We start from the raw sequence: 72,089 nt of genomic DNA on the forward strand, positions 1-72,089 counted from the left end.
AAAAATACCGTATTACTCTACGACTACATCTTGTTCCTTAAGTTCCTACTCATCCTCTAATGAACAATTCTAATTATAATCTCTATGAATCACATCCTTTCTCTATCATGAGAAGGCGGGGTCACGATTGTTCAAGACCTGGAATCAGTACTTAAGAGAACAACCTATCTACTAACCCTAAATAGGGTAGGAGTGAATTCTATCTTGCAAGACTATGTCCCCAGCTATTCATACGGTCTTATCCCCAAAATGGTAAGCTTATTGAGCAGTGCTATTGGACTACTCTCACCGTTTGCATATCAAAGGATAATCTTGAACAAATAGGAGTTCATAGCTAGCTCAAGATTAAGATCGAGTTAACCTAGGTTATATAATAAATGAAATAGTCAGTTTTAATAGTAAACGGTCGTTAGAAAGAAAATTGACTATTTTCGTGGTCCAGTCTCTATGCAAACTCATTGCATAGGAGGCCCTCACTCTCATGTCTCAACATGAACGATTTCTAGATCACATCGTTTGTAGCACCTTACAACTTCTTGTAACAACTACAGAGTAGGCCGCATCCAATACTGTTACCAGGATGAGATATCCAATTTCATCCACATACTTATTAGACCATTTAGGCTATATACTGTCAACTTGATCCTGTTTATGTCACTATATAAAGTTACAGCATTCAGACTATAACTAAGGATGCGTTTATTGGATTTTCATAATAAGATGCAAAATCAACAAGTCATTGTTATTGATAAAATAAAATGTTTAACACGAACTGCGAGTTCTAGGACATTCCCAACAATCTCCCACTTGGACTAAAACTCCAGTGAGAACAAATATATACAATATAATGTTGAGATACATAATGGGAAAAATACAATAAACTAGGGCATCTACAATACCATAGACATTCTCCCACTTTCCCTAGATTGCACTACTCAGAGTCCTAGTCCCATTAAGTGGCCCTTGAAAACTTTAGCCGAGAAGGCCTTGGTAAATGGATCAGCAAGGTTGTCTTCAGAGGCTATCTTTGTGACAAGCACATCTCCTCTGTGTGTAATCTCCCAAATGAGATGGTATTTTCGTTCAATGTGTTTTCCACACTTGTGACTCCTGGGTTCCTGTGAGTTAATAACAACACCACTGTTGTCACAATACAGTGTGATAGGTAGGTGCATATTCGGAACAGCTTCCAAATCAGCCAAGAATTTGCGTAGCCATACTTCTTCCTTAGCATCTTCGCATACAGCCACGTATTCCGCTTCCATGGTGGATTCAGCAATACAACTTTGCTTGATGCTTCTCCAAACTATAGCTCTTCCTTTAAGAGTGAAAACTGATCCTAAAGTAGATTTCCTAGAATCTACGTCAGTCTGAAAATCAGAATCAGTGTATCCTATAAGGATCAAATCCTTAGGTTCATACACAAGCATATAGTCCCTCATTCTCCTAAGATACTTGAGGATATTTTTTACAGCAGTCTAATGATCATGTCCAGGATTAGATTGGAACCTGCTGACAATTCCAACTACAAAACATATGTCGGGACGTGTACACAACATAGTGTACATCAAACTCCCAACTGTAGAAGCATATGGAATTCTGTTCATCTCCTCAACCTCTTTAGGTGTCTTAGGACACTGTTCCTTCGACAAATGAATTCCATGCCTGAAATGTAATAAACCTTTCTTGGAATTTTGCATAAGATGCCTGAGACAGTGCTAATGTTCTATTCTTTCAGTCTCGAAAGATCTATATTCCTAGAACATACTGAGCATCACCCAAATCTTTCATTTGGAACTGCGATGCTAACCATTTCTTTACGTCAGCAAGAAAGCTTGTCTCATTCCCAATGAGCAAGATATCATCAACATACAGTACTAAGAATGCTACAATTTTGTTGACTATCTTCTTATATACACAAGGTTCGTCAACGTTCTGTTCAAAGTCATAAGATTTGATCGTAGTGTCAAATCTTATATTCTAGGATCTGGACGCTTGTTTCATTCCATACATGGATCGATTAAGCTTACAGACTTTCTGTTCCTGTCGTGTTTCGACGAACCCCTCTGGTTGAGACATAAAAATACTTTCATCAAGATAGCCATTCAAAAAAGCTGTCTTGACATCCATTTGCCATATTTCATAGTCATAATATGTGGCAATGGCTAGAAGTATTCTTATTGATTTAATCATGGCAACAGGAGAAAAAGTTTCTTCATAATCAACTCCTTCTCTTTGGGTAAAACCCTTTGCCACGAGCCTGGCTTTATAGGTATGTACCTTACTAGTTTGGTCTCGTTTTCTCTTTTAGATCCACTTACAACCTATAGGTGTAACACCTTGTGGTTGATCTATAAGTTCCCAAACTGAGTTGAAGTACATAGACTCCATTTCATCGTCCATGGCTTTTATCCATTGTTCCTTGTCAACATCTTCCATTGCCTTCTTAAAGGTTAATGGATCCTCTAAACCATCATCTTGTATGATGTTTTGAGTTTCTGTTAAACCCATGTAGCATTCAGGTTGATGAATAACCCTCCCACTACGACGAGGCATCCCCAACTCTTGGGATGGACGTGACGGGACAACAACTGTTGTTGATGGACCAGCTTGATCAGCAACTCTTGTTGATTTATCTGTAGTATCTTTAGACAGTTCTTGCAATATTAGTTTACTGCGAGGTAGATGATTCTTAATATGATCCTCTTCCAAGAAAGTTGCATTTGCCGATACAAACACTTTATCTTCTTGGGGATCATAAAAGTATCCTCCTTTTCTTTCCATGGGATATCCTACAAATAGGTATAATTTCGAACGTGTTTCCAATTCTTTAGGATTCTGTACCAATACGTGTGCTGAACAACCACAGATGCGGAAATAATATAAACTTGCTTTGCATCCTTTCCATAATTGATATGGTGTTTTTGAAACATTTTTGGATGGAACAACACTTAGAATATAAACTATAGTCTATACTGCATATCCCCAAAAGGATTGAGGTAATTGAGCATTACTCATCATAGACTGAACCATGCTCAACAAGGTTTGATTTCTCCTTTCTGCAACACCGTTTTGTTGTGGTGTTCCAAGTGCTGTGAGTTGGGATTGAATTCCATGATCTACTAGATAGTTCTGGAATTGCAAATTCATTTACTCACAACCTCGATCAGATTGAAGTGTTTTAATTCTTTTACTTAACTAATTTTCAGTCTCAGCCTTAAATTCTTTGAACTTTTTAAGAGTTTTAGACTTGTGAGTGATTAAGTAAATATAGCCATATCGAGAGTAATCATCAATAAAACTGACGAAGTACTAATATCCTCCTTGAGCTTTAACATTCATTGGACCACAAAGGTGTGAATGTATAAGTTCAAGAGGTACTTTGGCACGAAGACCTTTGTCAGAAAAAGATCTTTTCGTCATTTTTCCCTCAAGACATGATTCACATGGAGGTAGGGAACTGTCTTTTAGCTTATTTAAATGACCGTTTTTTTTTACCAATCTCTCAATCCTGTTGAGATTAATGTGACCAAGCCTGAAGTGTCAAAGATAGGCGTTAGGAGAAATTTTCCGCTTTTTATTATGAGTTTCAGCTGTTTTAAACATCTCTATATTTAAAATAGCTTTTTCTTCAATTGGTTGTAATATGTATAAGTTATTTGCAAGTCTAGCAGAACAAATATGAACACCTCTTAAATAAACAAACACTTCATTATATTCAAAAGATACATTGTACATATTTTTTAAAAGACAAGAAATGGAGATCAGATTCCTTTTCATCTTAGGTACAAAGAACACATTCTTAAGTAAGATAAAAGAATCTCCAAAAAAACAACTTCACATCTCCCACTGCTTCAGCTGAAATGACTTCACCTGTGCCCACCTTGAAAGTAATCTCATATTGAGAAAGTCTTCTCCAAGAACTAGTTTCTGTAGAAAAGTACAAACATGATTAGTGGTGCCTGAATCTAATATCCAGGTAAGGTGAGAATTTTCCACTATACATGTTTCAACAACTAGTAAATCATATTTACCTTGTTTATTCTTTTCTTCTTTCTTTTCAGCCAGATATTTTTGGGCAATTATGCTTCCAATGCCCAACCTCTCCACAATGGAAATATTTTCCCTTGGGAGTTTTTGTTTTTGTTTTTCTTCACAGCGGTTTTCTTTTTCCCTTTTCCTTTCTTTTTCATCTGTACGGTTTTATCTTTTGAAGAAGAAGAAGTACCAGCTTTCTTATGATGCGGGTTTTGTACCAGACGTAGACCCTTTGTAAAACCTTTTTGGTTTAGAAATAACATTTATTTCCTTTTCCTTAAGTTTCATCATTGATTGATAAGTTTGCAATTCATTCAACAACGTTGTCAAGTTATAAGTGATTTTGTTCATGGCAGCATTTGTCCTTAATGGCAGATAGCTCTCAGGAAGAGATTCTAGTATCATGCTCACCTGACTTGTTTCGTCTATCATAGCCCCGTGAGCCTCTTCGATGTTAAAATGGACCATCATGTTGAGAACATGTTCTCTCACGTTGGTCCCATCCTTCATTTGTGTCACATACACATATTTAATGGCTTCATGTCTAACAGATGATGACGGTTGCTCGAACATCTCCTGTAATGATGCCATGATCTCACGAGTTGTGGGCATGGCCTCATGTTTCTTGTTGAGTACATCAGATATACTCGCCAAGATATAGGCCCGGGCTTTTCCGCTTGCTCTTACCCACCTATCATAAACATCCCGGACAACTCGGGTCGCTGTTGAACTAGGAACTGGAGGACACTCCTCCGTTAACACAAACCTCAAGTTATCTACTACTAATATTGTATTGATATTGGATTTCCAATTAGAGTAAGCCTCTCCATTAAATTTGTCAGAAGCAAGCAGTTGTATAATCGAGTTCGACATTGCTGAAACATTTTAAACAAATTCTATTAAAAATGCATCTAAATCCATTTTAGCAAAACTAATAAAGTATCCAATAAATCTTTATTTATTTGCAACGATACTTAAGTGATTTAGAACAAGTGCTACCGTGGGGCAGTCAAGAATTCCTTCACAGAAGCAAGACAGTTCTTGACCAAATACTATTATCTAGAATAACTCATATCCCAATAGTTCTTTTAGTTATCGTTTTTGGTCAAAATCTTTACTGACACTTAGTAATTCTTGTAAGTGTGACCCGCCATTTTCAGATCTTATAGGAAGGTATGAATATGTCTCTGAGAGAGAAGACAATATCCAAGATGGAACTATAAGACCCTATTCATTTACTGAAGTTTGGGTTGTTTCGAATCATATGTTACAACCCTCCATAGGATCGCCGCGGTTAACGACTAGCTAGTGCCGCATAAAAACAACAACAGGCGCAACATAGGAATCTCACGATTCAAACTAATGGAGGAGACCGTTGGACAATGTTGACACATTTCCTTCACCCACTTACTATGAACCACTTCCCTCATTCACCTTGTTATTGACCCATGCAAACACTTTTCGTATGGAGCAATCGAGGTAAAATCAACAAGAAGCCGAGCATGGATCTCACGGTGTAAACTCTTGAGGACGTGAGAGCCCATAACTATATATCAAATATATTGTTAATCTCCCACTGAAGTGTTCTAAATGTTTGGGTAATTTACTTAGGCAAGACGACTACTTTCATACAACCTAAGTCTAAGTGATTTTTCCAAATATAACTCTTATAATTGGATTTAACCTACAATGTCTAGGTGATAAACTATTTTATTACCTCACATCACTCATGCAAGCTCATAAAAGTAGTTAACAACTCTCAATTGTTCGGTCATAATCCCCAGGTAGGAGGTGTTCCGTAAACCATCAACTTAAGTACCCCAGCCTTAGACAGGTTTATGAACCGATATGAGTTTGTAACCATATTTTATAAGGTAACAATCTATTTTAACGATTAAAATTAGTTTGTTAACCTAAGTGAGCATGCAGCTATTCTTTGTTATGGATTTTAAATGTCTAACCAAATTTATAACAACTTCCATAATTTAGACATGCTTAAACATCCACAACATTCAACAAAGGTATCTAATATAACTATTATATTAAACATAACCCTAAAATGCATACTATATATTATAACAATTATAACATTCTGCCAATGCATGTGACATAATTCTTACGGTGGGGTTTTAAATCTACATGACATACTGTATGCATATACATGAATTTATTTAATTATCACATACATCTCATGCATAAACAATTAAATATTAACTGTTATGGTTTTCGTTTTGGCATAAACAAGCAAATAGACAGCTAACTATTACAAACAGCTTCAAAACCGTCTTTGAACCGCTCGAACCGCTCCAAATCGAACCCAAAACAACTTGAATCGGGCTGAACGAGTCTGAACTGGACCAACCACAACCATTTGAGGCTGAACTAGATTGAACCTTGAGTAAACCGATCGAACCGGTTGCTCTCGGTTCAACCTCAATATGTTGCTAAGGTCGATCGTGTAACGCCTGGATGTAATCGTCTGGTGTCATCGCCTGGAGTTGTGAGGAAGTACACGATCGCATAGTGTTTCCTGAAACCTGAACAATCGTTTAGCTCTATCGCATAGAACTAAACGATCGTTTAGTTCCAACACAGTGCAATCACTTAGCTCCATCGCATAGTACTAAACGATCGCATAACACCATTGCCCAGTGCATTCAAGTCGTCGTTTAGTATCCGCCCGTAGCTAAACGATCGCATAGCTCCATTGTATAGAACATCCTCGCGTCGTATAGCATTTATCTACATGATCGCTTAGCTCCGCGACCAAACGAACGTTCAGTGCTATCACTTAGCATTTCATTGCATCGTTGTTAGCGTCATCGTTTAGCAAAATCAACGAATCGTCTAGTTCCCACGACAAAAACTAAACGATTGTGTAATGCTATCGTATAGCAAATGAACGCATCGCTTAGCTCCCGCAGGTACACGATCGTTTAGCATTCAACATCACAACGACTAGCCCATATTACTAAACTATCGTATAGCTTTTCTTCTCATCGCATAGCGTCTAGAGCTAAACGATCGTTTAGCAACTGGACCTCAGCAACAGATTGAAGCAGAAGTTGAAAACTCTGGAACAGCAGCTCGACCTCCTTCACTTGTTTCTTCAATTACATCTTAATTTCAACTCTAATGACTCCAAATAAATTATAGAATCTTGCTAACACATAAATGCTCATTAAACAAGAGCCAATTAAAAATTTAACTAAGAAATTAAAGAGAATTAAAATGCCAAAACAGAGAAAAGCATAGCAGTGCAACAGTTTCATATATGTCATGGAAAATCACCCACCTTGCAAAAATTAGACCAAATTGAAAGCTTAAAAGATTCCCTAATACCAATTGAAAGAGTATAACATGTAGCGGAAGTATCAAGAATCCATAAGCATCTAATTCACTAATTTTAGTAAAAACTAAAACATGCTCTTCTCAAAAAATGGGTTTTCTAAACATACCTCTGATGAACTCTTCAAGATAACGCCTGTTCAGTAACTGTCTACTCTTGTTATCAACATGAACCACCTCAAAGTCTTCCCTACTATGCTCTTGAAGCTTTAGGCAGAGTTATGGGACTTAAGAACAGCTTGAAGAAGTGAAGAAACCAGAGAAAATTCATAGCAGCACAGCTGAAGAAGACGGCTTCTTCTTCAGAGAAAATTCTCTTCTCCAATAACTCCATTCTACTTTATATAATAGATGAACATGCAAAGTGATGGAGTGCATGGCTTGCAGCTCATGCTTGGAGAATCAAGGTGAAGAAGATAATGCATTTTGTGTGAGCATAAAGATGATGGTAAAATACCCATTTTCCATTTTTGTGCAACATGCAAAAATTATTTTTCATTTTCTTTTTCAAAACAAAAGCAAAAATGATATTAAATAATTTTAATACAAAATTTAATTTTCTTAAATTAATTTCATAAATTAACTTATAAAATTAATTAATTTAATATCGAATATTAAATTAATTTTTGCACAATAATCATCTTTATATATTTAAATCATATTTAAATATTCATTCTCTTATTCCGTTTAATTTGAACGTTTCAAATTAATCTTTCAAGCTACCCTAAAGCTTATCCATTTACGAGCTAGTAGGGGGACCTCGCGGACCTACAGATCATGGCCTTCCTTGGGTGGGAAAGGCTCGACTGAGAGGGAGAGAGGCAAAGCAGCTCGACCGAGAGGTGAAAGCAGTAGTGAGGTAGCTCAATAAACCTAGCAAACCTGCCCTTACCTGCCTGCCCCTTGAACTACTCTTCTTTCTAGGCCTGGACTAATGCTTCCTTATGTCAAATCATTTGAACCGGGTCCAGGGGTTGACTCTATGGCTATTGCGCCCACTCTTCCCTGAAGCAAAGCAGGTTAACATTGAGAAATACATTCGATTACGGCAACATTATTGAATTGAACAAAAATGGTGATATTGTTCCTCCATTGATCAAGAATTTCAATTTTTGGGGGTTCGTGCCATCTATAGAAGTAGGAGGTCAGTTCGTGCCACTAGAGTCGATGATTATCGGCTAAACCTCATTAGTCCAATCTAACTCCCATTCGTTAACTAATGGGACACTCCACTATAGCCCATAGTTGAACTCTCTTCACTGTAGATATATTATGTCCACTTAATAACCATAATCAATAAGTCGATTCTTCACAGGTTGTTCGTAATCACAGCTAGGTCAAAAATACCATATTACCCCTACGACTACATCTTGTTCCTTAAGTTCCTACTGATCCTCTAATGAACAACTCTGATTCATAATCTCTATGAATCAAATCTTTTCTCTATCATGAGAAGGCGGGCCCCGATTGTTCAAGACCTGAAGTCAGTACTTAAGAGAACAACCTATCTACTAACCCTAAATAGGGTAGGAATGAATTCCATCTTGCAAGGCTATGTCCCTAGCTATTCATCCGGTCTTATCCCCAAAATGGTAAGCTTATTAAGCAGTGCTATTGGACTACTCTCATCGTTTGCAGATCAAAGGATAATCCCGAACAAACAGGAGTTCATAGCTAGCTCAGGATTAAGATCGAGTTAACCTAGGTTATATAATAAATGAAATAGTTATTTTTAATAGTAAACGGTCGTTAGAAAGAAAATTGACTATTTTCATGGTCTAGTCTATATGCAAACTTATTGCATAGGATGCCCCCACTCTCATGTCTCAACATGAACGATTTCTAGATCACAACTTCTTGTAACAACTACAGAGTGGACCGCATCCAATAGTGTTACCAGGATGAGATATCCAATTTCATCCATATACTTATTAGACCATTTAAGCTATATACTGTCAACTTGTTCCTGTTTATATCACTACATAAAGTTACAGCATTTAGACTATAGCCAAGGACACGTTTATTGGATTTTCATAATAAGATGCAAAATCAAAAGTCATTGTTATTGATGAAATAGAATGTTTAACACGAACTGCGAGTTCTAGGACATTCCCAACACTGTAAACACTACCTCTGTCTAACCTAGTAATCTGAATATAACTTCTTTCTTATGAAAATCAACAGATGCATGAGATTTAAATAAGAAATCCATCCCCAAAATAGCATCAAACTCTAACAGTTCTAAATAAAATCAATCTCCATGTCCTGTCCCTCAATGAGAAGTACACAGTTTCTATAGTAATTATTAACTATCAATACATACCCAATAGGTAGAAATAACTAATTCCACAGGTATAGTTTCTAGCATCCTATCAATATTTAATGAAAACATGCTAGAAATAAATAAATGGGTCGCTCTTGGATCAAATAATACATGTGCAGGTCTATCATGAATAAAGACCATACCAATAACGACATCTGGTGCATCCTCAGCCTCCTACTGGGTCAAAGTGTATACCTTTCCCTACTGATGTGGCCATCCCGCTACACTCTTCTATTTGGCACTACCACTGCCCTCATCACCTGTTATGCCTACCTTAGGCTGTATTAATGTCTGGGATGCTACCTTCTGCTCAGTCTGTGCCCCTGAAATCAATTGGGGACATTCTTTCCTGTAATGCGTAAGCTATCCAAACTGATAGCAAACATTTTGTCCTTCATAGCACTGTCCTAAATGAAATTTGTCATATTTGGTACACTGGGCTTCCTACCTGTACTGGCCACGGACTCCCCTAAATGTCCTGATCTAGATCCCCTAGCTGTCTGGTTGGATCTCTATCTACCTCTCCTCTGTTGACTGTCTGCTATCCTACCATTAAAGGTCGTTGAACCACTAAAACAAAGCTTAAAATCTCTCCTGTAAGATTCTCCTAGAGTAAATTTCCTCTTCTCTCCTCTGAGACTTCATTGTCTTGCCTGTCCTTTGTCAGGCTCTCCTCCACTTACATCGTAGTTTCCACTTGTTGGGGTTGATGCCCTAAAGTCTTGTGTCCTGTAGTTTGTAAACAGTTTGTACGAATGCTTGTGATGTAATATATGATATTTACTTCACATCTTGATTTTGCTCAGTTGTATGTTTTATTTGCTTTACCACAAACCAATAAACATAAAATCCCTGGTTATCTGTATGTAACTTAAGCATGTATGTGGTGACATACAAGTGGATTATGTCTTGAGTGATAACCAAAATGGTCTGTAGTATATGGATATAGGAGGGAAACCTTATCCTGGTAACGCTACGAATGCGACTCGCTTTGTGGAATCGTCACAAGTGTTGTCACTTGTCACAAATGGTCTGATCCTGATCATTCGTGTAGGGGATATGTGAGCAGGGACGTCCTATACATCGTTATATAACACCGTTCATGAAAGAGACTTCACTTCACTAGGATGACCATAGGTAACATGACCTCAATTCTGAGTGAGTTGGGAACTCCTGCCATTGAGAGCGGACCTTTGATTTGTATCGGTGCAAGTGGCCAGGTCGCCGATTCAAACCTACAATTTTGGGGATTCGTCTGATTTGGGAGCTGGGAACTCAGCTACACAAGATGGAATTCACTCCTTCCTCGAAGTAGAGGCAAGTAGATAGATGGTTCCCTTAAGAGTTGATTCCAGGGCTTTAACGATGTGGCGCCACATACCTTCTCTTTACCCGAGAGATGTTCACACATAGTTGGACTATGTTGTATTGTTCATTAGAGGATTCAGTGGTACTTAAGGAGTGAGATGTAACTATAGGGGCAAAACGGTAAATTAGCCCAACTTTACTTACGAGCATCTGTGAAGGGTCATCGTACTCATGATTGGTTATATCTGATGGACACAGAAATATATCTGTAGTAAGAAAAGTTCAGCTATTAGTTTTTAGTGGAATGCCTGACAGTTAACGGATGATAGATCTCATGGCTAAAGAGTTTAGTCAGCTATTCATGTACCGTTGGAGCTTCGAGCCACAGGTCCATTAAATCCCCTGGGTAGCTTGGATAAAGTCGAGAATCAGTGTTTGGGTCAGTTTGAAATATTCAAATTGACAAGAGAGAGTTTGATTATATATGATATAATTGGACTGGTTAATTATATATGACATAATTGACTAAATGTATGAGATATATTATTATGGAGGAAATTAGATATAAATATGATTTATATCAAGTGGAGGAAAAATTACTATAGTAGATATGTGATATCAAACTATAGGATAAGAATATAATATGATTATATTCATTAATTATTAAATTGGTTAATTATATGATAATTGGCCTAAAACTTCTCTCGGTCATGCATTTGGGAGAATCTGAATTCGGTTATTGTAACCGAAGAATAAAATGAAAATTTGTTTTATTTTACAAAAGTTCGAAAAATTCGCAATCGGTGTGAAAACGTAACGATCACCTAGCTTGAGAGCCTATACAATAGTCGCTCATTATCTAAATGATTACACACCAGTGCCTAAATGATCGCACGCCTGTCCCTAAACGATCGCTTAGCTTTCCTAAACGATCGCATTGCATGTCGAATTTTCTAAATAATCGTCTACCATTTATTAAACGATCGCTTAGTAAAACCTACACGATCATGTAGCTTCTTCTAAATGATAAGCACACAACTATACAATAGCTCTTTCTCTCCCACTTGCTTATCGTCTACACAATTTTTTTTTTCTCCGACCTTTACCAAACTCACAAAAGACCACACTTTGGATTCTCACTCCAAAAATACCAAGGGCTCCATTTGGTGGTGTCGTCCCCGCTGCTTTTTTGTTCGTGACTATTCGTGTTGCTGTCGTTCGTGTAGACGATCGTGTTGCTGCAGCCGACTAGTTTGTTGGGCGATAGAGTTTGCGTAGAGGTCTTCCGCTGCTTCTAAGTTCAACGCTTAAAGAGGGTCTTCAACTGGTACGAGAACTCTTTCCCTTATATTTTAGTGTTCAAAGCATGTCGTTAATTAGTGTAAATTGCATAACTGTTGGATAGAATGTGTGTGTGGTAATTTTGGTCGCAATGAAATCGGAAAGATCCGAATGCGCTCATGGATGCTTTTCGTTAAGAGTTCCTTCACCACTAACTCGAAAAAATCTATCCAATTAGCTGTGGCTACAACAAGAGTCTATACCTTCCTTCTCAAACCACTCTCAAAACGTATGCATCTATCTTTTTCTTCAGCAATAACGGTAGAAGCATACTTGGATAACTCCGTATACTACTGCTCATATTCAACAACTGACACATTACCTTAAACGAGCTTCAGGAACTCATTCCTCTTCACCTCACGCTATGAAGTAGGATAATATTTGTCTTAAAAAATCCTCTTGAACTCATCCTATGTCATCTCTTTTTATCTGTTTCTTCTAGAATTTATCACCCCATAACTCTACCCATTTTTGTAGCAAAAGTACTGTTAACTTGACCTTACAGTCCTCAGGGCATTCGATTACCTGGAAACATTTCTCTATTTGGATTAACCACACTTCAGGATTTGCAAGGTCAGTAGTACCCTCGAATCCAGTGGCACCCAATGCCTTCATTCTCTCAATGCCATACTTCTTTCCAGGATCCGTCGATACAGATCCTACATTAGTTTCCAGTCTCTAAGCAATTCTATCAAAGACTCTATCCTCCATCTGAGGATATGTTCTGACCTAAGGGGTACTAGACTCTCCCACTGATGTAGCTTCCTGTACTACTAGTCCTCTAACTGAATTCGGATCCCTTCGAGCTACGGGATCTCCAATAGGGTCACGATCCCTTATGACAATTACTGTTCAACATACTCCTATAAACTTGTATCCTTCACACTTGTTACACCTATTTATCAGTTCATAACTCACTTTAACACACAATCTCAACAACAGCTTAAAGCATATAGATTACTATTAACCAAAATATCAACTTCAACATGCATAACAGTTCCAGAAGACCAAGTCTATTACAACCACAGTTCGGCACAAGTTTACCCTATTCCTCATGACATGAGCATAAAGAGTAGATTAATAAAACATAATGAGCCACCTAAGCTTCAATTTTCTGAGGGTCTAGAAAGTGATTGATTGGCAGAACTGCAAGGCCTCGAGACGTCGACCGCTATCTGGGGAGGAAAACATTCAAAAGAGTGAGCTGGAAAGCCCAGTGAGTGATCTTTTTAAGAAAACATGCTTTCATAACTCATAGTATAAACAGCTTATTAATAAAACATTCTCATTAACCTACCAGGGTTCAGAAATAATAATTAGGAAATAAAGAAAACATAACATGAAAGCCCTTGTTCAAAACTCATCAACATATCCTGTAGAATTCCTCTACTCCTTTGCCTAAACATGCGGAAGAGCTATTTTGCTCAATCCCTACTAACATTAGTTGAGAAATAGTCCTTTTGCTCGATCCCATCAACGTCGATAACATAAGTCTTACGTACATGTAGAACTGAATAAGATCTAACTGAGTACCTTACCATACCTTCGGTACCAAAGCTTAGGAGTAGGTTTTCATATCATCTCACATGTTAACATCATTAAATAGCATGCTTTCTAACTTACAGGAATCAATGGATAACTCATTTAAATGCTAAGTCATGGCATGAAAACTCAAGTAAAACACATGAAGATTTCATATAAAAATTGTTTTTAGAAATATCAATCATGCATTTAAACTTAATTTCCATTACTAAAAGCATGCATTGAACATTGAAGTAAGAGAAACTATGCGTTGAACATTCATAAGTAAAACACTTAGAAAATATTTTGAAAACTAGTAACTATGTGACATACTCAGAGTGCCTTAGCTATGAACTTTTTGTCTATGTCCACATGCATTAATGCATATCATCATTTGGTCAGTCGCTTGCTTGTTTTTTGTATGTAGCTGCCTACTTATTCATCTATTGTTGGGTTTTATGCCCAAAAACTTATAGATATTAAATGTTATTAGTTCACCATCATCAATAAATAATTATAGATGTTAAATCAATAAATGTTATTGTTTGTATTGTTGTATATTTTGTCTAGAAAAACCCAAAATCCAATAAACTAACATCCACAGCTGTCTTATGAGTCTTGAATTGCATGTGGAGACATACAAGGATCAATGTTCAAGATATAGTCTAAAGGGTCTATAGTATGGGGATAAGGTTTGGTACCTTATCTTGGTAACACTATGGATATGACCCACTTTGTATTTGATACAAATATAATGATCCAACGCGTTTGTGTAGCTGACACGCGAGTGGAGATATCCCATGCAATGAGTTTACATAAGACTGGATCACAAAATGGTAGCCATTAGATGTAATACCGTTGACTAGTCATATTGCTATTTCAATAGGATGACTTAAGCGACTTAATCTTAATTGTGAGTATATTATGAACTCTTGTTCACGAGGGATTATCCTTTTATTTGCATGTGCGAAGGTGGTCGGTTCGCCGACCCAATATGCCTACTATTTTGGGAACAAGACTGAGTAGGGAGCTGGAAACATAATAATATAAGTTGGAATTCACTCCTTCTCTCATTATTGGGTAAGTAAATAAGTGTTCCCTTAAGTGGTGTCTCCGGTATTGGGGTTGATACCCTAAATCTCATGGGTCCTGTAGTTTGTAATTGTAATGTATTAAAAATTTTATTTATTTAATAAAATATAAGATATTTTATTCGACATTTAGTAGCATTAACCCACAAACCAATAAACTAACATCCAACGTTACCTTCTATAACTTAAACATGTATGTAGAGACATACAGGTGGATCATGTTTAAGTCATAATTTAAATGGTCAGTAGTAGATGAATAAGGTTGGGTACCTTATCTTGATGACACTATGAATACGGCCTGCTTTGTAGATGTTACAATTGTTGTAAAGTGCTGTAAATGATCTGATCTTAATTATTCATGTGGAGACATGTGAAGGAGGTTTGTATAAGACATGACCATGGAATGATTAGTCTCATTATATAACACTGTTAATAATAGTGATTTACATTTCACCAGGATGACCATAGGTGACATGACATGTATCTTGAGTAAGTTGTGAACTTCTATCTATAAAGGCGGTCCTTTGATTTGTATGGGTGGGAGTGGTAAGATCTCAACTTAATAAGCCTACCATTTTGAGGATTCGTCTAATTGGGGAGCTAGAAACATAGCTACACAAGACGGAATTCACTCCTTCCCTAATGTTAGGGTAAGTAGATAAATTACTCCCCTAAGGGCTGATTTCGAGGCTTGAACAATGTTGCGCCCACTCTTTCTTGGCCCGAGGGAGGTTTTGTCATAGTTTGACTATGACTTGTTGTTCATTAGAGGGATCAGTGGTACTTAAGGAGTTAGATATAACTATAGGGGGAAAATGGTAATTTTGGCCCAACTGTACTTACGAGCAATTTGTGAAGGGTCATCGCACTATTGACTGGTTATATCCAATGGACACAGAAATATATCTGTAGTGCGAAGAGTGCAACTATCGATCTTCAATGGAGTGACCGACAGTTAATGGATGTCGAATAATTTAATTAAAAGAGTTTAATTAATTGCTCAAGTGCCATTGGAGCTTCAATCTACAGGTCCATGAGGTCTCCTCTCTAGCTCAATTGGAATTATTGAGAATTAATTTTGGATTACTTTGAATTGTTAAAATTAAATGACGGAATTAATTACTTCAAGTTTTTGTTGAGTTCGAGGCTCGTGACCGTTCGAGGAATTTACACGAAAAAAGGTTATTCAAAGGTGATATCTATTGAACCCTTTTTCCTTGTAAAAAGCATGCTGTAATTTATTTATGAATGCATATCTTGTATATTTACTGTAAATTTAGTTTTCAATAAAAAATAGAATTTGGACGATCCACTTCCGCTCAAGGATCTCCTTGTAAAACGAGTTCCTTCAGTATTTATAGTAAAATCCTGACCTAGGCATCCTCTTTATGTTTTTTAGTCATATTAATTTTAGTCTCGAGCTAAATGGGCCAAGGTATGCATTAAGTATGCGTTGTTTATCAAATTTGGAGGTTCGACCTCGGCTTCATCCTTGGTTGAGGAGGTTAGTTTGGGCTCTTGGCCCAAACTATCCTCTTCTCAAGGCCGAAATAAGTCGTAGTGCACTCTATTCACAAAACAAGGAAGGTCGCTCTCGGTCTCATCCTTGGCCAAGGCTGAGGCCGACAAAGTACTTTGGCTTGAAACCAAATTAGCCATTTTCCTTAAGCTCATCTCATCCTCTTGGTCCAGTTGCTTATATGTTTATCGTTTTCTTAGCCCGGTAGCTTCATCTTCTTCGTTATGTTAATTCTATTCTTTAGTCCAAAAATCACTGATAACAAAAGGAAAGAAAAAGGAATGAGAACGAAAATGAGAAAAAAATATTTAAAAAATTAGAAGGTTTTAGAAAAACCGTTCAAATTTCATTTTAGTCCAACTATTTAGGTCTGCCAATCAAATTCTTTCATTTCGAGTACTTGCCTTTAGTTTCCACATTAGATTGCGGACATTTTTCTATCCTTTTGGTTGGTTTACTTTGTGTGGATATGACAGGGAAGGAGTGACAAATAATTGAAATAAAACCGACATAAAAATATAATTAAGTAATTACACATTAATGTTTTATAAGTACTTGACTTCTGTGTTAAAGAAAAGAAGGGAAAAAAAAGTACTTTGACTTCTTATAGGTAATGAAATCCTTTTCAAAGAAAATGGTTGGAGTGAAAATTATAGTGTGAGAATGAAAGGGATTGTTATTAACATTTTTTAGGATAAATTCCTATTTCAATACCGGATAGCTTTTTAATTATTTTATTTTAGTTTAGTTTCTCAAATTTTCAATGATGTAATCATTGATTCTTTGTTGTCAATTTTTAGGAAATAATTTACGCAAAGTATACTCTTCGTTATGGAGTATTGAATTATTGCAATTAGAAATGTCACGGGACAGGATGGGGCTAGGAATGTCATTCCCCATTCCGTCCCCACTCCCCATTTCATTCTCCATCCCCGTGAAATTCTTCACGGGGATCGGGGCAGGATTTCCTGTGGAGAATTCGTGGGGATCGGATTCTCCACGGAGAATTTTTTCCTGTTACTTTTTTTTTTTATATAAAAAGCTAATTAATTTAAATCACTAATGTCAACAAATTTTAATTAAATAATTAACTTTATCACTAAATTATTTATTATGGTTTGTTTTATATGAAAATTTGAATTTAAAGATAAATTACTCAAATTTTGACTTAAAAAAACTAATTAAATTTTTCAGTAGAAAGAAATAAATATAAATCAAATTATTCACATATATATAATCTAAATTTAAACATATTCATTATGTTTCCCAATAAATAATCAAATTTGAAATTTAAATGTAATATTTATATAATAATAATAATAACATAACATTAGATAACTATACTAAATATGTAAAAGCTAATCGGCCGAGCGGCGACGGGGAACAGGGCGGGGTCGGGGCCAGGGCGGAGACAGAAATGCATTCCCCATCCCCGTCCCGTTTAACTCATGGTTTCCTCCATTACCTCCCATTTCCCGCCTAATCAGGAATCCCTGTCCCGTTCGGGCGAAGCTCTACGGGGTCCGTCCTACGGGAAATTGGATATCCTTAATTGCAATCACATCTATAAATTTTTTATTTGTGATCAATTACCTCTTAATAATTTATTTTGATTAACTAATCTTTGTAGTTTGTTAATTGTTGCAATTAGTTCCTCTATTAATTCGTTAGAATTTACATTTTATCCCTGTCCACGAGTTAAACATATTAAAGTTTTGATATGGATTAAAGGACTACAATATTGACATATTATCAATTAAGGGTTGCCATCAACATTCACAATCATTCAAAGTTAACAATTAATATATTGGTATAGAATATCAATACTGGAATTTACAATATATCGACATCAATATGAATCGTAGAGGTTGATTGCAACCATTAACAAATTACATAAGGCTAATTGATTAAGTTCATATGGAATTATAACCAATTCTATATTACAAGGGTGGTTTCGAGGGTAGTTTTGAAAAAAAAATTTTCGTTTTTTTTTCACACAAACGAAGTCCAAACTTTAAAATAAATAATAATAATAATAATAATAAATAAATTCTTATACATATATGTTTATGCCCTTTTTATGTTGAAATAACTAACTAAATACTCAAAATTAAAATAAAAATCAGAACTGTTTTATGCAAAATCCAGAGATATTTAGATGACTATATTTATAAATTTTCTACTCGAGAATGTCTTAAATTTATATATTATGACAAGAATACTATTCCATTAATTATTATTTAGTATAATATAATTTGAACTTATATATCATTTTTTTATGGATTTGAATTTATTTTTATATTATATAGTTTTATTATTTTATTATTTTTCTCAACAAAATAATATATATAATTTAAATTTTTTTATAAAATAGATATTAATTTAAATATAAATATAAATATCTTTCTAAGAAAACAATAAAAACAACCTAGTTAAAAACATGGTTGATTATAAAATGGAAATGGGGAAGGTTTATACATATATATATGGAAAAACATGGTTAAAAAAGTAAAATGAGAATGTCCTCCACCGAAAATCTAAAAAACTATAGAAGACATCAAAAGCTCTCCAAATGCCTTCCATAAGGGTCAATGCAACATCTTATATTATCTAAAAACAAATTATCCACTACATAGTAATCTTGGATTCCCACAAAACAATCTACTCATTTTTTACCATCGAAACAAATAGCTAAATTTAAATGCCTTGTTTAGTAACTACGTTAAAAAAAACATGAACCAAAATGTCCTTAAACAAAATAAATAAATAAAGATAGATTTATAACAAATATATTACCTCTAAAATGGAGCTATACCATATTTAAAAACAAACAAACAAAATTAAATCTCTTTCAAGATTTTCATTTAAGAGATACATTTTAATAACACTAAAAAAACTTATGAAAAGACTAATCCACTATAAATCTTTAAAACTAAACTAACATATAAAAAATACTAGATAAAACGAATGACATCAACTAAAAAGATTGATTGATTGGGTTAATTTTTTTTTTTTTAAAAAAAAAAGGGAAAAATTAGCATGGATTAGCTTTTATTTTAAATCCCCCTACATCATTTTTCTCTCCTTTTCGGCACGGTTAAGCTTTTCGTTCCTTCATATTTGAAAGGTTAGTTTGGATTTAATATATTGGAGTTATGAAGTCTGTATTTATGAATCAAGAAAGTAAACTTCATATACTATTTCAATAACTACGGTTAAGACTCCCACAACACGTTTTACTCTGTTAATGAGATTAATATGATATGATTAATTATAGATGTCGTAACCTAAATAAAGGAGCTTAGAATGTACCTAAATGAATAACTTGGATTGTATGACCTAAGAAAGTTTTGATATTGTATGACCTAAGAAAGTTTTGATACTAAGTGTTGAAATTAATAGTTGGAAGTTACTTAACAAATGCTAGTTCTTTTAGAAACTTATTAACAATTGTTATTGTTGGAGTAATTTATTATGATTGGGCACTTGACTAGTGAATATGAGTTGTGATTGGCTAAGTGTTACAAGGAAATAACAAAATTTGGTAGGAAATACAAGTTAAGTTAATCCAAAAATGATTTTCCAAGGTAAAGAAGTCCAACATCCCTCTCGACCAACTTGTATTTCCTACACAATTTTATTATTTCTTTCCTTGTAACACTTAGCCAATCACAATTCATATTCATTAGTCAAGTGTCCAATCATAATAAATTACTCCAACAATAACAATTGTTAATAAGTTTCTAAAAGAACTAGCATTTGTTAAGCAATTTTCAACTATTAATTTCAACACTTAGCATCAAAACTTTCTTAGGTCATACAATCCAAGTTATTCATTTAGGTACATTCTAGAGTACATAGTTGTTTAGTCTATAATTAAATATTAGAGGAAAGAAAAGAGAAGAATGAGAAGATAAAATTTTTTCGATAAATGTAAAAATTTCATGAGTAAACACTCTTGAACTCGATGGAGTTGAATTATCTAATACCAACGTTATGAAGTTTGTGGGCTAAATACTCATTCACTATTTTAGTAATGGTGCACGCTACCAAAACACTAACTCAAGAGGGGAAGTTGGGGTCTGGGAGAAACCGAGAGATACAAGAATCTCAGAATTTATTTTTGTATTGAAGTTGATTATTCAAATAGAGTATGATCGAAAGTTCAGATCATTCAAATTTATTTTCTCTATTATTTTAAATTAACCCTCATAAATTTCTCATAAGTTTTAAATGATAGAGTTCATATATACAAAATACAAATACTGTGTACATTGAATATAGCTAATAATCAAATACAGTATGATTAAAAATTTAAATCATTCAAAACTATCTTTTCCATTTTTTGAAATGATTCCTCATAAATTTCTCCTAGTTTGAGTAACGGCGGATTTAGTTGTTTGACCATAGGGTTGTATTTGTGTCAAAGCAAGCATAACTCAAATGATCATATTAATATTAGCGATAAAAAAGTCTATAATTTGAATCCTACCATACCTATATGTATTCATTCAAGGTATTTGTTTAAACACTTAGCAAGTTTTTGCTTCCCGTGGTTAGCATAAATACTTTATATCTATATTGAATAGATAAATCTTAGAATTATTCATGTCAAATTGTCATGAATAGATATTATTATTTAAATATGTCTAACTCCCGTAACTTTTTTTTAATGATTTTCAATGTGTATTTTTTGTTCCTATTGTTTTCCAGAAGAAAAGAAAAGAAAAGAAAGAAAAATGATGTTGATCTATCTGCTTTAGAGCTAGAATTTTCGTCGATCTTGATTTTCTCACACTGTTATCAATCAAGGAGAATGATTCTTAATTTAGATGTAAATTTCGGTAACAATGACTTCTTTTATATGATTACTAAAGTCAACATAAGCTAGCCATATAGGGTAAGAATTTCAAAGAATATGATTCTCTTTGCAATGTGAACAAAAGAAAGTAATTCTCAAACTTTCCAGTACTAAGACAATATGAAAAAAGAAATTTCATATGAACTATCATTAGAAATATATATGGGAAAATTGCAATCTTGGTCGCTCAAGTTTTTCCCAAATTGATCACTCAAATTCGTAAAACTAAATTGATTCTTTGTGCAATTTTTTATTGTTTCCACCTTTCTTTCTCTTCATTTTAAGTTACAAATTAAGGTCATATTTACTAATCAATAATCAAAATACAATAGGATTATGTTTACCATTTCACTACGATTACAAAAATAAATAACAATAAAACGTTATCAAGTTGAACTAATTTTCAGGTTACTATTGATGGACTATGTTTGGAAGTAGAGAAGTCCATATTCCCGAGATACTGGCTCCGCTCAAGGTGAGAAATCTCCGATTAAACTGAGAATGGGAGAGGGAGCGGAGAGAATTTTTTTCCCATTGACCAAATAGGGACACAAATGGGAAATACATTTCTCATCCCCGACCTTGCCATCTACATATATATTGTAAATAGATTGTTTTATAACTCACGGAATATACTTATAGGTAAGGTGTGTGTGTATATATATAAACCTATAAATTTAACTAATTAGCATTTTCCTAATTTTCATGATGATTTTTTCATACTTTAATGCTTTTTAGGATAGAAATATTAAAAAAAAAAAAAATACTTTTAAGACATGTATATTGTAATGTTTAAGTAGAAGACTAGTGATCAATATTTAAATTTTAGCTATTAGAAATCATGAGATGGAATATTTTAATTATATTTTTGCACATCAAATATTGTTGTTTATAAAAAAAAAATTATAGTATTTAATTCAAAAAGAGAAATGTATTGGATATAACCGATTTAACATAGAAAATTCTAAAACTTTTATATCCTTAGAGTATAAATTAAAAAACTGGTTAAACAATAAATAAATTTAAAAAAAAAAAAAAAAAAAAAAAAAAAAAAAAAAAAAACTAAGGGGGAACTTTTACCTTGCCCGAATCCGTGAAAAATTTTGCGGAGATGGAGATTAAAATAGGGGATGGAAACAGAAAAACCTTCCCCATCTCCATAGACATCTCTATTTGCAAGTAAACATAGCCTAGGTGGATATTTTAAAATCTTAACCTCCAAACTAACCTATTCCTAAAAAATATCTTTTTATATGTTTTTTTAACCTTTTGTTATATCATTTTTATATATTTTTTTAACCTTTTGTTGATATTTCTATAACGTAATCCTAATCCCACAGTTGCCCTACCTAAATTTTTCATAATAAATAAAAATATATATATATACCTAAAATATCAAATAGATTCGAAACTAAAACTAACACCATGACGCGCCAACAAGTGATGATCTACAACTATCCAACGGTTCATATACGTAATTTCTACAACGAGCTTTTTTGTATCTAGAGCACCGAATAACGAACCCACTCCACCGGGATCTGTCCACATAAACTTCCAAGTTCATCGCCGGCGCCCACACTAGTGTTTCACTGTTCAAAAGTTCAACCGTCGGGCCGCAGATACCGTATTCGGTGACCGTGAATTCGTTTGACTTTTGGGAAAAGATGAACCCCGATTTGACTCCATTACAAGTCTGGTGGTCGAAAAAATTGAATTCGCTGCCCGTGTTTTCGCCAACCAAACACAGCACTGATTTTGTATCATTACTTTTTATTTGGGGAGCGACGAATCGGCCATGTTTACACAGAAATGAGCCCACATTTTCGCGGCGACGAAACACAGCGGTAAGATTTCGACACATCGAAATCTTCTTTTTTATTTCCTTTTTTTGGCGTAAAATTTTTTTCTTTCTTTTTTAATTCAACAATATGAATGGATTAGAGTAGAGTTGAGCGGGATTTGTTGTTTGAATGAACCTGGACGGAATATTAGGTATTGGGTGTGCTTTGGTAATGGTTATAAATTAATTTGGGAAAGGAAACCCTAGAAACCATCGAGTGTGGGGAACAAAAAAGGGGTGGGGAAAAGGTGGGAAACTGATTCTGGACTTCAACGCTAATGGGATTTTTCTTTTTTCCTTTACTTCTCTTCTGAGTCTTCTCTTCTCTTTTTGCATTTCTTTTCAATAAAATAATAGTGAACTTGTGTTACTTTTTTCTTTCTTATATCTTCTTTATGGTTTTCGTAACAGAGAAAAAGAGCCCAAATGTGATTTGAAGGAAATAAGCTGACTTTTTAAAAGTTATGATTATTATTATTGGTTATTTTTCCCCTCAATATTGATGCAACTATTAAACTCCACACTATGGATGGTTTGGACAAAATTGCTTTTTCTTTTTTCTTTTTTCTTTTTCACTTCTATGAAACTATTGCTTCCAATCCTTTGAGTTATGGCAGGTGCATTTTAGTGTACATGGGACAAGATCTTGAGGTCCTACACCATTAAGAGGATTTTATGTTTTTGAAGTGGAAGATATAAAGTGAACTTAATTCACACTTTCTTTAGAAGTTCAAATCTCCATATCTCACACTTGTACTAAAAACAATAGTACATATTACTTTTATTCAACATTCGACATGGTATTAGATATTTTTTTATCTATTTGATTGATTCATGTGCAAGTTCATAATAAAGTATTTTATTTTCCACTGCTTGTATTCTAGTCATTTGTCCTCATCGATAATCATAATTTCGACCCTTGTATTGAATGGGGACATTTGGTCGCATTGTTAGACTTTTCTTCGATAGAAATTCCACATGAAACCCCTCAAAAAAATTGCTAGACAAATGCAAACTTAGACAGCTAGTGAAGAAAAGTCCGCATGGGCCTAACTGATACGGGATTTTCTTTGGATCTCTTTCGCTAAGGTCTTTCCTGATTTGTGATTGGCCTACAAGGTGACATTTCAACATTTATTTATTGATTTGAAATCATAAAACAGAGACTTTCTCACATGGCCAGTACTAGTCAAAATTATTGACGAAATACTTATAGTTTTATCATTATGCAAGCTGCTGCTCATAATTGTATACCCAACCTAAAGTCAATGCCTTCCAATAGTTGTTATGTAGATGATATTATCGATTCACACCAATTAAATGAGTTTGCGGATATTTTTTCTGGTTTAACTGCAGCTTAACTTTTAAACTAAAGACCTTACGTACGTCTTGACGTTTAAATTAACCACTTATAGAAGTAAATTTGCTTTTGATAATTCTTCTATGCTGCTTGAAAAGTTTGACTTGGAACCTCCCGAGATCTTATATAATAAAGAAGTTGGCCTATAAAACTCAGTTGAAGAGTCTCCACCATTGCTTGTACCATTTGTTTTCCAATTTTATAAGCTTGGCTTCAGTTTTCTCAGGTCTGAGCTTTGCCTGTGACAAAAGTGTACTGTTTTTCAAAACCAATTGAATGTTCTGAATTTTTTTTTCCTTTCACCATCTAACATTCCATTAAACTTAGTTTTTTCCAGCTTAAGAACAATGAAGTTGACTGTGTGCTACATTTGGTATTCGGCCACCTTTATTTGCTCGTGAAACTTAACTCTTTCATTGTTTTTTCTTGTGTGCTTTCCTCACCGTAGGTGAACTAATCTATTCATGGACTCGAGAGGCCATTCCAATGGCAGAGAACTCGAAACAAAAGAAATGGACATCAGAAGTCTTTCATCTTCACGCACCAATACGCAGTCCATTCATAAGGTGGGGGTTCCACCGAAGCAAAATCTCTTCAAAGAGTTTAAAGCCAGAGTGAAAGAGACTTTCTTTGCAGATGATCCTCTGCGAACCTTCAAGGACCAATCGAATTCCCGAAAGTTGGTCCTGGGAATTCAGGCTATCTTTCCGATATTTGAATGGGGAAGGAATTACAATCTGACTAAATTTAGAGGAGATATAATTGCTGGACTCACTATTGCAAGTCTGTGTATTCCACAGGTAAACTAGCTGCTTTAATATGCACGCAAATGTTAGAAAAGATAGCTAAAAGAACCATGCCAGATAACGACATCTGAGTAAGAAACCAACTGTGTCTGATCATGTCAAACTTTGATATTACAGGATATAGGGTATGCAAAACTTGCTAATTTGGCTCCCCAGTATGGATTGTGTAAGCACACATTATGCCTCTTGCATCAAGTTTCTTCCCGTTTTCAAGTGCTTTGCTTTGGTTTTCCTAGCCTCTATCCAACTTTTCATATTGTTGCAGATTCCAGCTTTGTACCACCACTGGTTTATGCTTTGATGGGTAGCTCAAGAGATATAGCGATTGGGCCAGTGGCTGTTGTTTCTCTCTTGCTGGGAACACTGCTTCAGAAGGAGATTGATTACCATACACATCCAGCAGAGTACCTGCGGCTTGCATTTACAGCTACCTTTTTTGCTGGGATCACCCAAGCCACTCTAGGGATACTAAGGTAGTTGAGTCCCTTTTCTTTCTCCCAATAGAATCTGATTTTCTCGAATGGTATTCCTTCTATTTTGGGATTGTTTGTATGCTTAGTTTTATACTCTTCTATAAACCCTTGATAAGATTATTTATCCAAGACTTTTCCCAACAGGTTGGGTTTTCTGATTGACTTTCTATCTCACGCTGCCATTGTGGGTTTTATGGGTGGAGCTGCCATCACTATTGCCCTTCAGCAACTTAAAGGCTTTCTTGGTATTCAAAAATTTACAAAGAAAACAGACATTATCTCTGTAATGCGCTCAGTCTTTGAGGCAGCACATCATGGAGTAAGCCTCCTTACCCTTCAAACCTCACATGTCTATGGTGTTTATTGCACATTAATGGGTTATTGATGCATAACAAACTAAATCTCTTGTATTGTAACTTCTTTCATGACCCTTTGCAGTGGAACTGGCAGACAATAGTAATTGGAGTATCTTTTCTAATTTTTCTTCTATTCGCGAAGTATATTGTAAGAATCTCACTTGCCATTGTTACCTGGTGCAAATTTATATATAAGCACTTTTCCTGTTTCTATTCTTGGTCTTAGAAGAGCTTTCATGTCTGCAATCTCAGGGAAAGAAGAATAAGAACCTTTTTTGGGTGCCTGCAATTGCTCCATTAATATCAGTTATTCTGTCCACCTTCTTTGTTTACATAACCCATGCAGACCAGAAAGGTGTGGCAATCGTAAGGACATCTCTTATCACTCTTTTTCCCTATTGAAATATTATTCACCAAGAAAAGAAAATTAAGAATAACAATACCATCAGTTCTGATAGTTGAACTTTTGAAGGTGAAACATATAGAAAAAGGAATCAATCCCTCGTCAGTGAAGCAAATCTACTTCACCGGTGACAACCTCCTTAAAGGATTCAGGATTGGCGCAGTGGCTGGTATGATAGCATTAACGGTAAGCAAATCGTGAAACTATCTTCTTGGAAGTAGTTGTAGATGTGAAAGATATTAATATTTGTTGAAGTACCCAATGAATCTTTCTATATTATTTGAAAATCCTCTTCTTTTCAGGAAGCCATAGCAATTGGAAGAACATTTGCTACCATGAAGGATTACCAGCTTGATGGTAACAAAGAAATGGTGGCACTAGGAACAATGAACGTTATTGGTTCAATGACTTCCTGCTATGTGGCAACAGGTGAGAAGCAACTATAAATCAGAAAGATACTAGAGCTAATTTGATCTAAATGATATTATTGACTGATTCTGATACCACCGTATCTGAAAAGGTTTTGAATCTTAGGGTCATCCGGGAATGCTTCTGTGAATGGTATTTTCAAGTATCACACTTTTCCAAAAAAAACACTAATTAAATACTTTCTTCAAAAGCCCTTGAAGAACTGTTTTAAATATGTAATTGTCAAAAATATTCTTATGATACTAGGGAAAAAAACATTCTCAAAACAGCAATGTGGCTCTCTAGCATTCAGAAATTAGAGGTTTGGATCAAAACTTCGTCTATACCATTAACCAGTATAATTTATATAAATCTTGGCAAAATTAGTGGGGTCTCAATTGGTAACTAAGCAGATTATAGCATGGTTTCCTTTTCATCTAAATAAGGCTTAAACTAGGAGCATTAAATAGTAAATATTAACTAATAAGCTTTATTTTCTACTTGCAGGCTCATTCTCTCGCTCAGCTGTGAATTATATGTCTGGCTGCCAAACTGCAGTCTCAAACATTGTTATGTCCTGTGTTGTATTTCTAACTCTAGAATTCATCACTCCTCTTTTCAAGTACACTCCAAATGCTATTCTCGCTGTCATCATCATCTCCGCTGTCATCAACTTGATTGACATTCAGGCAGCAATTTTGCTTTGGAAGATTGATAAATTTGATTTTGTTGCTTGTTTGGGAGCCTTCTTCGGCGTGATATTTGCAAGTGTTGAGATAGGTCTCCTCATTGCTGTAAGAATCACGCCTGCTACCTTAAGTTCTCTCATTACTAGCTTAATCGGTTTTCTCGTTGCTAGCTTCATCTCATAAAGATGTCTAATACTGTCTTCAATGTGCTGAGGCAGGTCTCTATATCATTTGCTAAGATACTCTTACAAGTAACCAGGCCACGGGTTGCCATTCTCGGAAAGATCCCTAGGACCACAGTATATAGGAACACTCAACAGTATCCAGAAGCAACAAGGGTTCCGGGCATTCTCATTGTGAGAGTCGATTCTGCAATTTACTTCTCTAACTCCAATTACATCAAAGAGAGGTAAAGAATGATCCTCATCTTTAAAAAGGTCTATTTCTTTAAATCCATTTCTATGCAAGTTGTGTTAGTTTCCCAACTCTGTCATATTAGTTGTCATATTTAGTTCCCCTAGCATCCAATATAAGGGCATTGGAGAATCGTTGAAAGATATTTCCCTGGTGTATTTCAAGTTTTACGTAATTTGTTCCTCTTTCCTAGAGAAGGGACTGCCTACTTCCAAAATCTGAAGAGTGTTATTTTCTTTTTTACAACTAAATATTGTAGAATCAAATAGCTATATGTTATTTTCTTTTTCAAACTAAACTTTAGTAATTATTAACTACATGTTTGGATTGATGTATGACTGCCTTCGGAAGTCCTAAGGGTGTTATTTTCTTTTCCCAATTAAATATTATAGATCCAAGTTCTAACTTAGCAATTATTAACTGCATATTTGGATTGATGTATGTCTGGGAAAATGAAGGTTCTGTTAGTTACAGGAGCTCTTTCCTTTTCCAATTCCATTACCCTTGCCCTTTATAATATTGGGAATTTCTTGCAGGATATTGAGATGGTTGACAGATGAGGAAGAACAAATAAAGAAGGTGTATTCAACAAAAACTCAGTTTTTGATTGTTGAGATGTCTCGTAAGTACTCTCAACCTTTCCAAATATTTTGGACTAATCCTGCACAGTAGACAAACTTAACAATCAAATCACTGTTGCTTGTTCCGAACTCAAATTTCTGGGGTTTCGTTTGTTGTAGCTGTTACCGACATTGACACTAGTGGAATTCATGCCTTGGAAGAGCTATACAGGAATCTCCAGAAAAGAGACATTCAGGTAATCTACTTCAGAATATTCTCGTTATTAAATAAAAACTATTATTTCAGAATGGTATGCACAGTAAAGGTATATGTATGCTGTAAAATTTTTTAAATATGCCTTACCAGAAGTTTGTGTGGTGTTGTTGGACAGCTTGTTTTGGCAAACCCCGGGCCGGTGGTGGTTGACAAACTCCACGCATCCGATCTTGCTAATCTGATCGGCGAGGACCATATCTTTCTAACAGTTGCTGAAGCTGTTTCGTCTTGCTCCCCAAAATTAGTTGAAGAGGCCTAGTTTAAGATTTGAATGCTAGACCTTCCAGTGGAGTTGAGAATGGAGTAAAAACTCACTCAGCTACAAAGCAGTAGTTTTCATAGATGCCCGAGGATGATAATTCAGTAGATGTAGTAAGCTGCAGAGGAAAAGGAAAAAATGAACAAAAAGGAAATGCACAACTATGTATGCACTCATAAAGCTAAAAGTAAAAGGTGATGATTTTTTGTACCACAGAAATGTGTCTAAATGCCATCATTGTGTATATATCTAATGCTCAGCGAAATAATGAAGAATCCTACTCTTCTGCTCAATTTTCCCCATAAGTGTCTTTTCCTATTTTTGTTCACCCTCTAATGCTCAGCGATGGAGCATATGAACTTGAATGAATTTAGACGTTGGTGTTAATTGATCTCATCAAATATCAATGGATAGCTAACATTGTGTTAGGAACCAAGGTAGTATGGGCTACCACTGTTCCACATATGTGGTATTTAAGTGGTTTGACTTCTCACCTCAATAGCTAGCTTTTGGAGTTTGATTTTTGAAGTCTAATAACAATGATGATTATTTTTGATATTTTATTTAAAGGATGATAACTAAATTTACACACTTCAAAAGTTAGGACCAAAATTGGTATATTAGTAAATCATAATATATCCAATTCTGGTGGCAATAACATTATCTATTTTATAAAGGAACTCAAGCTTTTCGTTGTTTTATTGAATTTGATAATTAACAGTGATGTACGATTAAAGTCAACTAAAGTGCTAGAACTCCAACTCATTAAATTAGGTTAAATTGCAAATCTGGTAGAGTTAGAATTAGAATTTATTTGATAAAATCCTTATAATAGGAACTATTATTTATGAACATTTTATCATACCATAGAACTATTTATGAGGATTTATCAAAGCATAGAACTACTAACTTATAACTTTAACCTTAAAATTATTAACGATTCAAAATGTACCTCTTATCTCATCCTCTTTTGAGCGTCGACCCTGACCATTATAGGGAAAAACTATTTGAATGTATGAATACGATCCAAACAGATGCCAACTTCCATTACTTGCCCTAACAACAGAAGATGAAGAAACTAGTGCGATTGGAAAGAAAATAGAAACCTTTTCTTTTTACTAAATCACTGAACTGATGCTTACAAATTCTCCACTCAACAGTCTACCTCTCTAAGTAGACCTTCTTCCTCAGAATCAAATTTCACAGACGAGAAATGTAGATGTGATTCGAGTTGCAGATTGAAAAATCAAAAGCAGGCTAAGAAAATCTTCCACGAATAGAAATACCAAGAACTTTCAAAATTTAGATACTTAAACAAAACAAAACAAAAAAATCAAAAGGAACGAACCTACCAGTAGTTCATCGAATCACCGAGTTTGTTGTTACTTCAAAACTCAGTCCTGTCAATGGCTGCCATGGATGAAAATCGAAACATCGGATTCTCACTTACCTCTTCGTGCAGAACCGGGAGAAGAAGAAAAGAGGGGGAAAAGCAAGGAATGACTGATGTGGTGGGTTGGGGCCTAGGCACCAAAGAAAGTTGTTTGTCTAGTAGACGTCTTTAACATCCCAACTACAGCAAATGATTATTTTATGAAATTATGGAATCGTCTTCGAAGGTGACTATAATTTGACAGGTAATTATAATAAATGATATAAATTCATTGGTTTATGAAAATTTAATAGTTTAATTAATTTAAATTAAAAGTTTCGCATGTTAATGATCAAATAAAATTTGGAAATGGGATAAATTAATATAGTTATAAAAGTTCATATTTTAAATTAATACAATTATTAGTTTATGTTATTTTATTTTATTTTTTTTATATTTTAGATAGTTATTAAATTGTTAATCTATAAATAACAATTTTTTTATTTGGAGTATCTCATTTCAATTTGAGTAGTTATTCTCTTCTTTGTATTCTTTCTTTTTTATATTGAGTTGAGTTGAAAGCAAATACTTCTACTAGATCTGAGTAATTCAAAGTTATTCTGCCAAAATTGGTCATTATAACCTATTAAGATGATCGTTTAGTCCGTTTGGGGAAAAAATAATTGTATTTAAAATAATGTTTTGAAGCGCATCTCGACTACTTATTAATGTTTCCATAAGATCTTGAAGGAGTTTTTTTTTTTCTAATTTATGAATCTTGTTATACCAACTAGTTTACTTTTAAGTTCGAACATTATTATTGTAAACAGTGTGTACTGTAATTACTATAGTCAAGGTACAATCAATTTGGTAGTGTTATTCAGTTTTTATGCATTGTTTCCCCCAACATACACACGATGATACTCTGTTATGTTGTATATGTAATCCAAAAACACAAGCTCATGGCTAACTATAATAAAAGAAGTTAATATTAAATAAGTTGATTATAATTAAAAAAAAGTATTTCAGTACATGTTAGGCTACATCCATCTTTGGATATTTTATCCAATTATTCAATGATCGTTTGTCACGTAGAAAACTATTTTTACTTTTCTAAAATATATATTTTATGTGTGCAATTAGGGCGTGATGCACAAAGATCAGTACTTTTTTACTGTTTTGTTTGGTTACATTAATGATAATTCTTTTCTTCCATATTGGCTAGTAAATCCAACCCCTATATCAAAAAAAAAAAAAAAAAAAAAATGTTCAACCTCCTAACTTTATCTTAATGGTTTAAAAAATAAGGCTAAATTACAAAAATAAATAAATAAAATTATATACCCTAAACTTTATCATCTATCAAAAATACTCATATTCCTTTCAATGTTATACTATTATCTTTGACTTTTCATCGAGGTTTCAAAACTATTTTTGAAGTAGAAATTCACTAGAATGTCTTACGAAAATTGGTAATTGAAATAGCGTGATTATTCAATATTTTGTTCTAGGTCATTGCTACTCCGTTTTAAATCCAAATTCTCATTCAATATTCTAAAGAATTTATACTCCAAATAGTAGTTTTGAAATGATTATAAAAGATCTAGTGTAACATTGCAATTTTTGGAAGAATATGTATATTTTAAAAATAACTATAGATCAATTGACATAAAGTTTAGGGAAAATATCGATCTTGATGTCAAAACTTCGATTCTCCACTCAAAAATTGTAAAAATAAATAAATAAAGTATTCCGGTATGGCAACCCTAGAGGGGTGAATAAGATTTAATTAAATAAAATATGTTTAATTTGATCTAATTAGATATTTTTAAATTAAATTGATAAAAACTCTAATTTATGCTAAATAACAAGATTGATAAAAACTATGCAACATTATACTCAATCAATCTCAACCAACAAAATCAAGTAATTAAAATTAAATGCAAGAATAACTAGGAAAAAGATAGAGAAGAAGACATTGTGGTTTTTATAGTGGTTCGGTCAAACACGACCTACATCCACTTTTCCAAGCACCTCTTGGGACTTCAATTAAAAAAAAATCTTCTTTTGACTCTTTCCATGGATGAGAGTTGAACCGCTACCTTACTCTTTTTACGGGTTCAAGAGCAAACTTGATCCTTACCACGGGTTAGATCCAACCGTTACAATGTTTGGAAACTTTAAATCACACAATGAAATTTTCTAAAAAGAGTAGGTATACAAGATTGAGCTCATACACTTTAATCCTCACAATACAATAGAAATTTCTCTCAAGAATAAGATGAAAAGAAAGAAATTGGAAGCTTGTAAAGAGAGTAGCAATGATGTTTTTTTTTTTTTTTTTTTTGTTGCTAATTTTGAGGATTGTAAGATGTGAAAAGTTGAAAATAATTTTGGAGAATATGAAGTATAAAAAGAGAGGGAAATGGGGTTAAAAAGAGGGTTTTAATTTGAGCCATTGGATTGTTCAAAAAGTTAAATTGAATGGTTGAAATTTAAACTCAACTAGCGTTAGACACAAACAAAATATAATATAATAATATATATATTTTAAAACATTTATTTTGAAACCTAACAATAAACAAGAGCTCATTATTTGTCAAAAACTAATTGGACACAAATATAAAATAATATTAAAATTGTTTTTTTTAATTCATTTTTCCTTTTTATTTTTTTTAATTTAACAAAATCAATTTTTTTTTACAAAATCAATTTCTTTTAATTCTCTTTTCTTTCAATAAAAACTAAAATCCACCAATTGCAAATTTAAAGTCCCGTATGTCACTCGACCTATAACTCCAAGTGGCATTCTTTAATTGGTCCAATTTGATGATTAATTTGCCACGTCACCATCTCGGGTATGTTTCCGTTACGCTTCTTTTTGCTATATCTTCTTCATTCGAACTCTGATTTGGGTGATTCAAGATGTGTCGGAATCTTTCTTTCGAGCTCTACGCTATGGACTATTCAAGATAATAAAATTATTAATAAATAGAATTAGGTTTGTTATCATCAAAACATTAATTAATTATTTAATTAAAATTAATTAATTTAGGATTAAGAGCCAAAAAGCCAACATAAATAAGGAAGAAGAAAGGTTTTACTTCCTTAATAGAGTCGAATATCAATGTTAACAAAAATGTAATTTTGTAAGGTGAAAATATCATTTTGGTCCTTATACTTTTAAGCTTGTTCAATTTTAGACCTTGTATTTTTAATAAATTTTAAATTTAGTCTCTATTGCTAGTTTAATTTAATTATTTGAAAAAAAAAATTATCTATTAGCATTTTTACTATAAATTTTGAAAAACATATTCATATGTAGTATTCCCTCACATGAAAATTATTATTATGATTTAACTAATTTCGATAAAGATTAACTTGAGGGACTATATTTAAAAATTTATTGAAAATACAAAACTAAAATTGAACGATTAAAAGTGACATAGCCTAAAATTGAACAAACTCCAAAATATGGGAACATGATGGTATTTTAACTCTTTTGCTAATTTGTGGAAATGTATCTAAAGATTGATGGCGACAAGCTGCAAAGTTAGGGGTGTTTGGTGTCACAGTCATACTTCTTCAACTGTGGGGTGCCAAGATATTTTCCTCCAACATGACCAGCCGAGAGGTTGATCCTAGCCAATACATTGTTTTCTTGAGTCATCTTACTTTGTCAGACCCTCAGGCAAGGTTCTTTCATTCTCAACCGAGCTTTCGTAATCCTTTGTCTCACGACTCGCATCGAACATGTGTTTAACTATTCGTATCGGAGAGCATTATTTCGCTCGCCAGTGACATTATCTTAACCGTGTGTTCTCAACTTGACACTTACAACTTAGCTTATCTCGGCAATGTACGTCGCTCCTTGTACATTCTACCATCTCTCTTTCACCTTAGTTCTTGACCACTCGATCATCTCATACCTCATATCGAGTCGGGACCTTACTAGTGTGAGTCCTAACCTATCATGGGGTCAGCCCTACTTTATCAAACTCACTATAAGTTTCCTACTTCATCTTGAGTCAGGAACTAGCTACACTTGCCAACGGGATAAGTCTTTCTTCTAACTGGGACAAGACTAACTTTCTAACGTTCACCGGGTGTCCATCGGTATTCAAGGATGCCACCCTAAACCTTAAGATGAATATAGCTTCATTTCACATTGGGACACAATAATCGAGAACTGACTCTCAGGTCATTCACATTTACCGGGACCAACGAGACAATCATCAATACGAACATCATCGTGGTATGACGACACTTGCGACCATACTGTATCGTTTGATGATGCTGTGTCGTTACCCGAGCATATATACCAACCTCCATTCTTGCCAAGAAGGCGCATTGTTGGCACACCCATGCCACCCAACATTGTCTTTAGTTACTCCTCCTCACAAAAAGTTGTTCGAGACACTTATCCCGCAACATTCGCCTATGTCGTGTGTTATATGGTAGCTCACTTAGGCACCGAGGCCCAAGGGTGGTAGAGAGCCAACACCATGCTTCCCCTATAGTGCTTTCTGAACATTTCTTAATCTACCACCCATACATATGGATTATGGCGAACGGTCATTTGTCAGTGTAGAGCTTTCGTCTGAACTCCGATTGACATGAGATTCGACGTACTTGCATATTTCCTTAATAGCATCTAACTCTAGAGCCGCTCTTCCAAACTCGCAACGAGACCCTGACTTCAAAGGTCATGGCCCAGGATCCATCTAGCCTCCACTAAGCTTGTCACTGACACCACCAATGACACTGATGCTTGTCTTCTTATTTGTTGTTCAACCAAACATGTTTGCTCACTATTCTATGTGTGTTGGATTATGCATCGTCCTCTTCGATAGCACCATGACACTTCACTTCTCTTACCCTTTCTTTGGCCTAAAGGATGACACCCTTTTGGATATCATGATGCTTGCTTCTTGTCTTGTCCACTTTGTTGGAGTCTCAACCGACTCAGTCATAGTAGGGTAAAGACACTCTCCCCCACTTAACATTGTCATCATCCTTGATGATACTATTTCAGGGTCAACACATTCTCCCCACTTATTCCTATCATCGTTCTCGAAGATGCTCGCCCTTATAGTAAGGTCGATACATCCTTCCTTACTTAATCTCGTCATCGTCCTCGATGATACTCTTCCTTATAGTAGGCCAAGACATTCTCCCCCACTTATTCTCATCATCGTCCTCGATGACGTCGTCTTACTTTAGATAGGCTAACTGACTCTACTCTTCCCTTTTTGTTGTGCTTCAGACAACATTAACTTGGTACAATGCTTATGAGACTGCTCCCTTTTTTTCGACCTACTCACGCGCCACTCGAAGACTTGGCCCAAAACATCTCACCAAGACATTGAACTACACTCGGGCATTCTTGCCCTCGTTTCAAGCCCATTTGGCTTCAAATTTCCTATTTCTTAAGCCACTGACAACAAAAAATTTATGTTGAGACAGCTAACTCTTTTCTCCTGGTTCTTCCCAAAGACGACTCCTCCCCTTCAAGTCGATCTTAGATACTGAGCCACCAGTTGTGGCAAAATAAGCTGGAAGGTTGCTTTAACAGAAACACATGCAAGCTTTCTCTTCTTCGCACACTTAGTTTACCAGATCGACACTCATTCGCATGAGCTTTTCTAGCAACTTTACCTTTCTCTTGCAAAGCCAATCATCTAACTTTCATGGACTAACTTACGGGACACATGTGCTCATGCATTTTAGAGCACACTTACGGGGTAAGCAACCCATGTTCTCGAGTTACTTCCCTCTTCAATTACTCTTTCTTAGCCGCAATGTCCACTTTCGGGATGCTTCTTTTCTTTTTCCTTTTTGCTTTTGCACTTTTTCTGACAACGTCTCTCTTGACTCTCAACTTATCCACTTGTAACCACTGACATCGTCCATCGGGACGACAATGGTTCTTTTGAAGGCACCATACTTGACTCACCTTCTGTCTCTTTCCTTTCTTTTTCTTATTCACTTGTTATGGCTTATCCCATTGCTCTTTTCTCTTCGACGACCTGGAGGCCATCTTTCTAATTTGTACTTTTATCTTGATCGTCTCATCTTTTACCTACAAATTCTCGAAAGAGTCAATGCAGACACTGCCAACGCTAACTCAACGGTTGCAACGCTGCTTCCTCTTGACTTGTACAAACTTCACCTAGGTCTTCATATACCTCGAAATTGACCATCTGACTTGTCTTGAAGGGGATTAAGGTCTAGGTCTCACCCAACCCATCTCCCTTTTAGATTCGCTTCTACCGCAAACAACAACAGACATACTTGAATGCTTAACTTCCTGACTTATGAAGAAATTAAGGCAAGTGAATGTCACTTCCCCAACTCCCCTTTCGAAATTTGCTTTCAACACTGCCTTAAGAGCACCTTCTGGCTCGTGTGTACTTAGGGTGAGCAAACGTAGACAAATTCTCTTTTCTAGCATTGCCCCCAATCTGACGTTCCACGAGATCCTGCCACCTTTCTTCCTCTTACACTTGTCTTCTAGCACTTAGTTTTAGACCACTTCACATCAACGAGCCACTGACATGCAACTTCGCTTTTTGGGGGGATTGGCCACTTTTACCTAATTTGAATTTGATTTGTTTGATTATTTATTTCTTTTCTAAGACCGAACACGGAACTTCCAAACTCTTAGGTAATAGAGCTTAGTTCTTGCTTTCTGATGGATTTGACTCCTCTCAACTATGTAACTTACTTTTAGCAATCGTTGAGATTCAAAGCGTTAGGCTTGAACCCTTTTCTGTCTCTGATACGGACTAACACAACTGTCCTGCCGAACTGCACTCTTGACAAACTTGTGAATTCACTCTGATAACGACTAGGTTGTCTTCGAGGTCCGACTCAACACGTAAAGTATAGCTTTGATACCAAATGTCACGGTCATATTTCTTCAACCATGCGGTGCCATGATTTTTTCCTCGAACATGGCTAGCTAGGCTAATCCTAGCCAATACATTCTTTTCTCGAGTCATCTTACTCTGTCGGACCCTCAAGCGAGTTTCTTTCATTCTCAAACGAGTTTATGTAATCCTTTGTCTCACGACTCGCATCGAACATCCATTCAGCTATTCGTAACGGAGAGCATTCTTTCGCTCTCTAGTGACATTGTCTTAACCACGTGTTCTCAACTTGATGCTTACAACTTAGCTTATCTCGCCCTTTCGTACATTCCATCATCTCTCTTTCACCTTAGTTCTCGACCAATCGATCATCCCATACCTCATATCGAGTCGACACCTTACCGACGTGAGTCATGACCTATCATGGGGTCAGTCCTACTTTATCAAACTCATTGTAAGCTTCCTGCTTCATCTTAAGTTAGGAACTAGCTAAACTTGCCAATCGGGATAAGTCTTGCTTCTAATTGGGACAAGACTAACTTTCTGACATTCAGCGGGTGTCCATTGGTATTCAAGGATCCCACCCCGAACCTTAGGATGACATACAACTTCATTTCACATAGGGACACAACTATCAAGAACCGAGTCATGGGTCATTCATATTTACCGGGACCAATAGGACAATCATCAATACAAACATCGTCGTGGCATGATGACACTTGCGACCATACCGTGTCATTTGAGGATACCATGCCGCTACCCGAGCATATATACCAACCTCCATTCTTCCCTAGAAGGCGTAATGTCGGCACACTCGTGCCACTCGACACTGTCCTTGAGTTACTCCTCCTCACAGGAAGTTGTTAAGACACTCATCTCGCAACACTCGCCCACACTCGTGTGTCATGTGGTAGCTCACTTAGGCATCAAGGCCCAGGGGTGGTGGAGAGCCAACACCATGGCTCCCCTTATAGTGTTTTATGAACATTTCTTAATCTATCACCCATGCATATGGATTATGGCGAAGGGTCATTCGCCAGCATAAAGCTTTCGTCTGAACTCCAATTGACATGAGATTCAACATGCTTGCATATTTTCTCAATATACATCTAACTCCAGAGCCGCTCGTCCAAACTCGCGACGAGACCTTGACTTCAAAGGTCATGGCCTAGGACCATATGGCCCCCACTAAGCTTGTCGCTAACACCACCAATGACACTGATGCTTGTCTTCTTATTTGATGTTCAACCTGACATGTTTGCTCACTCTTCTTTGTGTGTTAGATGATGCATCGTCCTCCTCAATCACATTATGGCACTTCACTTTTCTTGCCCTTTATTTGGCCTAATGGATGACACCCTTTTGGATGTCATCATGTTTGCATCTTGTCTTGTCCACTTTGTGGGAGTCTCAACCCACTCAGTCATAGTAGGGTTGAGATACTCTCCCCCACTTAACATTGTCATTGCTCGATGACACTATTTCGGGGCCAACACATTCTCTCCACTTATTCTTGTCATCATTCTCGAGTTAGTAATTATTATCTGGGAAGTTAGACTATTTGTGTTTAGGGTTCAGAGTTGAGTTGAGTAGATGTATCTAGTATAGTTTTTCTAAATGAAATTGATTTTGTCTTTATTTTTTTAAATTTTCAATTACATGCATACTTTTCTAGAATATTTAACACTAGAAACTCATTTATTTTTTTCCATTCTTAAAAATAAATTTCTACAAAGTAAACATATACTAAACACAAATTTTGAATTTTATATTTTTTCCATTTCTATACACAATTCAAACAAATAAAAAAATTTCACAACTACTCACCCATCAATCATGAATATTGAAGAAGCTTAAAAAGTGAACAACTTTTTTGTTTTTCCTTCTTGAAATATGTAACATATTTTCATCACACAATTTGAACATTCAATTGCATAACAATTTTATCTACATTCCCAAAGACATGTCATATTCCAATAAAATGTACATTTTCTCTAATTTCTAACCCTCCATTTTTAACTCTCAATTAATTTTAACTCAACCATAATTGTTAATTAAAAATAATAATAATTCTTGTGAATATGAATTTCAATTTTATGGTTAATGTTTTTTTTTGTGTGCAAACGTTTGATTCTTTACATTCTATACTAATGCAGCGAAATGATTTTTTTTTTTTTTTTTTTTTTGTGTAAACTCGTTTTTTGCAAACATTTTTTCGTTCAAACATTTTGTATGGTTAGCTTTGTTGGTTAAGTCTAATTTTCTATTTACAAATGAAATAATGATGTCCACAAAAATGTTTATGTGCATGTAAAAAAAAATGCATAGCAATGAATAACTCAATACATCACAAATTGTTCCTAGTAATTAAACAAAATTTGGACTACAAAAAGTAGACTCCAGACTCTAATGAACTTCAAACTAATTATTGGAGAATTGTGCAATTAGTTTGGACCCTACAAGTAAGATAAAAAACTATAGTTAGATTTGAATGAAGATAAATGCAAATAAAATTAAAATCAAACATACGACAATATATCTTCAAAGATCCAGAATGAATTAGATCAAACACTAAGGTTAAATGGAGGTAGAGTAGAAATGAGATCTAAAACAAGATGTATGAAAACCAGATCAATGCAACAACTAATTTATTATAAAAGAAAGGAAAGAAAAATGCATTCAATAGTACAATCTTTTTTTTAGTTGCTACCCTTATATGAATGTAAAAAATGAAAATCAGAAGTGGAAAACAAGAAAGTTACAAAAGGATAGCATAGTATTTCTTTTAATAACCATCTTTGTACATATAAATATTGTATTTGACGTAGACAATATACTATTATTTATATAATCAACAACCTTATAGCTAGAATATACTTTAATGGTCGTAGAATGTATGAGTTGAACATACATAAAAAATAGGGTTGTCATTAAGGGTTTATTTACATGTTCACAAAAACTAGAGTTGTCATTAAAGGTTTCGTTATTGTCGGAATTGGTCACATGAGGTAAATGTTAATGTTGGTTGACAGAGGTGGTTGTCACTAGAGTTGATCATGGAAGGTGGTCTTCATCGGAGTTGTTGTCTAAGGTGGTTGCTGAAGTCTAGAGTTGGTCATCGGAGTTTGTTGCGTGAAGGTGATCGTCGGAGTATGTCGCCAAAGTTGCTTATGCGAAGATGGTCATTGGAGTTATCGTCAGAGGGTTGGAGCTTGGAGTTGGTTGTCAAAGTTGATCATGTGAAGGTAGCCGTCAGAGTGTGGTAGCGGTATTTGCCGATGGTGGTTGATGGGTGGAGCAATTGAAAACATTGGAGGGAGGGAGAGTTGAGGTGAGTTGGTAAAAAAAAACTAAGTCAACTCCACCAACATTTAAAGTTGGTGGATCAAACAAAATTACCAACTCAACTCATGTTGGTGAGCTAAATACCCCCTTAATAAAAATTATATTTCACACTTATTGAATAAACTATATATTTTTGTTATTTGTTATATGGCCTATGGGTAATGATTTGTCAATTATATATATATTTATGTCTTTCATATTTTAAATTTTTTATAGAAAATATCAATTTACACCCTTGTTGACACTTGTATCTCGTCCATGTTGTCATTTGTTGTGGGCTTGACCTCCGACCCACTTCTCTTTAGTTTTGAGATACTTCGAGCTGACATGCGTAAGAGATTCTCACACCAGTGTGATGCCGAGTTTACTGCACTATGATTCTTAAGCTAGTGCAAGAAGTGGCTAATTCAACTAAGCACAAAAAAAAAAATAAAGGTTTGGTATCTCCTTTAGCGATTACTTACTCTCCTGTTTGGAATGGTTGAATGAGGCTATATATAAGTCTTTCCTCTGACACACTTGCTTTGGCTACATGTATCGCCGATGGTGTCAGGGATGTTTTTGGCTTGGTTGGTTGACTCAAATCTCGATGTGTTGACATTACTTTTTTGGGATGCATGCTCCCCTCTGCCTTTTCTTAGATGGGCTAGGGCCCGCCCGTGGGCTTTAAGCCTTCCCTTGGACAACCTTCAACAATCCTAAACTTTGGAGTTATATTAATTTAAACCTTGAACTAATTATATCAATTCAAACTCTACTTTCGTAACCATACTAATTAACATTCTCCTTCGAACTTAGTTTAAAAGATATCCTACGAAATATACAATTGTTTCTATTAAACTTCTAAATTGCTATAAGTGAATCAATCCTTTATCAAGATTATATTTGAAAATCATCTAGACATTCGATTCTTACATGTATGTAGATTTTTTCAAACTTCATATTAATAAAATGAATTATTAGAATTGATATATGGACAATTTTTAAAGGAAATCTTAATTAAGAATCTAATTTAATTTGTTTAAAAAAATTTATAAATTTAATTGATAAAATTAAAAGTCTCACATAGTTTATCTAAATAAAATATAATAAAAAAATGTAAACCGATATACTTACAAAATTTTGGGTTTAAAATGATATAACTTAGATTTTTTTTCCTTTTTATATATAAAATTTTGGTTATTCGTGGAGTTTGGGAATGGAAGTGGGCTTGTAAAGAAGGCATATTGAGTGGTCAGCTTTTTGGATGCTGATAGAAGCAAAGCAGATTGTATAATGAGATCTTTAGGGGAAAAGTGGTTACTGTCATTTGGGCTGGAGCTTGAATGTTGCTGCAAACCACAGCCAAATTCATCCAAACTTTGAACCAAAAGTCGATAGGATATGCTACTCATATCATTTTTATTAATGTCAAGAACATTCAAGTGCGATGATCATCCTATTCAAGAGAGTATTCAAATCTTGAATTAAAAAACTTATTATTTTTTATCTCAAGAATTTTGATATCAAAACAATCCGTATCTAACTCAATCATTAGAATTAAAATCAATTTGATTTTGGGGTTTTAATATTTGAAAATTAGGAGTTCATATATTCAAAGGGTCCTTATTTTCAAGTCACTAGGATTTTTGTATAATTTGGTATCAAATTCCAAGGCACTAGGATTTTTGTATCAAGTGGAATCGAACATACTTTACATTTTACTAAGTTACTCACAAATCAACTACTAAGACTTCGTTTAGTAATTAGTTAGGACTCGTTTGGTAGTCATTTGTTTTTTTGTTTTTATTTTTAAAAATTAAGCCTATTTCATCCACATTTCTTACCATGATTTGCATCCTTCCTAAGTATAATGGTTGAAATCTTAGCAAAATTCCAAAAACAAAAACAACTTTTTGAAAGTTATTTTTTTTTATTTCTCAAAATTTGGCTAGTTTTTTAAACCATTAATGAAAAGTAGATAACAAAAGAAGAAATTTGGATAGAGAAATAGTGTCTATAGGCTTAATTTTCAAAAACAAAAACAAAAAACAAAATGGTTACCAAACGGGGCCTTAGTTTTTGGTTTGTAGTTTCTGAAAACTAAATTTATAAACACTTTTTCTACCTCTAAATTTCTTACTTTGTTATCTACTTTCTACTAGGAGTGTAAAAGCGTGCACTGAATCGAGCCAAGCTAGTTCGATTAAGTTTTTATAAAAGATATAATGTAATCGAACCAAACCAAACTGACTTGATTCGGTCCACCATTACTTGAACCCACCTTCAAATAAATTAGGGTTCCTTTCCTTGAGTTTTTTTTTTTTTTTTTTTTTGTACGAATGACCTCTTCTCGAGCGTATGTATGTTTTGTGACCCGTTTTCACAAACCTATGTAATATAACCTTCTACTTAGGTCAGAGGGCGCTTCTATGGTTCATATCGGGTTAGTGATTAACTGTCCAACCCGACGACTTTGCCAAAGCCCTAACCCGATTTCAAAATAAAAATGCAATGTATATTTTTTACATTTTTTTTCATCTAGTATCAGATTGCGGTAGGGAAGCCAAATCCAGCCCGACAACTTTTCCAAAGCCCTAACCTGATTTTAAAGTAAAACCACAATGAATAATTTAAAATAGTTTTGAAATGTGTTCTAAGTGAGATCGCGACAGGGATGAACGTTCTAGCCCGATAGTGGCTTAGCCCTAACTTAATGGCATGGCCTAGCTCAACAACACTTTTCACGTTTTTTCTCTCGTCATTGCCCGACGACTTTTTTTGTAGCATCTTGAGTTCCAAATAAATTGGGGTTAATTATCTTAAATTGTTGGGCTTTAATTTTCTTTAGTTTTTGGATTTTTGAGCCAACTTAAAACAATTGAGGAGGTAATTAACTTTACGTGGTTTTAAATTGATTTAAATATTTAGAATGATTTAATTTTATCAAATTGATGAATTTTATGCCCTTTAATTTTGGTTTTTAGAGCCTAAATTAATGTAATTTGAGAAGTTAATTGATTTATTGATTTGATAGAACCTTTGGAGATTTTGGAGATATTTGATAAAATATTTGATTCATCTTTTTAAAATTTGAAGAAAAAAATTTGAAAGAATTGGGATATTTGAAATTAACGGAGAGTGAAAAGAGGTAGAAAATCAGAGAGAAAAACATCAGTTCGATTTTTCAACGATAACTTCCACAAAATTGTCGATTGCCAAAATTTGAATTGTTGGATCGTGCTGAAATTTAGTTAGTCTGCAGTTGCATTATGTTTTATTTGGATATAAAATTTTAGATTGGAGTTTAAATTAATGCAACCTTTAAAGTTCGGACTTTAAATTGATACAACCATTAGTTTAGGATTTAAATTACTCCCAAAATTTAGAGTATAAATTGATATTTATCCTAAACTTTATATACATTGTTAATTAATGTGAAATATATATATATATATGTATATATAAATAAAAGCAACTATATCTTTTATGGTTTATGTTAAACACTTTATTCAAACTCAATAAAAAAAAATATGTCCAATCAATCTTCAAATTTCACCCTAAAAATTTATGTTTTAACAAAAATTATTTACCTGCATTGCAGGTGTCTTTATCTAATGCTAAAGTGCTAATAAATGTCGACAATTTTATTTTATTATTATTATTTTTTTTGAAAAAAAGTAGAATAAACAAGCCATGGAGACTAATTTTAAGATTTTTTAAAAGTATATAAGCTAAAATTAGATATTCGAAAATATATGGTCTAAATTTGAAAAACCAAAATCGCATTTTATACATAAATTATCCTTTTTTATCTTTCAAAAACCACCCTAAACCCCGGCAATCCTCTTTCTTTGGCCTAGTTTCGAATCAGAGGCATGGCTCTGCTTCCAGGATTCCGCCATTTCATCACCCATTTTTACAGAACAACACCGCCAATGGCTTTTCTCTTAACCCATTTCCATACCCCTATTTCCAGACCATCCTCTCTCTCTTCCATACCCAAACCCTCAAACCCTGTTCTCCCAAAATCCCTGATCAAGTTCCACTCTACTGGGAAAGGTCGTTCCCCCTATCAATTTTTCTTATTTTCACGTCAACTTTACTGGGTTTGTCCATTTTCTCATTCTTGTTTCTTCTTCGTGCAGAGAACACATTCGTTTTGGCTCCAGATGAGCGCTTGGCGGATTCTCATGCCGGGATTGAGCGTGAACAAATTGAGAATTCAAGCACAATTGCAGCCGTCGTGACGTCCATGGGGGGTTCCCCTGCTGCGGTGGGGATTGTCCGTTTATCGGGTCCTCGTGCTGTGGATATCGTTGGGAGTTTATTTTGCCCTGCCGGGAAAAAGAAGGGGAAGAATTTGAGCCTGCATCCATGGAGACCCACCAGCCATGTCGTGGAGTACGGTGTGGTATTGGACAAACAGGGCGATGTAATTGATGAAGTACAGTAATGTTTACTTTGCCTTGCTTGGAAAAATTTCTCAATTCTGCGTTGTTGTTATGGGTTTAGGCTTTTGTTAGTTTGGGATTAATTTGATCTATGGTTGTGCACTTTTGTGAAGGTTCTAACGGTGCCAATGTTGGCCCCAAGATCTTATACTCGTGAAGATGTGATCGAGCTTCAGTGTCACGGGAGTGAAGTATGTCTCCGTCGTGTGCTAAAAGCTTGTTTAGAAGCTGGAGCCCGGCTTGCAGAACCAGGTTTATTTTCTGAACTGGAATTGTTCTCATTATATTCGTGGTCTATTTACAATGCTCCTACTCATTTATCTACATTAACTGAAGTGTTTGCTTGCATCCATGGAATTAAAGCAGTGCTAATCCATGGGGAAAAAAGTGGGGAACATTGGTTCTGGCTAAGAATTTATACTTCACTATCACATTCTTACCAAATCTACACTTGACTACCTAGGGGGAAAGAAACGTTTTTAATTACAATTTAATATGTATATTCTAGGTGAGTTTACTCTTCGTGCCTTCTTAAATGGACGCTTAGACCTTTCGCAAGCAGAAAATGTTGGGAAATTAATTTCAGCCAAATCTACGGCTGCTGCAGATGCTGCATTGGCTGGAATTCAGGTTGGGTTTTTTATTTGACTGATAATGTTGTCTAAACTGGTGTGCCTCATCTAATTTCAGCTACCGAGTTACTGCAACTTAGTATGGAGGTCACCAATGACTTATTGTTTACTGAAGCATATGGTATTTTGATTGGCAGGGTGGCTTCTCTTCCTTAGTCAAATTGCTAAGAACACAATGCATCGAATTACTCACTGAAATTGAGGCCCGTCTAGACTTTGATGATGAGATGCCACCACTGGTTTTGGACATTATAATGGAAAAAGTGCACACCATGTCACAGGAAGTAGAGGCTGCCCTCGAGACAGCCAATTATGACAAGCTTCTTCAATCTGGAATACAAGTAAATTCTAAGAGTCGTCTAATCAATTTTTTACCTTGCACAATAGATGTATCCATTTGTTAATACCATTTGCCATCTCCTTAAAAACTTTCAGATAGCAATTGTTGGCCGCCCTAATGTTGGGAAGTCGAGCCTTCTTAATGCATGGAGCAAAGTAAGTGACTTGACATCCTATCCCCTTCCAACTTGACCTCCTTTAGATAATTTGTTCTATCTGTGACTCTGACTCTTATAATCTTCATGTTAGTATTTTCTTGTTCGTTGTTATTTCCATCGAGTCAATGTCTATCCACTTACTCTTAATGTCACTGCGTGCTTTGTCACTGTAAGAGGGAGAGGATATTCTTGCTTGAATTTCCAGATTTGGTGATATTTGAATTGAAATCTGAGAAATCTTGGCACCGCATTACTACTTTCACACTAGTAATGGTCTTTCAGAAAAGGTGGTGAAACATCTGAATATTCTTCCTTGAATGATATTTAAGGAGAGGTCTCAAGGGCTCTAACCTTCACATGGAAAGGATTGATTTGAATTTTGAAGGACTGTTGGTTGAGGAGAACAGGGAGTTTATGGTAACTCAGCAGAGGAAGGGGCTCTACTTCAACTTTTCTAGGAAGAGAAACATTGTGTTGTGGCTCTTACCTTTTCACGATCAAGTTTGCTGCGAATATAGGGATGATAGTCAAACCTATTGTGCAAAATTCTGGGGTAGTGGAGGGGATCAGGTATGAACACACGAGCTTGTAAAGGAGTTGGTAATCTACCTCTATATTGGATATCAAACTTGCTAATGGCTTTTGCCATTATTCTGTGCAGTGTACCCATGTTGACATGGAGTTAGGAAAAAAATGTAAATGGGGAGTTGCACGACCTTCTCATTATAGTAAGTTAGGAACTTAGGAGAAAATCTATAGGAACTTGTTAAATTTGGGAATCTAGCATCGTATAAGTTCTTACCACGAACATGAGGTTTAGAGGCTAGATCTAAAAGAAGCCTTGCCAAAGACACAGTTTGGAACTTGGAAGAGTAGGCATATGAAATTGAATTTGGTTGTTAGGTTGTTTGTAGAAGTCCATCTTGAGCATCGGAGATTGCTTAGGCCTTGTTGATTGAATACTTGGTATACATTTTTAGCCACTTCTCTGTGCTTCCCTCGAGAATTTCAAAAAGTTTCAATGTTGCTGCGTTGTGGCCATAAGTTTAAGAAGCAAAGACCTTTTCAGAGAAAAAAGGGTTGGTTCTTTGACTTGATGCTATTAAGTCACTTTTATGAGGAAGTGTGGTGAAAGAGAAGTAGAGAATTTTTTAAGGAGCGTAAAGGAAAGGGATCCTCAGGATGTCTTGAATATAACTGCTTTCTATGGCCTTGTCTTGAAGTGGATTATCTAATTCTCTAGCAACCTGCTCATCCGCTATGCTAGATAATAGGAAAGTCTTATACATATAGGAAACATGTAACACTTGGGCTATTGTGAGGTTGATCTCCCTCCATTGTATTTCCATTTGATCTATGAATTGTTTGCGTGGTAGTTCCAGGAAAAAGAAATTGTGAACTTGTTAAAACATGCTAAAAAATTTCTAATCTCATAATAGAAGTTTCTGTTTGATGTTAGGTGGTTTTCTTTAGCTACCTTTTCTTTTACTCTTAATCACATTATTCTGTTGTCACATTTATTTTTTAGCGTGCAGAGTGAGAGGGCAATAGTTACAGAAATTGCTGGAACTACCAGGGATGTTATTGAAGCGAATGTTACAGTTTCTGGTATTCCTGTGACTCTTCTTGATACAGCTGGAATTAGGGAAACGGATGACATTGTAGAAAAGATAGGTATGATCTACGAATTTCTTGATGTTTAATGTCTTAATTCAGCATTTCGAGGGTTCAAAACATTTGGAGTCATGTCACACAGATTTATGATTGTCTCCCATTGCAGGTTACACAAACCATGTTGGTGTAGATTTCCAGTCCCAATTTCTTTTTAATGTCTAACTAACCGTGTGCTATAGGGTATCTACCATCGAAACTGTTGGTGAAAATTTACTTTTTAAATGAAGGAAAAGGAAAAATGGAGAATCCCACATTGGTGAAATCATCAAGGAGATACCTCCTTAATTTACCCTTCCTTTTTCTCGTGAGTTTGGGTCCCAAGGGGTACCCAAGTTTTAGAAGGGGTGAGGAGGTAGGCAAATGTGGGTTTGATAATCCTTCCACACGCACGCGCCGCCGTCTATCCGGTGTGGCGTGGCGAGCGAGCAAGCGTGTGTGTGGAATAATTTTTTATTATTAAAAAGATTTTATTTATTTTTTAAAAATTAAACAAATAAATTATTAACTAATGTTTTTTTTTTCATCCGTTCGGTTAGTCCTCCAAATTTTCCGTGGTTTTTCGGGCTGGCCGTGGTCTTCCGTTTGAATGGTCCACTCTTTGCATACGTTCGCACGTTTCGCCCTTTTTCTGCACTCACATGGTCTATAAATTGCCTTTAGTGCTTCCGTTCGGTTAGTCATCCAAATTTGCCGTGGTCTTCCGGGTTGGCCGTGGTCTTCCGTTTGATTGGTCCACTCTTTGCGTATATTCGCACATTTTCCCTTCTTTGCACACTCTCAAGGCCTATAAATTGCCTTTAGTGCTTCCGTTCGGTTAGTCATCCGAATTTTCCGTGGTCTTCCGGGTTGGCCGTAGTCTTCCATTTGAATGGTCCACTCTTTGTGTACATTCGCACGTTTCCCCTTCTTTGCGCACTCTCAAGGCTTATAAATTGCCTTCAGTGCTTCAGAAAGGAAGTACACAAACAAAACAATTGTATTCTTTCCCTCCCTATTTTACTTCTCCTTTTCTCTTCACGTTTTTCCGAGCATAGTTAGTCTAGAGGGGTGTGAAAATTCCGATTGGCTTCCGAGGTAGTTCTGATCGAGACAGATTTTCTATCTGGGCTGTTTTACCTTGGGACGGCTTGACATCTTCAACGAACTGCTTGCACTTCGGACAGAACCATGAAACATCTTAAAGAGAGCGAATCACCTCAATCCGTGTGTTGTTTTCTCTCGCTTCCCTAAACAACCTTGTAGTTCATCAGATGGATGTAAAGACTACTTAGGTGAGTTTGAAGAAGAGATTTATATAGAACAACCTGAAGGCAGTCAATGGTCAAGAGAACAAGGTATGCAAGTTAGATAAACCTCTTTATGTCTTGAAACAGGCTTCTAAATAATGACATGAAAAATTCAATAATCTAATCACATTTAAAGGATTCAAAGTCAATGAAAGTGACAAATGCATCTACTATAAGTTTGAAAACAATCTATACACTATCATATGTTTGTATGTAGATGATTTGTTAATTTTTGGATCGAACTTGCACGTTATAAATAATCCTTGTTGAGTGCAAACTTTGATATGAAAGACTTAGGAGAAGAAAATTATAATCTTAGGCATAAAAGTAATAGGTCTGAAAAGGGAATTTCTTTGAATCAATCTCATTATATAGAAGAGATTCTAGAGAAATATAATTACTTTGAATGTAAACCAACATGTACTCCTTATGATCCTAGTGTTAAGTTGTTCAAGAACATCGGTGACGGTGTTAATCAATCTGAGTATGCGAGCATCATAGATAGTCTCAGATATGTTGTTGACTGCACTAGGCCTGATATAGCTTATGCTGTAGGATTACTATATAGGTTTACAAGTAGACCCAATATAGAGCATTGGAATGTTGTAGGAAAGGGTTATGAGGTACTTGAAGAAAACTAGAATCTTGGATTACATTATCAAAAGTTTCCCGCTGTCTTGGAGGGGTACAACAATGCTGATTGGAACTCCCTTTCAGATGACTCAAAGGCTACTAGTGGCTATATTTTTAATATAGTAGGTGGAACTGTTTCTAGAACTTCCAAGAAACGGACTATTTTAGCCCAGTCAACGATGGAGTTAGAAATGATAGCACTAGCAACAACTATTAAAGAATCAGGCAGGTTTAGAAATCTGCTATCAGAGATTCCTTTATGGGAAAAACCGGTACCAGCCATCACTCAATCCATTGCGATGGTATTGCAGTAATCGTTAAAGTTCAGAACCGTTTTTACAATGGCAAGAGACGACAAATACGTCGTAAGCACATTACCATTAGAGATTTCCTCACTACTGGTGCAGTTAGAGTGGATCACATACGGACTGATGAAAACTTGACAAATCCTTCGACGAAAGACTGGCCAGAGAGAAGGTTTTCAAAACCTCAGAAAAAATGGAACTCATGCCTATAGAAAAATGAATCACTTGTGAGGAAAACCCAACCTGTAGACTAGAGATCCCAAGAAACAGGTTCAAAGGGTAATAACTGATCAGATCACAAGTGATATGAAGTGAATCATGCCAAAAAACAATATAGAGTTCCTTTCTTATGATCTAGAGTTTCAACATGATATCCTGAAGCGTAAGTTAGTTTTTAATGAGATCTATACTTGATATCAACTAGGGTAGATAGCTATAGGAGTACTCTTGATAGATGCACCTATGTGAATGTGGAAGTGGAGGCCGCTTCCTATGGAATTTTAGGCAAATTCTCTAGAGCGTTCACTAAACTGGGATACACGTGCTAGGCCTTAAAGCATTGGCTTTCGTACTACACCCTAATAATGTTATGTGTGAGATGTTAGAGATAGAGTTCAAAACCAAGAGTTATTCTAGTATATTTTAAATCATCTTCACTATGTAAAGGTTCAAGTCGTAAGACATCTTTGCTTATGCACAGTGTTGTACAGATTGATATTGCTCGATGATAATGTTTTCTTGTGTTTTAAATTTTCAAGTGGGGGATTGTTGGTGAAATTTTACTTTTTAAATGAAGGAAAAGGAAAAATGGAGAATCCCACATTGGTGAAATCATCAAAGAGATACCTCCTTATTTACCCCTACCTTTCCTTGTGGGTTTGGGCCCCAAGGGGTACCCAAGTTTTAGAAAGTGTGAGGTAGGCAAATGTGCGTTTGATGGTTCTACATGCACGCCAACGCCGTTTGTATGGTCGGGCGGGTGCGTGTGTATGGAATACTTTTTTTTTATTATTATTAAAAAGGTTTTATTTATTAATTTTAAATTAAATAAATAAATTATAAACTAATGGTTTTTTTTTTCATCCATCCGGTTAGTCATCGGAATTTGCCATGGTCTTTCGGATTGGTTGTGGTCTTCCATTTGAACGGTCCACTTTTTGCGTACGTTCGCACGTTTCCCCCTCTTTGCACACTCTCAAGGCCTATAAATTGCCTTTAGTGCATCAGAAGGGAAGTACACAAACAAAAAGTTCGTATTCTTTCCTTCATTGCTTTACTTCTCCTTTTCCCTTCACATTTTCTGAGCTCAATCAGGCTATAGGGGTGTGAGAATTCCGATTGGCTTTCGGTACAGTTCCGATCGAGACAAATTTTCTATCTGGGCTGTTTTATCTTGGGGACGATGTGGCATCTTCGACGAATTGCTTGCACATCAGGCAGAACCGCAAAACGTCTTAAAGGGAGCGAGATTTGCAACTCAGCCTTCTTTTTCACGAGTTTCTGTTTTGCAGATTTTCTGCTCACAGTTGCTGATTCGATCGCCTCCGTTCCTGTCGCAGTTCACCGAAACCTCCATTTCCGTCACTGTTCGTCTGATAGCTGATTCATTAGAAACTATAGTGATTGATTTTAATATGATTTTGTATTGGCTTTTGTTATTCCCCGTTTCGGTCCCAAACTCTGGTCAATCTTTAATTTGAAAGAAATTATTTTATGGCATTTTTTATTTTTCTTGAGTTGCAACTTGAACACCCGTTCTGTGTTCTACAGGTGTCGAGAGATCTGAAGCTGCGGCTCTTGGAGCGGATGTCATTATTATGACAATAAGTGCCCTCGACGGATGGACGGCAGAAGATACCATACTTCTCAATAGGATACTTTCAAAAAAGGTCTAGCAAAATTCCACCACCCTTTTCCTCCCATGAATTCTGCTTTATTGAGTTACTGGTCAAAATCGGGGCTCCACCACCTAAAGAATTTAAAAAATGGTGTTTATTTACTATTATTATTTCTTTTAAATGCTTTGAAAATACAGAAATCAGATGGATCATCCACTCCTATACTTCTTGTCATAAACAAGATAGACTGTGCTCCATCTCCAAACATGGATGCAATTAGTATAAATCATGATTCATTCAGTAAACAAGTTTTTACATGCGCTGTTACTGGACAAGGAATAGAGAATCTGGAGATGACAATATCAGAGCTGGTGGGACTCAACAAAACTCTTGCAAGTGGCCGTAGATGGACAGTAAACCAGGTACGTATAACCTATTTCCCCCTTCCCCTAACCAAATAAATCCGGTTCCAGAAAGCTAAAACTTGAAATAACATCATTTCTTATCTTAATGAATAGAAATAGTAATGAGCAATATAGAACTCATGGTTTAGTGTCGTTTTGATTTAATTCAGAGACAATGCGAGCAACTTCTTAGAACAAAGGAGGCACTTACAAGATTGAAATCTTCCATTGAAGACGAGTTGCCTCTTGATTTTTGGACAGTGGATTTGAGAGATGCTGCATTAGCTCTTGGGGAAATTTGTGGTGAGGATATCTCTGAAGAGGTTTTGTCCAATATTTTTGGCAAGTTCTGTATTGGTAAGTAGATAGCATCAATGCATGTAATGTATTGATTATTTTAATCGATTTCATATTATTTGCATTTCTAGCCATGGCTCCACTCAAGTCATTTTCAGGATTCTTCCCATTTTGGTCGCTTTCAACATTTGGAGGTTTTTTCTTTCCGGCCTCCGATCAGAATGGTTGCCAAATTTTCTATAATTATTTAGGATAAATTATAGATGTAGTCCCTTGGAATTTGCATCCAATGTCCCTAATTCAACATTTTTAAAAATTTAAATTCAAAGTGTAGAGTTCCAAGAGACATTTCAATTTTGAAGTTCATGAACTAAAACTTGTAGTTTAACCTATTTTACAATATAGAGCATTATCGTCTTCAACTGTGATTTTGTTTCCGTCAAGTGCAACTGCATTCGTTTGAACTCCATCAAGGCTGTTAAAGGCAAGATTTCATTTATCTTGCTTGCTACTTCATATTTTTATAGAGGCTGAAAAAATTGCAAGGTAACACATCTGCTAACTTTGCTCAAAAAGAGAGTTTCTATCAACTAATTGGCGCAACTCTTCAAGGTGTGATCATTCAACTCAAATCACATGGCCGTAGCTCATTGAAAAACGTTGGGGGCATGTTGAAGCTGCTGGCCTTGAATTAGAAGCTGCTATTATTATTAATGAGCCCCATGACAGTTCTCTTTGGAATAACATTGCTGGAGATGATAGATAAGCCTTTTTCATCTATGTTTGGAACGTTTTGAAGTATATGTTTTTCAATTGCCTCGGAGGGTCAAGTACAGGTAAAAGAAGTGCTTTGTAAAACACGAGGTAAATTGGTGCTAGCCGGCTTTTTCCTCCTTCCCAGATGCTGAAAGCCAAAAAATAAGGCTGCAGGCCATTGGACGGCAATATGGCTATTATAACTAGAAGCAATCTGATGCTTGAGACTACTACATAACTCTTGAGACTTCAGGGATTAAAGTTTTTTTTCCCCCTTTTCGCAACCAATGTGTTTCAACATCAGAAGAAAGCTTACAAAGGAGGAAACGAAGGAGCTAGAGAAGAAAAGGAGAGCAAAGGAAAAGGAAAAACTGAGAAAGGAAGAAGAGAGAAGAGAAAAGGAAAAGGAAAATCGAAGGAAGGAAGAAGATAGGAGAGCAAAGGAAAAGGAAAAACCGAGAAAGGATGAAGAGAGAAGAGAAAAGGAAAAGGAAAATCGAAGGAAGGAAGAAGATAGGAGAGCAAAGGAAAAGGAAAGACAGAAAGAGGAAAAAGAGAGGAAAGCAGAGAAGAGGGAAAAGGAAAAACTGAAAAACAAAAAGAAGAAAAGGAAACAACAGAAAACATTGAAGGTAGAGAAACAGAACAAGTAAAAAGGAAATAAGTTACGAATTTTTGCAAATGAAAAGCATTTGGTTCTGGATGTTATTATTGTATTAAACAAGAACATGAGCAGTGTTCCTACTGAAGAAACAAAAACCATATCATGTTCACCATAACTCTTTGATTTTAAATTGTCTAGCAATCTGCTTCTACCTGAAAACATACTTTGTATGCCAATAATGAAAAACACGCATTTCAATAACTACGAAATAGGCAATAAACTTACCATTCATACATGTAGAATTTCGTGGAAAACCATTCTTGATGGCCAAAATGGTTCAATTAAGCCTCATGACCTCGTATTTTCATTAACTATAATTTTGCAAAGTTACAATGATACAGTAAGGCTAAGGCAGATGAGACCCTACCAACACCAGTTGTCTTAATTTACATACAAAATTTATTTCCTACAAACTAGAGGCATGAGCAAAATCTTATTCTCTCAAAGTAATAAAATGCTTCCTAAAACTAATAAGACTAAACAGACATATAAGGTGAGCAGCTTCATTTGTCCAACAAACTAATTGGTGACTTTTATATGCAACCAAGTAATTGTTGGATTCAAGAATGTCTCAGATTATCATAAGAAATTATCAAGTTAATCACATTTGCAGATCTGAGACCACAATCAATAACTTACCTATAGAATTATTCAAGCACATTACGAAGCTTATCAATCAATTGTACTCGGCTGGATTGATCCACCTGCATTGTTTTTACACAATCAGTTTTCTGCATTAAGTAACATGGTAAAGTACAAAATTTTGTCATTGACTGGTTAATACCTTGCTTAGAAGAGCAGCAAGACCTTGAGGTAAAGCTTGCAAATCCGAATGTGAACTACCCAAATTGGTTAACTGAAGCAATACTTTCTGGACTCGCAATTCCTTGAGTTTGTCCTCATAATTCATGGGATCTTCTTTCCAGCTAAAGAAAGTGGCATCATCCATCCATGCGTCTTCTCCATCTATCCCAATGGCAAAATTTGAAAACCAGTCCTTAATCAAGTCCAGTGCAGCTCCATGTGAAAGCTGCTCCCCAGCAGCTTCTCTTACTGTCTTGATCAATGATTCTTCTGAAATCCGACGTCGCAGTCTCTTATAGAAGAAAGATCTAGAATCACTCCAGTTGATAACTTTTTTGATGACCCCTTTTGCAGCCATTCGCAAGGAGGTATCATGTAGTTCTGCAAATCGGGTGGCTATCTGAACATAAACAGGCAAAAGCTCTTTTTCACGAGCTTTAATCTGCTGCTGTAGAGATTCGGTGAGATTGTGGATTCCGTTTCCTTTTGCTTCTTGAAGTTTTGCCTTCAGGCTGATCAGCTGTTGATCAAGTCTACCCATGCATTCAAGCAATTCCTTCGTCCTAAATTTAATCTCAATCATTCCTTCAGGCTCAAGTACATTACCTCTAGCTGTTGTTTCAGCATACATCTCAATATGTTGTGAATTGATCCGACTATCCACAACAACCCATGCCCCACCTCGTAATTCACCCATCATTGGAATGTATACAAAAACAGGTTGCTTATATGTTCTCAGATTCTCCACAATAGTTGAGCCTGCCTGCAGAATTCCCTCAAAAAGATCTCTTTGGCCTCCAGAAAAGCCTCTCCAGTTGGCAAGAATGAAAAGTGGCAGCTCTTCCCTATTGAAATCCAACAATGCCTGGGCCGTCTTTGATGCAGAATCAGGAAACCATACTTGACCAGCCTGAGGAACAACCCTCTCATGGGAATCCAGCTGGCCAGGATCAGCAGGGATGACTTGCATCACCGTTTGTGTTTCTACCGCAATAATTCCAACAGGGATTCCTCCAAGTTTTGCCCTTCCAGTTACAACCGTCCTTGCCCAGCCCTCCAGTGTTTCAATGAAGCTATCCTTGTCAAAAATTCCGCCCATCCACTTTCCACTATTATCCAAAGCACCACAAATTGCTGCACGAGGATCACACGAGTTTTCAGGGGAGTACTCGACTTCCCTATCTGGAGGATCCAAAGGTCTCGAAATTGGAAGTTCACCGCCCATGTGAGATGGTACATAACCAAGCCACTTTAGAATAGAAGATATCCCTTCAAGGTCATCTGAAACTGTTAGATGAACAACCCCATTGGTTGCCATGATTTTGGGTCCACCGAGTTGCATGTGAGAACTATAAACTTCACGACCAAGAAGTTTGTTTAGTGTAGAGAAACCAGTGAGAATTATAGGCTGATCAAGCCTTTGTATGCACCGCATGCCAAGGCGAGCAAGATAAGCACCAATTCCAACGGTCCTTCCAGTCACATATGTTAAAGTAAAAGTTTCATTATACGCCCTTGAATATGCACCAGCAATAGCTCCACTGCCAGTTAGGTTTTCTACACCCAAGCCATCCTCCTTTCCAACAATGGTATCAATAACCCATCTGGCTTCTCCATTAGGCATATGTACTTCATGTGCAATGACAGAGGATTTAATACGAGCATAATCTTCAGGGGTCAAGTAAACATACTGGAAACCACGCTCAGGACTAGATTCCTCAGACCAACCTACTCTAAAGCAGGATTTGACTTCATCAGCGACCCCAATTCGGGCACCAGAGTTTGCTGCCAAATAAATTAAAGGCAGTTTCCTAGCACAAGCCAAATCAGTGACAGCGAGAAAGAATGCATCCTCTCGAGGGCCAAAAGACCCAGCCCTGAAGGTTACATCATTCGCTACAACCAATATTTTTCTTCCAGAGGGAAACTCTGGCGTTGACATTTCCATTAACCAGGCTATCATACCAATATCATTCTTCCCAGGTTGTCGCTGCACAGGGACAAGGGGAGTGCCCCAGGAACCTTTCTGGTCAGAAAAACCGAGTTCGGTAACTTTGAGAAGAACTTTTTCCTTGGGTTTACCAATATTGGGGCACTGAGATTCCCATGACTTTTCCAAGGCCGTCTCAAATGCCTGCAAAAACAGTTATGTTTTAGTTTCTCAGTATTTGGTCTGTGCGACTCAAGGGCACACAATTACTTGGAAGACAAAAGAAACGAACTAGTAGTTTGTAGTATAGCAAGACATGTTGCTCACCAACGGAAAGTCATAACAGTAAGTGGTGTTACTCCTTCTGGCAGAAAGACGCTTCAAATCAAGAACTCCCAGTGGCTGGTGTTGTGCACTCACAGGCACGCCATGAAGAGGGGCCTGCTTTGTGACTGAATGATAGAGTACTCTGTGTTGATTTGTATCCTCAATTTCACGATATATCTGGATATCAAAATATATTGTGATTATCATTAAAGTGTTTTAATGTCAGCTATGTAATTTCACTTACTGACGGTATAGTCTACTTGAACATTATTCAAATAACATCTATCCTATTGTTTTATGCTTACGTCATACTGCTTGGCCAAAAAAATATCCATATGTACATAATTGTGTAAAAGGAACCATTCAACCTGTCAGATGTACTATTTATATTTTATTTTATCACCAAGCATGATTCATTGTTTACCTTGCTACCTAAGACTTGTACACGAACATAAACAATAAATTAATAAACTTTAAAAAGTAACCATCGTCTTAAGTATAAAAGACAACCTCAATGAACAATGCAACTCCAGCTAACCCTAGATAACATTATCAACTGGACTCAAATAATTATCCCCAAATTTTCCTGGATACGGTACTGGTATATCCTCTTATCATTTACCAAAAAAGTGACAAGTTAATAATAATATTAAGAAAGGAACCCATGGTTTATATCAATGAAAATCCTACTTGCTAGTTTACTGTTGCATGCAAACATATTTATCTATCGTTTGGAAGAGTAAAAAAGGACGCTTGAACCCTTACATGTACAGTGCAGGTATGACCCGTCACATTTGTTACCACTACCCTCCAAGCACCATTTGCCTGTCCAGAAGAATCTAGCCAAAGTTTTACTTCCCATTCACAAACGCCTAATTTATGCATTCTTACACCAACAAATGACTGGATTTCACGAGCAAGTTCTGCCAATATGGTCTCCACTGCAGCCTCTTTTTCTTCAGTATCGAAGATAGCTCTTCTGGAAATTAATCCAAGCACAAACTCCTTTAAGAATGCTATTGTTTATAAAGAAAAATATAGTAACCGGAGAAAGAGGACACTTACTTGTGATAGGGAACAAGATCACCTATTTGTTGTTCTCTTAAGATGTAGAGATACATATGAGCATGATCCGGTTTGATAGCACTATTGTGTGAATTGAGTTCCAGCTCTTCCATTGCAGTCATCAAGGACCTCAAGATGCTCCTTGAAGTAAAAGAGAGAGGCTTGCGGGTTTCTACATCCAAGGCAGGATATGCTACTAAGCCTTCATTAGAGACTGGCTGCCTAACAAGTGTTCTCAGAAACATCCTCTGAATCACTCCTGGCTTGTCTTGAACAGTGTACAGGTGCCATTGACGATCCCGAGAAGGGGTATACCGGATATTTCCATACCCTTTGAGTTTATCCTGGAAGAGCAGATAATATGCAGGTGGGTGAGAAAGAGATCACCAAATTACACCATGGTCCGGTCACTCTGGTGCAAGACAATCATGGCATTGAATGGTAAATGATAAAGATGCGTTCATGACTGACCAATTCAAGGTAAATGGATAAAGGAGGTTCCAGATGACGCAATAAAGGCTCTTCTTCGTAATGCTGCTTTTCCGCTGACCAGTGGAATGAGTGCCTCATAGGGGCTCGTCCTTCATCTCTCTGAATGATGCAGCTAATTACAGCTACACCTGCAGAGTGTAGACTAGATCCAATTTCTTGCTCCTTAAGTATTTTAGCCAGTTTGTTTATTCTTTCTTGAGCTTGATCTTCATCACCACTGTTTATTATCAAGGCAAGCATATAAAAAGAAGAGCAATAAAGAAATCCTAAGATAAGTTTATAATCCATTTAAGCTATCTACCTAGCACATAGTTTGCTCGGAATGCATTAGTCTCCTTTTATTACAGCAATGAAAAGTTTTGTTTCTTGTTAAGAAAACATAGTTTGCTGAGAAATATAGAACCATTGAAGACCAATACATTTCTGTGTTATAGTAAAAATGCATATGCATGCACAAACAAAGAAAAATACAACATAAGAAATGACATATAATATGTAATTGAGTTAGAATCCAAACAAGCCAGGCATACAAAATCCTAAATTCATTGAAAGATGCTAAGCTTAGATGATCGATAAATTTTTATCTCCACAAGAAGGGCTCATCCAAAGATTGGAATTCAGTGCAGAGTAATAGGTAAAGCCGTTACCTATCCTGAAGTAAGCTCATCTGGTTATTGATGCCCACTAATGCAATGTGTATCATATTACCAAAGTTTGTTGGCTCAAGAAACTTGTCTCTGGTTGCCTCATTAACGTTGTGAGTCGTTTCCTTCAGTGCAGCACTAAGAGTCGTGGGTAATAACTGTAGAGACTTTAGAATGATCATGGCTCCCCATTTCCTCTCACTGTGTTTCTCAACTGACTGGGAGTACTCCTTATCTTCAATACCATTTTTCCTCTCAATATGCTCTTCTAGAAACTCCCACGACCCTATAAGACCAGATCTATGCCACTGCATCCGCACACTCCCCTTAACAAGATAGGGCTGGATAAGGAACATATTGACATAGTTAGACATGCAAGAGTCGACTCCACCTGGAGTGGGTATGTTTACAGAAGTTTTATAAGTACCTGGTATAGCCTGCGAACATAAGTCTCCACCACTCGCCTTTGAAGGGTATGATCACTGTGATCAAAGAGACCTACAAGAGCATCCTCAACGGCCAAAGGAACACTTACAAGAGCCTCCATTCGTTCATCAATGGCACTTTTCCTCTTTGGGGTGTCCATATTTTCTCCATCCTCAGTAAACATCTCTAATTCAGAAAGGCTTCTAGCAATATTAGAACGGAGTTCACTCAGCTTAGTTTGTTCCAATAGCTGACTTGCCTTCAGCGCCAGCTGTGTTAAGCATTTTAAACATGTGCTTAGAAAAGAGTGGGGACTAAAATGTAATGTAAGCCGACAGGTACAACGGCATAATGATTTTTGTGGTATGAAGTCAGAAGGATACCCCCGATATCAGACAGATCGAAACCCCACCCTATGAAGATTTTGGACATAATTAACTAATTAACTCAACAGTACGGAAACCTCCACTAACCTCAGAATAATTGGTATGGTTAAGTGCAGAGAATCGTATTAATTTATCACGGTAAGCTGCAGGGTTAGGATAGACAAGTTGTTCCATGAGCTGCAATATAAGCTTATTTTTGCTCCTGATGCCCTGTAAGCCAAAAAGTGAGCACAAAATTGATATTCACATGCAAAATATCAACATCAAATAGGCCGGAAAAGGCAAGATAGAAATTAGTACCTGATGAGAAAGGACAATGTCAACGACCTTCAGCAAATCTTTCTTATATTGAAGTCGAAGTCTTTCGATCACATCTGCCTGTAAGGAAAAGATAAAACTTCGTGTCAGGAAATAGTAATTTCATGTTGATAACTGTAAAACCACTCCACCAAACGCACACAAGAACGTAACTTTGCTTTCTATAAGAAATAAATCTTCATTAAAAGAATGGCATATACAATGGCCAATGGGGTAAGGACAACCACTGGATGCACCATGGGAATTACAAGAAGAAATATCCAATTGTCACAAATCGTAAAAAAACCATAACTACAAAAGAAATATAAGAAAACAAAAAAGACAAAATCTTAAGCAGAGAACTTGAGGAAATAAAAAGTCCCCCAAATCTTTCTAATTGATCTACCAATTTTGGAATATTTTTCAATTCCTTGCTTGATGAAACATTAGAATTTAGCATACCACTACACTTGAAGATTCTCACAATGTTACTACTTAGTATTTGTAAGTACCTACCTATAGACTAAACTCAGTATTTGTTAAGCACCTACCTACAGACTAAACTCAACATACTATCAACTTTGAGAATTTAGAAAAAATGAAGAAGATAGCAAAAACAAAAAAGTAAATATTTTTTTAACTTGGAATATATTGAAACAAGATTTTCAACTTCCTAAACCCAGTATGAAACAATTTAGTAATGCAACACCCTTCTCAAAGTAAGCAAAGTTGTGAATGGTTCGATTAGTAGATTAGATCACAGACATGAAAAGATTCAACAAACACTCAATCCCACATTGGAAAACCAAGGGACCTCGCATTCAAGATAAATGGGCTACTCCTCACATGACCAATTGGTTTTGAGATGGAACTCCATAATATCAAATATGGTATCATAAGCCATAAAACCCAAACGGGCATTTGGTCCATAAAAAAGAAATTGTGATCCGATCAAGAATGGTGAACTCAAAAGAGACACTTTCTTGAGGGGGCATGTTGAGAATCTCATATTGGAAAAACCAAGGGACCTCACACCCAAGATAAATGAATTACTCCTCACATTACCAATTGGTTTTGAGATGGATCTATGCCTTCCGAATGAAGAGGCATACTTGAGCATAAATCCTACAATCCATCTGGATAAATAAGTACGATAGCCATATCAAAAACAGAGAGGCCTCCACTTGAGAACAGTCCTAATTTATACTGCAAGTATCAACATCTAGCTCCATGGGAGCACATGATTATTTTCTACTATAGAATCATTGATCAAATTGGGAAAACACATCACCTGAATGTTGTCGCTGAACAGTTCTTCAACTGACAAATACTCTTCAAAAAGGGACTGAACAATAACACGAGCATGACTCTCTCTTCCTCCATCATAAGACTTCACAAGACTCACCAGCGGTTCAAGAAGCCTTTCTTGAGCTCCCTTTTCTTTCTCTGGACAGGAGGATAAATGAGCCTGCCAGAAGAAGAGTTTACCTTTTGTGAAAGCCAATTCAACAAGAACTTGAAAGGAATTTGGTGGAGGAACTTACTTCAAGAATAGAACGTAATAATTTGGCAGGGAAATCGATATTCTGGGAACTCGAAATCCCTTCAAACTCCCTGTACTTCAACTCCAGCTAATGAAACGAAATGAATGAAGATTCAGATTGTTGTAAAATTAGTAGTTGAGGATAAAAGCGGAAGAAGGATTCAGATGACAATCAAGCACCTCAAATTTGAGTTCTTTGGGAAGACGTGTTGCAAGAACTGACATACATTCTTGCCATTGTAGGAATGGTAATTCAGGACTATCGAGACAATTGAGCAAGTTTTGCACCACCTGAGAGAGGAGAGAATTTTCTCTAGTTTTTTATTACTATGAGAAGACTTGAAATGTGTATTCATATATACAGGTATACGTATGCATGTGGTGCAGATATGTGGATATGAAAATATGCATAAGTGAATGCATAAATATGGAATGAGTGTATATAAAGAGAGGGATCTGATGATAGCAGAAATAGACAGGAGATGATTCACCTCCTCAATGTTATGCTCATATCCTGCCAAAATCATCCGAGCTGCATTTAAGTTTGCAGCACACCTTTGATGAACTTTACCAGAAACTGCAGTTGGGGGACCCAAGATGGGGAAACTCCCATGGAACGGCTCTGCTTTCCTTACAGCTGATGGATCATCTAGATCTAGCTTTGCTATGAGTTCACCAGCCTAAAACGACAAAAGATTCCATAAATTCACCATACCTAGAGTACCCAGATTCCATCATTGAATTCTGCCACTAACCTGCATTGCTTGACCTTCAGACATCTCAAAATGGATAACTCCAGAAGCAGGTGAAAGAAGAGGCATGCACATCTTCATGACCTCAACTTCAGCATATGGTGCATCAGCATCAATATGACTGTCATCTGAAACCAGATACCTCAGCAGTTTGCATGGTGTCTCTGCAACTAATTTAGATGGATCATGGTCATTCTGATTAACAAAGAGCACAAAACGTCAGAAGCCAATACTGGAGAGTGTTCAGGAATGGGATGGGGTCTAATTAGGGATAGCTGAACAAACCTGAAGCAAGCATGTTCTCCCATCAATAAGAAGACGAGTCCCAGCCGCTTCTTCTTCAGCATATATAACATGACTATTTCCGTCTAACTGTTCAAAATTCAAACTACGCATTCAAATTGCTTGACCATTCAAAGTCAACGAACATGCTCAATCTTGAAAGTAATTTCTTATTACGAGGGCTTCCTCTAGTTTTCACATGTTTCATCCAGAAAAGGGGGAAAAAAAAAAGAAAAGAAAAGTGGACTATGGGCTTCAGTAGTGCATAATATTCCTAAATATAACCTTCAAGACAAGTACTTGCCTGCATCAATAAGCCTCCATCACGTAAGGTATGAATTTCTGCTTCAATCTCCGACCCATTCATTCTCAGCCGATAACTTCCAGGTCCTCCCCTTACCATGTCAATCTACAATGAATACCCGACAAATGCAGTGATGTCAATAAGCTACATAATCGCTACCTGCCAAGCATTGGTATCAAATGATAGAAGCATTACCGTGTATTTGCTTCCTTCAATATTTAGTGATACTTGAGAGTGGACAAGAGATATGTGCTGCCATTAAATTTGTTAGCACATAATGTAGGAAGGATAATGCATCGAAGCAACAAAAATCAGGTACCTAAATATAATCTCTCAGTACAATACCTTGGGAGGGATTTGCCCTTTCTCAAGATAGCCAATATAGTCAGAAACCATGGCTGCACTGCTGGCAGATGCTTTCTGAGTTGAACAAAGAAAACTCGTTACCAATTTATTTAACTATACATACGTTTAGAAATTGAAATTACTATCAAATGTGAGTGCTTACAAATAGAGCCCCTCCGACAACAGAAATGTACCAAGGTGGCCTCTCTGCTCTAACTCGCATAGCAATTCTACTGTCCAACCAGCCTGTATGAATTTTGTTTTCTCTGTAATCGAGAGCCTGTAGACTATTATTCTTAAGTTGCATTTCCACCAAAATTGAATAAAGAAAATGATATACTTCACACTGGCAGAAAAGAATGGAATTTAATATTATATCATTTTAGCATTACATTTAAAAGATCTACTGTGTAATCAACATTCGTTCGAATTTCTCCACGAATTTGTATTTCCTTCAGCCCAAGAACCATATTCGCAATTGCTAAAGCTCGGGATTCTCCAAATGCAAAAACATGACCTAGAGGAAATCACGATATTAGCAAGTCATACAAATTACCAAATAAAAATAATTGTCTTAGGTTTTATGATCAAAATATCGTCCATATTCCTATTTCTTTTTAATAAGAAACTGAGATTTTGTAACGAATGACGAATGTACAAAAACAAGTTTCAATTCTATTTAATCAAAGAAGGTAATTACAAAAAAAAAGGGCCAACTGAAAAACAAATAAGCAAAACATGGAAGGACTCGTAAAAAAAAAAAAAGCTGAAAGTAATAGACCGAACTTCACCTAATCTCTCTGATCCTCTCAGTAAACTGTTCTATTCATTTCAATCCAAATAAACTAAAGTATTGCCCTACCCCAATTGCATTATACAAACAGCAGGTATGCCTTTAAGGTAGGGGCAGGCTGCAAAGAAAGGTATAGAAACTTCAACGCACAGGTATGGAAGGATGAAGCTCCTTCCAAAGTTCTGAAAAGAATGAATATGCTAGCCAAAAGGGTATTCTTGGAACAATGAGTCACATTTTTACTGTGTTTTTCACGGAGAACTCAGAAGTCACCAATTAGGTTGAAGAGTATAATTTGAATCTCAAGATTGGTTGTGTCATTTGTGTTGAGACCACCATCAAAACCGAAACAAAATATAAAACCTTAATTTTTTAGAGAAATGTCCTTTTTCCAAACAGGAAGATCTCTATGACACTGTCTTCTTGAAGTACACTTTAGAAGGCTCTTTTGCAGGAGAAAATTTTGAAGCATCCTGGTCCTAATCCTCCTATCTAGCAGAGGACATGAATGAAAACCTTGAAGAGTTGCTTGATAATTTGAGGAACTCATTGAAATTTAAAATAATTTCTTCAAAATTCGGTTATCAATGCTGAAGGGGCATTCCTACCTTCAGTGTACTAACCATCCCTCTTCTAAGAAATATTTTATTGACCATTACACGTAAAAGCAATTTCTGCTTCACAATAAAACATAGAAATTTAAATATATTAATGTGTCTACAAGTGTTCCCCAAAACTCAAACTGAAGGACTAGGTGCTTAAAGTATCTATCAACTAATGCTTACCAAACTTTCCCTTCTCCCCCCACCCAAAAAAAAAAAGAACTAATGCTTACCAAACTGAGAATCTGAAAATTCATGAATCCCTCCTCCAGACTGCAAAGTATACAGCAAATGTAATTCAGCATGCATGTTAGATAAATCATAGGACGAACATACATCTATGAGAAAAAGGCCTACCTTGACGGAGAAGTATGCCCACACATTTGGCTTGCTTTTGAAATTTAACTCCTGCATAGTGTTGGAAACATTTTAACATCTTTCATCTTACTAAAAATAAAAAATAAAAAATCATAAGAAACTCGACCAACCTGTACTTTTCCACTTGTAGGTTTAAACCCATCATCAGGGTCCTCACTTGTAACTCGGACAGCTACACAATGTCCTTTTGGTCTAGTGGATTCGGCCTGATCAAAATCAAATGGAGTTGCAGCAACAGAAGTTTTCCGCCAAGCATCATATCCGCCACCATGCTCTACTCCATAAAAGCGTCTGATTTCTGATTTCAAAAATTATATATGATTTTGTGATATATATAATTTCAAGTGACAAATATCACAAAATGAATTCCATAGATTTAAATCGTACCAGGAATTTGCCACAGAGGAATTCCCATCCCCACAGAAACTTGGGCAGCTGGAAGGTTTATTTCAGCTATCCACTCAGTCACTGGGTGCTCGACCTGTTTAAAATAAATAGATAGACGAAATCATCACCCCTCATGAATTTTTTGTGATAAAAAAACATATGTGGATATACTCAACAGAAACAGCTATTCATGAATGCATGTCTCAGAGTAAGCATAAACACAGCTAGGACTAATTGAGGTTATAATATGCCACAAGACATCGTTTTCCATGATGCTATTTCTATTCAAATAGCTCAGTAAACAAAAAACAACAACCGCACTTACTCAGCAAACAAATATCTTCCCTTGGCAAGATTTAAATTTACATTTTCACCAGATTCCATCATGTCTCACAGGCCACATTCAACAGGATCAATCTCAGGCTTGGAAAGGAGTTATTGATGAATTAAGTGGTCACTAATATGGGCATGTCAAGCTACAAATTTAAGGTCATCAATACCTGTAACCGAGGATTGAGCTCTAAGAAATAGTACTCTCCAGTTTCCATACTGTATAGATACTCAACAGTTGCTGCTCCAACGTAGTTTACACATTTAGCCAGTCTTCTAGCTGCCTGTTCTAGCTTTTTAACTGTCTCCAATGGTGCAACCGTAATTGGACCCTCCTCAATAATCTGTTAGGCAGAGGACAGAAAGTTAAATAATAGTCTCATAGTGTGAACAATTTAGAAAAACTTACAAAAGCATTGATTTCCAAGAAATGGAGACTGGACAAAACAATATGAACTAACCTTTTGGTGGCGTCTCTGAACACTGCAATCACGACTGTGCAACGCAGCAACATTTCCATATTGATCACATAACAACTGTACTTCAAGGTGCCGGCTCTAATCAGACAAAAGTAAATGAAAAGTCAGAATAAAATATCCCCTACAGAATCAATGAAGATTGTGATGAAGTGCACTTGATATCTTATCTGACCTGTGCTGCAACCTTCATTATAAATATGGGTGATCCTGGAACCTCACCTTGCACTTGTTTGAACAATGCTCTCACTTCATCATCATTATGAACCTGAAGGTTGAGATTAATAGAACGATTTAAAAGAAAAATGGTCATTGTGTTTTTTCGTCTCAAATTCATCAATGGGAGTTCAGCTCCCAAGGTTATTTTCATTGTTCCTAAGCTACCTATATAGTAAGCATCCATAACGCTGCTGTTCTAACCTTTCTTATGCCTTTACCGCCTCCACCCCATGATGCCTTAATCATGGCAGGGTAACCTACAACTTGACAACTGGCAATAGCCTCTTCTGTTGTGTAAACACAAGCTTCCCTGTACACATCATCTGGGATGGTAACTAAGCAGCTATCAGGTGGAATTTTCACCTAAACACCAAATAAAGAATATATTGAATGTGGATCATCGAGTGCATGATATGTTCAGAGAGAAAATGATATGAACTTACGTGAGAACCACTCCATGGAAGGGTGGGTACTTCTGCTGCCTGTGCAATTAATGATGAACCAATTTTATCACCCAATGCCGCCATAGATATTGATGGAGGCCCAAGAAATATGATTCCTTTTGCACTCAGTGCATCTGGTAGCTCTGGATTCTCAGATGCATGGCCCCATCCAGGCCAAACTGCATCAACATGAGTTATCTCTGCCATCTACATAGTGGATCAATTTACTATGATAAACGGTTTTATATCAGGAAAAAAAGAAAACCCTCGAAAAGTAAAAACATGTGATGACCAAGAAGCTACCAAGTTTCTAATGAGTGTGAGAGCATCTTCATCAACAAATACAATCCAGGTTTTACAGGACTCGAAACATACAGTTTCCACAACAATTCATACAGGCCACGTCAGTAGTGAAATTGATGTTTGAAATTCCTAAAATACACACTGGCTGTTTTAAGAGTGTAGCGAAATTGAACTGAGATATATACCCATAACCTTCTATGAGGATTTGCTTGTACGACTTACTTTGATCAAAAGAAAGAGTTCTCTTTTTCTTTTTTTCTTTTTTTTTTTTTTTCTCCTTTCTTTTGTTCTTCTTTCACATAAGAAACAATCCCAATTATGAAATGTGGCCAACAATGGTACTAGAACATAATGCAAATTTGATTGGAAAGATGAAGTACCTCAACAATAAGCTGCACGTTAGCATAGTTATTGTTGTTGGTTCCACCAGGAACCTCCACAAACTGATCTGCAATTCTGATATGCTCTGCATTGATTCGCATATCCTCTGGTGTAGCCATGGCCACCAGCAAGATTGCCTTTTCAGTGCCAAATGTTTCATAAGCCCATGTTCTAATACTACGTATGAATTTAACAGCAGCCATTCCATTGTTCGCAATTAAAATACTATGGATTGGCTTCTTCCCACCAAGAGATTGACAGAACTCATCAACTTCAGGTACTGCAGTTGCATTTCTGATGGGTATTGCCCCATTCAAGTATCCATTCCCACGCCCAAAATTGATCACATTTGATTTCCTCAGGGCTTCTGACATGCTGCAGCGATATAAACTAGACAGTCAGCTGAAATGCTGACTAAATAACGTAACAGAGCCTCCAAGTTATAACAGAGCTATCCACCAAGTTTTGGAAAAAAAAATGAGAAAAGTTTCAAGCAAAACTATCAAATTATTTATCATGCAGCTTTTAGGGAAAGCCTTCTTAAATGGGCTTTTCCTTTTTTCTGTGCCAAGTGCAGCATACTGTATATCATTATTTTAACATCGCCGGACCTAGCGAAAGAATCTGACCACATAAAGATTGCGTAGACACGACATGGATTTTACAGGTGCATGGCATCTAAAACTTTTCCTCTGCCATCAGCTTTGATAGAGGATTCCCTCCCATCGTGAAGTCCAAAGTAACCCATAAATCGCCAGTTATATAAATCATAGACAGAAAATTACACTCTAGCCAAAACTAAAAGAAGCAGATAAATAATTTTTCAGAAAGCACAAAAACAGAAGGAAGAAAAAGGGAAAATAGATTCCCATATCCAAATTAACAATTTCCCACTTGGAGAAAGTAAGCTACTGAGGACTGATCCGACACATACCTAATAGTTTCCCCTCTTCCCAAAAATGTCATGCACCAAAATTGAGCATAGAATAACAAAAACGAAACAACCCATTAAGTAGAACTAAAAAAAGAAGGAAAACAAAAGGAAGCCACAAACCTTGGTGCAGAAAGAGAAACCAAAATCTTGGAGAAGAGTAGATCAGAATACTTCAGTTCACGGAATGGTTGCTACAAACCATTAATTCATCATGAATCAAAGACTGCCGAAATGCAAAAGAAAAATTTGAAAAAAAACATCAAATGGGTATTAGTGATCGGTGTGAATCATGCACAAACTTGAAGCTTAAAAGAACTGGCAGAGGAGGTAGGTTGGAGTTTGGGTTTAGTGGGGTCACTCACTCCTTTACTCCTTTAATGGAAACCTGCACGTGGTATCCCCTCATTCCAAGTTCCAACCCCTTTTCTCTCTTTTCTGTCTCCTTCTTTATCCCTCTTTTTGCTTCCGCTAGTTTTCACAGTTCACAGTTACCCACATTAAACAAGAACATGTGTTAAATCCCAAAAATCTTATCGCATTCCAGTAATTCCTCCCCAAGAATTGAGACCCAAACCGTTAAAAAGGAGAAAGAACCATATACAGCTTGAGGGTCGGTCGCATCACTGTCAGAGGAGGTGGCGTATTGAGTGTGGGGAAGGTGGTGTTGGCGACCAAACTCGCGGTTCAGCGAAATTGAAGCCATGAAACTTTATTAGTTTCACATTTCTTCCACATTTTGACCAAGTTGATGCGTGAGAGAGAGAGAGAGTCTGAGTGTGTTTGTTTGTGGGTGGATCCATTAATATCATTTATTGCAAGAAATTCATGTTTAGGTGATGGGTTGGCCAAAGAGGCAAAAAAGAATTAAATTTCTTGGAGATTGGGTTGGGTAATGGTTGGGGATTAGGTTCATCCACGCCTCTCTCGCTGCAAATTTTCAAATCTCCGCCTTTCGTTTGCCCTAAAACTTCAAATCCAAATCCCCTTTTGATGAACGATCCAACAAATAACCGCTGTTCCTTTGCATTTGTTTTTAAACGTATTGTACAACCATTTGCCGCTGACACCTCAATTATTTCCGCCTCTTTCTTTATGTTTGTAATACATTCTTGAAAATCAAGCCACCTTTTTGTTTTCATTTAAAGTAGTTTTAGTCGTTAACCTTTACCTAAAAGTCAAGTTTTAGTTCATATTTAATCCTAGTGTTGGAATAATGCTCCAAATTTTGTAACAATACTTCTTTTTCTCTATTACATCATAAATGCATCTGATTTTTGTATATACATACATATATATATATATATATATTCAAGAGTATTTGAGCCATCTCATCCACATCTCGACTAATCTCACACAAGAACTTGACTGACCTTACAATATTTGGGTATTGAGAAAAACTCGTAAGATTTAAAATCCTTGATAGGTGGTTACCTTATATTGAACTCATTCACTCTAAGCCCTTTATCAAACTCATGTCCTTCAATTACCATTACCAATCCATGATGATTCAATTTGAATGTGTGTAGAAAAGTTTTAAGCATTAAATTATGTTCAGATTTTTTCTTTCGAATGAACAAACAACAATATTAAAGATAAATAATATCGTATGCAGGACAAGGACCACGAATTGAAGGTGATTTTCAAGTCAAATTGTCGTCAATTTGTATCGCAAATAACTAACTTGTGGGTCATAGAGTTACACTTATATTTGACAACGTGAAACCCTTAGATTGCACCACCTTGAAGGAGTTCACACATGAAATCAACAAAATATTGGAGCTTGTTTTGAAAGTGATCTTTACTAGTCATGACATTCTATAGGATTTGGGAATCCATTTCAATCTAGAGGGAATGAATTTCTACCTCAATTGCTTTGATAATACATTCGTGAAAGAAAATTGTTTTAGCAAGCTCAACAAATCTAGTCGAGAATTGATATGACTTCACACAAGTATTGCTTCATCAACTCAACTATATACTAGCATAACCTCAATTTTTTTATAATGGTTTTCACATTTGTTAAAAAAATACTTGAATTTCTAATCAAATTATAAAAAACAAAACAACTTTTGAAAACTATGATCGCGTTTAGTAACTATATTTGGTTTTTGGTTTTTAGTTCTTGAAAACTAAGCCTATAAACACTCATCTCATCTCTAAATTCCTTCATTTGTTATGTAGTTATTACCAATACTTTAAAAAATCAAGTTAAATTTTGAAAATTAAAGAAGATAAATTTTTATAATTTGTTTTTGTTTTATAAATTTGTCTATGAATTCAACTCTGCAACTTTTACACTTAAGAAAGATGCAAATTCTCGTAAGAAATTATGGAAAAATAAGTTTAATTTAAAAAAAAAAAAACAAAATAGATATCAAATAGATCTACAATGTTTAGTTTTTAAACTTTAAATACTACAAATTTAGTTTCAAATAGCTATCAGATGGAACTTAAAGTAATTAGGTATTGAAGTATGGAACTAAATGGCATGTTAAAGCTGAGTGGCTAATTTATTACCAAATATAGAAATGAGAGGAACTATCATTAAATTTATTGACTTATAGTTATAGTAGTTGTCCCTGCGAATAGTCTTAACCTTTTCAAAAGTTCAGAGGTGCTTGAATATTCAATGATTCGGGTGATGGCTCTAACCATTTGACATATAATAATATTTTATTTTTATATTAGACATCAAATAAAACTTTTCTACTATTGTATAATTTAAATATTGTTTTTTTCTTTTTTATTTGTACATCCATGACCTCGAACATGAATGTGATGCACTACACGACATAGAAGTATTAAATAATATCTAAAGTATTGAAAACGTACTTTAATTGCAATACAAAACGAATATCATGATTAAGATGTCTTTCAAACATTTGTCTTTGTTGTGCCTTGATACAAAAAATACTGCGATAGGGTAGGTAAAGAAAGTAGAAAAATTATCTGAAATGAAAGTTGTTGAAGTCTAAATTAGACTTGTAAGAATTATCGAATCTATTCAATCCAAATGATCAAAGGAATGAATAATGCTTCTCAA

General features: G+C 35.8%; 3 protein-coding genes and 1 long non-coding RNA gene across 7 annotated transcripts; 2 read left to right on the forward strand and 2 right to left on the reverse strand.

The window, feature by feature from the left end:
- Positions 1 to 22,429: 22,429 nt before the first annotated feature.
- On the forward strand, positions 22,430 to 29,500 carry LOC120067130 (sulfate transporter 1.3). Of its 2 annotated transcripts, none has more exons than XM_039018566.1 (14): positions 22,430 to 23,194; positions 24,999 to 25,350; positions 25,474 to 25,522; positions 25,622 to 25,829; positions 25,974 to 26,148; positions 26,268 to 26,333; positions 26,438 to 26,551; positions 26,658 to 26,774; positions 26,891 to 27,017; positions 27,504 to 27,790; positions 27,904 to 28,094; positions 28,636 to 28,721; positions 28,840 to 28,916; positions 29,052 to 29,500. In XM_039018566.1, exons 2-14 carry the CDS (start codon positions 25,015 to 25,017, stop codon positions 29,193 to 29,195), a joined length of 1,977 nt encoding a protein of 658 aa, XP_038874494.1. In that variant the 5' UTR covers positions 22,430 to 23,194; positions 24,999 to 25,014; the 3' UTR covers positions 29,196 to 29,500. The 2 variants fall into 2 exon arrangements, with proteins under 2 accessions (XP_038874494.1, XP_038874492.1); XM_039018564.1 differs by lacking the exon at positions 22,430 to 23,194 and adding an exon at positions 23,236 to 24,776.
- Positions 29,177 to 30,808, reverse strand: LOC120067131. Its single transcript, XR_005478931.1, has 3 exons — positions 30,548 to 30,808; positions 30,148 to 30,462; positions 29,177 to 29,313 (listed from the first exon to the last, which is right to left on the reverse strand). It is a non-coding gene; the product is annotated as an uncharacterized LOC120067131 (long non-coding RNA).
- Positions 30,809 to 44,576: 13,768 nt separating this feature from the next.
- Positions 44,577 to 52,913, forward strand: LOC120067328 (tRNA modification GTPase MnmE). Its single transcript, XM_039018893.1, has 10 exons — positions 44,577 to 44,825; positions 44,912 to 45,210; positions 45,331 to 45,469; positions 45,726 to 45,847; positions 45,987 to 46,190; positions 46,285 to 46,344; positions 47,882 to 48,020; positions 52,015 to 52,133; positions 52,280 to 52,504; positions 52,657 to 52,913. Exons 1-10 carry the CDS (start codon positions 44,642 to 44,644, stop codon positions 52,849 to 52,851), a joined length of 1,686 nt encoding a protein of 561 aa, XP_038874821.1. The 5' UTR covers positions 44,577 to 44,641; the 3' UTR covers positions 52,852 to 52,913.
- A 1,532-nt stretch (positions 52,914 to 54,445) lies between these two features.
- On the reverse strand, positions 54,446 to 70,009 carry LOC120067234 (acetyl-CoA carboxylase 1-like). Of its 3 annotated transcripts, none has more exons than XM_039018761.1 (33): positions 69,671 to 70,009; positions 69,432 to 69,447; positions 68,112 to 68,487; positions 67,429 to 67,635; positions 67,187 to 67,348; positions 66,942 to 67,034; positions 66,752 to 66,847; positions 66,461 to 66,634; positions 65,961 to 66,054; positions 65,684 to 65,871; positions 65,553 to 65,603; positions 65,429 to 65,468; positions 64,193 to 64,317; positions 63,964 to 64,080; positions 63,801 to 63,875; positions 63,651 to 63,707; positions 63,456 to 63,560; positions 63,155 to 63,241; positions 62,873 to 63,064; positions 62,609 to 62,797; positions 62,298 to 62,408; positions 62,119 to 62,205; positions 61,866 to 62,042; positions 60,578 to 60,655; positions 60,365 to 60,487; positions 59,893 to 60,162; positions 59,469 to 59,806; positions 58,801 to 59,038; positions 58,330 to 58,673; positions 58,030 to 58,243; positions 57,265 to 57,441; positions 54,988 to 57,141; positions 54,446 to 54,907 (listed from the first exon to the last, which is right to left on the reverse strand). In XM_039018761.1, the coding sequence occupies exons 1-33, from the start codon at positions 69,747 to 69,749 to the stop codon at positions 54,851 to 54,853; spliced, it is 6,891 nt and encodes a 2,296-aa protein (XP_038874689.1). In that variant the 5' UTR covers positions 69,750 to 70,009; the 3' UTR covers positions 54,446 to 54,850. The 3 variants fall into 3 exon arrangements, with proteins under 3 accessions (XP_038874689.1, XP_038874688.1, XP_038874687.1); XM_039018760.1 differs by adding an exon at positions 69,167 to 69,269 and having other exon boundaries at positions 69,409 to 70,009; XM_039018759.1 differs by lacking the exons at positions 69,432 to 69,447; positions 69,671 to 70,009 and adding an exon at positions 69,167 to 69,377.
- Between the last annotated feature and the right edge of the window lie 2,080 nt (positions 70,010 to 72,089).

The sequence above is a fragment of the Benincasa hispida genome, chromosome 12 (assembly GCF_009727055.1).
Source record: "Benincasa hispida cultivar B227 chromosome 12, ASM972705v1, whole genome shotgun sequence".
Classification (NCBI taxonomy): domain Eukaryota; kingdom Viridiplantae; phylum Streptophyta; class Magnoliopsida; order Cucurbitales; family Cucurbitaceae; genus Benincasa; species Benincasa hispida.

Coding starts and splice junctions, on each gene's coding strand:
- LOC120067130 (XM_039018566.1), top strand. CDS start 25,015: ATGGACTCGAGAGGCCATTCCAATGGCAGAGAACTCGAAACAAAAGAA. Junction 26,149..26,267: donor TTGAGGCAGCACATCATGGA/GTAAGCCTCCTT, acceptor GACCCTTTGCAG/TGGAACTGGCAGACAATAGT. Junction 27,791..27,903: donor AGATAGGTCTCCTCATTGCT/GTAAGAATCACG, acceptor GTGCTGAGGCAG/GTCTCTATATCATTTGCTAA.
- LOC120067328 (XM_039018893.1), top strand. CDS start 44,642: ATGGCTCTGCTTCCAGGATTCCGCCATTTCATCACCCATTTTTACAGA. Junction 48,021..52,014: donor TGACATTGTAGAAAAGATAG/GTATGATCTACG, acceptor TGTGTTCTACAG/GTGTCGAGAGATCTGAAGCT. Junction 52,134..52,279: donor ATAGGATACTTTCAAAAAAG/GTCTAGCAAAAT, acceptor TTGAAAATACAG/AAATCAGATGGATCATCCAC.
- LOC120067234 (XM_039018761.1), bottom strand. CDS start 69,749: ATGGCTTCAATTTCGCTGAACCGCGAGTTTGGTCGCCAACACCACCTT. Junction 62,206..62,297: donor CCAAAGAACTCAAATTTGAG/GTGCTTGATTGT, acceptor TCGTTTCATTAG/CTGGAGTTGAAGTACAGGGA. Junction 60,163..60,364: donor ACCATACCAATTATTCTGAG/GTTAGTGGAGGT, acceptor TGCTTAACACAG/CTGGCGCTGAAGGCAAGTCA.